Genomic DNA, 54,114 nt, shown 5'->3' with positions numbered 1-54,114 from the left:
AGACCATTTCTGTCCTTTATCGAGCCCATCGTTGCATGCAATGTTCCCTTGGTATCTCTAATTTTTTTTTTCTCTTTTTTTATTTTTATTTTTATTTTTTTCTAATTTTCTTGAAGAGATCTCTAGTCTTTCCCATTCTGTTGTTTTCCTCTATTTCTTTGCATTGATCACTGAGGAAGGCTTTCTTATCTCTTCTTGCTATTCTTTGGAACTCTGCATTCAGATGCTTATATCTTTCCTTTTCTCCTTTGCCTTTTGCTTCTCTTCTTTTCACAGCTATTTGTAAGGCCTCCCCAGACAGCCATTTTGCTTTTTTGCATTTCTTTTCCATGGGGATGGTCTTCATCCCTGTCTCCTGTACAATATCACGAACCTCATTCCATAGTTCATCAGGCACTCTATCCATCAGATCTAGGCCCTTAAATCTATTTCTCACTTCCACTGTATAATCATAAGGGATTGATTTAGGTCATACCTGAATGGTCTAGCGGTTTTCCCTACTTTCTTCAATTTAAGTCTGAATTTGCCAATAAGGAGACCGCTGCGATTTCCGCAGTAAGGACTCCAATACCACTTCCTTGCAGTGGTGGCCACCCTGGTGGCTGTCCCAACATCTCCTTAAATTCAGTTCAGTTCAGTCGCTCAGTCGTGTCTAACTCTTTGCGACCCCATGAACTGCAGCACACCAGGCCTCCCTGTCCATCACCAACTCCCAGAGTTTACCCAAACCCAGGTCCATTGAGTTGGTGATGCCATCCAACCATCTCATCCTCTGTCATCCCCTTCTTCTCCGGCCCTCAATCTTTCCCAGCATCAGATGAGTTCTATTTTTCTGGGAATGTGTCTGTTTCCTGTACATTTTCACATTTACTATCATAAAGTTGTTTGTAATATATCCTATCTTTTTACGTGATATATAAAATTGCCCCTTAAATTATAGCTCAGTCAGTAAAGAATCTGCCTGCAGTGCAGGAGACCCAGGTTCGATCCCAGGGTTGGGAAGATCCCCTGGAGAAGGGAATGGCAACACACTCCAGTCTCCTTGTCTGGAAAATCTCGAGGACATAGGAGCCTGGCGGGCTGCCGTCCATGGGATCGCAAAAAAGTCGGGCACAACTGAGCGGCTAACACTTAAACTTACTAAATTTTTAAGTAACTTGTATGGCCTTTTTGGAAAAGACCCTGATGCTGGGAAAGATTGAAGGCGGGAGAAGGGGATGACAGAGGATGAGATGGTTGGATGGCATCACCAACTTGATGGATAAGAGTTTGAGTAAGCTCCAGGAGTTGGTGATGGACAGGGAGGCCTGGCCATGCTGCAGTCCATGGGGTCTCAAAGTCGGACACAACTAAGCAACTGAACTGAACTGAACTGAATGCCCTTTTTGCCTTCTATGGAGGTGTATCAATTTTCTTTAGGAAGAAGCAACACTGGGCTTTGTTGTTGCCCACCATTGGTTGTAGTGAACTCTGCTTTTTTAGCTTTCACTCACATGCACGTCCCCACCCTTCCAACCCCACCTCCCACCCCCAGAGCATCTATGGTCGTACGTGGATGTTGTATGACTATGTGAAGACTAATCACAGCTGAGGTGGCTACTATTCCCATGGGAACTTTTTCTTTCTTTCCCAGCCTTTTGTTTTCCTTGGAGTTATGTCCCTTGGTTTCTCAGGTACTTAATAAGTCACTCCCAACTCCTACCTAAATATGTTCAGAAACAACAGGTATCCTAGTAATTAGGCTGTCTTCTCTGGGGTCTCAGCTCCTTGTCTTTGGACTAGACACACAGCTGCCACCCCTGAAGCTTTCACTATGCTCCTGGGAGTCACCTTCCTCTTTCGTGTTGGATCCACAGTTCCTGAATATTAGGTTTTCTCCTTTCTTGGTGTACTCTTTCGTAGAGTACATCCTCTAAGTTTCTTAAGAAAGGGTGAGTGGAACAGACATTTTCAAAAAACTACAAGTCTTTAGCATGACTTTTATATCTATTTCCTTCCAAATTCTAGGGATTCTGAAAGGTCTGATTCCTCTCTTGTCCAATGTCACATTTGAGGGTTCTAAAACTATTTTGATTCCTGATAACCTGTGTCCTGATAACCTCAGTGATCAATGCAAAGAAATAGAGGAAAACAATAGAATGGGAAAGACTAGAGATCTCTTCAAGAAAATTAAAGACACCAAGGGAACATTTCATGCAAAAATGGGCATGATAAAGGACAGTAATGGTATGGACCAAACAGAAGCAGAAGGTATTAAGAAGAGGTGGCAAGTATACACAGAAGAACTATACAAAAAAAGATCTTCACAACCCAGAGATCACTCACCTAGAGCCAGACAACCTGGAATGCGAAGTCAAGTGGGCCTTACTACAAACAAAGCTGGTGGAGGTGATGGAAATCTAGGTGAGCTATTTCAAATCCTAAAAGATGATTCCATGAAAGTGCTGCACTCAATATGCCGGCAAATTTGGAAAACACAGCAGTGGCCACAGGACTGGAAAAGGTCCGTTTTCATTCCAATCCCAAAGAAAAGCAATGCCAAAGAATGCTCAAACTACCGCACAATTGCACTCATCTCACATGATAGCAAGTAATGCTCAAAATTCTCCAAGCCAGGCTTCAACAGTATGTGAACCGTAAACTTTCAGATGTTCAAGCTGGATTTAGAAAAGGCAGGGGAACCAGAGATCAAATTGCCAACATCCGCTGGATCATCGAAAAAGCAAGAGTTCAAAGAAGACATCTGCTTTATTGACTATGTCAAAGCCTTTGACTGTGTGGATCACAATAAACTGTGGAAAATTCAAGAGATGGGAATACCAGACCACCTGACCTGCCTCTTGAGAAATCTGTATGCAAGTCAGGAAGCAATAGTTAGAACTGGACATGGAACAGACCAGTTCCAAATCAGGAAAGGAGTATGTCAAGGCTGTATACTGTCACCCTGCTTGTTTAACTTATATGCAGAGTATATTATGAGAGATGCTGGACTGGAATCAAGATTGCCAGGAGAAATATCAATAACCTCAGATATGCAGATGACACCACACTTATGGCAGAAAGTAAAGAAGAATTTGATTAAAGTGAAAAAAAGGAGAGTGAAAAAGTTGGCTTAAAACTCAACATTCAGAAAACTAAGATCATGGCATCTGATCCCATCACTTCATGGAAAATAGATGGGGAAACAATGGAAACAGTGACAGACTTTATTTGGGGGGGCTCCAAAATCACGTCAGAGGGTGACTGCAGCCATGAAATTAAAACACGCTTGCTCCGTGGACCAACCTAGACACCATATTAAAAAGCAGAGACATTACTTTGCCAACAAAGGTCCATTTAGTCAAAGCTATGGTTTTTCCAGTAGTCATGTATGGATGTAAGAGTTGGACCATGAAGAAGGCTGAACCCCAAAGAATTGATGTGTTTGAACTGTGGTGCTGGAGAAGACTCTTGAGAGTTCCTTGGACTACAAGGAGATCCAACCAGTCCATCCTAAAGGAAATCAGTCCTGAATATTCATTGGAAGGACTGAGGCTGAAGCTGAAGCTCTAACACTTTGGCCCACCTGACGCAAAGAACTGACTTGTTGGAAAAGACCCTGATGCTGGGAAAGACTGAAGGCGGGAAGAGAAGGGGAAGACAGTGGATGAGATGGTTGGATGGCATCACTGACTCAACAGACATGGGTTTGGGTGGACTCTGGGAGTTGGTGATGGACAGGGAGGCCCGGTGTGCTGCAGTCCATGGGGTCGCAGAGTTGGACACAACTGAGGGACTGAACTCAACTCACTCAACCTGTGTACGTCCTGTTCTCTCCAGAAGTTATGGCAGCAGTCCCCAACCTTTTTGGCACCAGAAACCAGCTGTGGAAGACAATTTTTCCATGGATGGTGGAGAGGCACAGGGGTGCACACACAGGGGTGGTGAGCCTCATGAGAAGTATGCAACCTGGATCCCTTGCATGCACAGTTGACAGTAAGGTTTGAGCTCCTGTGAGACTCTAATGCCTCCACTGAGCTGACAGCAGGCAGAGCTCTAGTGGTAATGCCAGTGATGGGAGCAGCTGTAGATACAGGTGAAGCTTTGCTCACTCACCTGCCACTCACCTCCTGCTGTGCAGCCAGCTCTTAACAGGCCGCAGGATGGTCCCTGAGGTTGGGAACTCCTGAGTTATAGAATCTTTTCTCCCCAGTGATCTGGAATCCCACAGTGATGTGTCAGGGCTGGTCACGTGCCATGGTTAGTTCTAGCTGGTCCTTGTAATCTGGAAACACAGCCTTCATTCTCAGAATTCTCTTGAATTCTTTACCAGTATCCACTGTTTGAAGTGGATGGTTTTCTTTGGTCCCATTCAGTATTGGTATCTTTTGAGTGTTTCCTTTCAGGTTGGTGAGACTCCTTAAGAAGCCTCCTTCTCCTTTATGTCCTGCCTGGAGGACACGGCCTGTTTCCTAAGCTGAGGACTTTACATCCTGAACACTCATGTCTCAGCTCCCAGTGGGCTAGGGCAGCAACAAGTGCCCGACTGTGTGCAGTGGAGACTTACAGCTGCTTCCAAACTGGCTTCTGGCCAGTCCTGCTGCTTTCACCCCTCACATCCACTTCTAGAGGCGCCTGGAACTGCCAGCCGGAGCTCTGCAGTAACACCATGTTCTCAACTGTTCTCGTTTCTTTCCTACGATGTCGTTTTCTCAGGCACTTCTAAGTCACTTACCATTCATCTATTTTCTTGAGAGTTTCCAAAACTTTGTTGCCATTTACAGGCATCTTAGTGGATTTATGCTTTTTTAAAAAATTAAAATTCCCTATAATTTTAATGGGTTTTCAGGAAGGAACTATGATAAACAGCCACATCTAGTTATAAGAAGTCTGGGAAGTGAAGACTTTATTCAGAGGATTCAAGTCTCCAGTTGTAACTGTGGATTCTGTTATCACAGACATAGACAATGGATACTGAAGGATAACCAGCAATCCCTGCCACACGGGCAGCTGGTTTTTGAGACAGAAAGTGAGGCCATTTTTCAGCAGAGCAGGAGAGGTGTACGTCTACAGATGGGCCTTAGGGACTGGTGTGAGGAACAAAGAAATTATCTGAAATATTAATAGCAAATACAGAGACATGCATGGAGTCATGGAGAAATGAATAAACGCTTTATTTAGTTCATTCATTCCCAAAGCTTCAGAACTCACCCTCCCACTGTCAAAATAAGTCACATATGACACAGTCCCCACCACCTCCCTACCCAAGAGAGCGCTGCAGGACAGTGTCACCACGATGGAGAGCCATGTGTTTCAGACACTTTAGGGGCACTTTCTCTTCAGACTAAAAACCCACTAAGTGAAACAGGCTCATCCCAGTTTAAACCTATGCAGCACTATGAGCGCCTCCCGGGAGCACTGGGGGCCCCAGAGCAGTGGAAAGAAGCCGGTTAGACTCCCATTTACAGATGCCCCTCTCTGCAAACCATAAGAAACTCTCCAGAGAGCCACTGCCTCGACCTGAAGTGCATATACAAAGATGCCACGTGATCAATTCTTCTCTCCAATGAGATCAACAGTACACAGAATTAAGGCATTTGGGGGGAGTCAACGGGGAGTAAAGCATCCATTACACTTACAATAACCTACCAAAGATGTCCATCCCATTTCTGAAAGCTCCTAACCAGGCCCAAGTGCAGCAACAGCCATGGTCCCAGCTGCTGCAGACAAGTGCGGTCACTACCAAAGAGAAAGGGAAGACCCAGGGCTGATGCTAGCGCTCCTGCAGCCCGTGGGCTCCAGTGCGTGCCACACCGCACATGCCCAACACCAGACAGAAATCACGGGGGCTGGCAAGCACTGCAGGGAGGCGCAGGGGTGCTGGCGGCTGAACCACAGCAGCAAACTGAGGTGCTAACACCCGGGAGAGCCACGCTCAGACACCACACGGACCTGGACTCATGCACACGCACATGTCACGTGGTAGAGGCCTGAGATCCAAAAAGGACCCTCATGCCCTCCAGACACTGAGCAACTGAGTTAAGGCAACAGAAGCCACCTCCACCCTCACTCACTTCCCCATCCAACCATCTCCCTACAATTTACGGTGTATATTCCACAGACCACTGCCCTTCAGAACCTGCATGTCCCTCCCGCAGAACTCTCCGAGGACAGGATCCCACTGACCACTCATGTGTACATTTCAGTCGTTTTATTCCACATCAGAGTCAGGTTGGAGGGCGGGGAGCGTAAGGAGAGTGAGGACTAAGTGAGCGAGAGAGAGATGTCAGGTGGCCGAATGAGACACTTCCAGGAGAGAGTGCCGAGCTAGTGGGGCACCCAGGCCCCTTGGGCCCAGCCGCTGAGTGCCTGGCAGGCGGCCCCAGGGGCAGGGGAAGAGCCTGAGCCCCGGCACCAGAAGGCCCACCCCACCGCCAGCGCCAAGCCTTGGGGGTGCCTCAGGTGCCCGGGGTGAGCGGCAACCCCACTGAGGAGCCACACTGGCTTCCTGGGAGGGTCCTTCAGGGGTGGCCAGAGGCCCACCACCACAGGGACGGCGCTGTCATCACAGACACAAGCACGCGCTCCTGACCCTCCCGGTGACCACAGGGCCTGTTCCCGGACTACCAGGCAGCAGAGCCACGGGCTCTCCTTCGGCCGCGGACAGGCCACTGGAGACTCCAGGAGGAACTCCTCAGTCATGAACACAGGCTATAGACAGACTGTGGGTCCCGACGCTGGGTCTCAGAGCCTGGCCAACTTAAAAAGAAGTTCTGGGATCTGACGAAGGGCAGCCAACATTTTATTCTGCAACCAGGTGCATTAAAAAAAACCAACAATGTTGCCCTCAATTATCACCCTTCTATATAAAAGGACATTTTATCACCCAAATTAGGAAGAACATATTTCAGACTAAAAGACAACCCTCTAAATGGAGTAAACTTGACTTCCCATGTGACTTCACGTGCGTCCCTGCCCTTCTGATCTGTGCAGGATGCCTGTGTCCTGGTTGCCATGACTCTCACTGTCCCCCGGGCACAAAGCCCAGTCGACCAGCAAGGCCACAGGCCATCATCACCTCAAAGGCACATCCGCTGAGAAGAGGGACCACGTACACAGAGACACCGCTGACACGTCACCAGGACGGCTCACGTGCCCAGTGCTTGCACAGGCATTCTCCCGTGCGTCCTCATGAGAGCCCCACAGGAAAGGAATGGCCGGCCCTGCTCAGGGCCAGGCAGGAGGCGGCTCAGCACAGACGAGCCTTCTTCTCCAAGGCGGACTTTCCCTGCCTCGGTCCAACCTTGCCTGCAGGCTCCTCTCTTACACTGCTGCATGAACCTTCCATTTGAAGAGTCAATTCCCAGAAGAAAGGGAAAAAATGATGGCACATAGGCCTGATAACAGAAACATATTCAACATGAGGAAATTGTGTTGAAAAAGAAAGAAATTGTCCTTTCTTTTTAAAACGTCCTGTTTAACAAGCGCTTGTTGACTAAAACTTATCAAACGTCAAAAGAGAACATCAAAACTAAGCGTGACAACCTTGAACCCTTTCCTGGAACAAGGCAGGGCATAAATAAATAAATACATAAATACCAGAAATAATATGAAAAGGCACGGATACATATGACATTGATGGGTTTTGAAAATACATTCAGAACTCCCAGCAGGACGCCAAAGCAGAACCCTCTCCGAGGTCTCAGCGCCGCCCCACCTCCCCAGGTCCAGCCCCACCCGTTCACTGCAGCCGAGGCCCCGAGCACAGGATTCCTTCGGCCCAACGGCCCTCAGGCGACCCAGCAAGTGAGGACACTCCTGAGCCAGGCTGGGGGCCCCGGCTCCTGCCCATCGGTTTGTCGTGCCCCGCCCCGTGGGCACAGTGCTCTGGACCACAACCTCATCACCCAGGTCCACATTTCCTGGCTACGTGGCAGTGGGCACCCCGGGGTCTGGAGACTGGGCTTTTATAAAGTGCTCTGTGGAGAGAGGGACTCCGTCCTAGCCTGCACCCTACCTATCCCTGCCAACAACAGAAAAAGGGAGCTTTAGTAACGTGAGGCTCAGAACAAGAAGAGGCGGCCCTAAGTGTACAGCTGCGCTGTTTTCAGAGTCATGTGTGGCACGTATGGAACTTCAAGCTGGAGGCTGAACCTCAGTGGCTGGGAGTCTGAAAAAATTATCTAAAGGCTGGCTGGACACAGAAAGTCAACCTGCCTCTATAAAGGAGGACTGGCCCTGAGCCCACCATGCTCTGGGGCACACGGTGCGGGGGCCCCCCACTCCCTGGCTCAACCCCTCCCCAGTCCCAGTCCCTCCCTGGCAAGGTCTGGGCCAGGCCCAAAGGTGAGGATCAACTCAGTCCAGTCCTTCTAGAGAGACCCCAGAAAAATGGTTCCATCCCCCAGAAACAAGTCCTGCACTCACATCACCCTGCACAGCAGCCTGATAGCCACCCCACCGCACCAGCCAGCCCGACACTCCTGCCTGGCAGCGCCCCCGGTGCTGCTTTCCAGGTCTGTGAACAGTCACCTCCTACCCCAGGGAGGCTCTGTCCCTAACAAACCCCTGCAGACACTGCCCAGCAGGGCACACAGGGTCCCATGAGCCTGCAGCACAGCCCCCAGGAAGGGAATCCAGGCCAAAGGGCAGCTGCCGGAGCTCAAAGTGAGGTGAGTGAGCTGCTCCTGAGACTCCTCTAGCCAGACTGAGAAGGGGAGTGTCGCCTTGCGCCCCAGGGACACTCCCTCCAGTGGTTCCGCCCCCTCGCTGGCAGCTCCGCCCCCTCCTGTGGCTCCGCCCCTCTCCAGCAGCTCCAGCTATCCTACAACCCTTCCCTATACGAGGGAGAGCCCTCCCCCAACAGCTGCGATGGAAGCCACTGCCCAGAGCTGGGGAGTCCCGCCACGAGGGCCACCGGCACACTATCGCTCTCCCAGACCAAAGCCCCACAGTGCTCGGATTTGGTGGCAAAGGCACCATCTGCCACCCGCCCACAGCTCCTCCTCTCTCAGGACGCCTCTCCTGCTGCAGGTGGGACCCCGAGCTCTGAATGCAACCCACCCAGCAGGTTCGCAGCCAAGAGTGGCAGCACACAGCCCACTTTAGAGCCCCCAAGGCCATGGCCGCGGCCTCAGCTTGCAACAAGCTCCAGTGGCTGCATCTTCCCCTCTGAATCACCGATGACTTCTCTCCCCTCAGAACTCATTCGCGTGCAAATGGGCCAGCCCGGCTTCCAACACATGTCCATCCACGCCAGGAGGCAGACTCAAAACTCTGGCCTCAATCACGGAAGACCATGACCAGACGCTGCCGGTCTGGTCAGTGAAGACACACAACAACACTGATAAATTAAATAAACCCATATCATTTGCTCAACTGCTACAGAAAAGCTAAACACAGATGTGAAATCTGCCCATTTCTAAACACTTTCCATGAATCCACACAACGGTCCTGAGGCCTCAACAACCAGATGTGATTTCCCTGCAAACAACGGCACCTGGACGCTTCAAAGAGGCAGCCACTGGCCCACCTGTGCCAGCATGACACACGTCTGGCCACGCAGCCCGGCCCACAGCCGAGCTGCTGAGTGATAACCCAGCTCAGTTCTCTCCCTCCCCCAGCCCCCGGCAGGCCACAGGAGACCTCTAACCTCACTGTTAATCTCCCTGTTCAGTTCTAGGAGCAACTACCAAGACATCAGGTCCAAACAAGAGAAGCGCAATCAGCCAAACACCAGATGTTCTATCCACAGGACACCACGGAACTGAAAGCTCTGAACCACCCAGAAGACGAGTCAAGTTTCTACTTTGCAGTGCATGCGTGGACTTCTGTTAGAACTGGCAGTGGATGCTGTTGGACGGTCCTTGGTCCAAGTGGAGGCAGTGGGCCTCCTGAAATCAGTGGACTTCTGGAAGCTCCCCAGAGTGAAATGGCAGAGAACTCGTGAGACCTGTTGGCATGATGCTAGGCACAGCTGGGTATGGGGCTAGGTGTCGAGCTCTGAGCATTACCTAAAGAGACTGTGAACACTGTAGGTACGGACCTTGAGACAGTAAAGCCAACCCAAGTGGCCAGGAAACCATCCTTGAATGAAGCCAATTGACATGATGCCCCCACCACATGGAGAGAACACTGAGGTGGCAAGGAAAGCATGTGTGTGTGTGTGTGTGTATGTGTAAACATCACATGTTCAACCCAGGAGCTGGGAACACAAACTCACAAGTTCAGGAACTGTGTCTCTGTACTCTACTTTTTACCAAAACTCCCTTTTTCATTTGACTGCAATCAAGCCATCAAGTTGAGACATGAACCCAGAAGCAGTCTGGAAAATGCCAGTCCTCTCTACTCAGGATATTAGCAGACCTCCAGCTTGAGGACCTCCAGGATATCAGCAGCCCCAACTTGCTCACATTTCAAGGCCCACTGCATTAATTTCCAAACAGACTGAGGAAGCACAAAATAAAGTTGTGTAGGAGCCTCCCGGCTGACACTGATACTGACCCCAAGCTGTCCAATGCCCAAACCCCTGAGAGAGAGCACAGTCCAGGGGGACAAGGCTGGTTCTGCTTCACCTGCAGCCAGGCGGGCCTCGGCAGCACAGGACATGGTCACGGGGCGAGGGTCGGTGTCAACTTGCACGGCAGGTCACCGCCGCCTCTTCACTGCAATCGACGCCGCTCCGGAATTCTACTCGTAAAGCAGAAACTTTTTTATGGGGTCTGGCAGAGGCAGCGAGGGGATCAGATGGAGGCGGTATTTGCCGAGCGCTCTTCTCACAGCCACACGGCACAGATTCAGCAGGGACCTGGGGACACCTGTAACAAGTGGGAGGAAAGGGAGAGACAGAGGAAGGGGGCGGTTAATCCAGTTTCTCCCCTATCGCTTGGACCAGAGGCTGGTGGGGACCGCAGGCAGGACACACCAATGCTTGCTGCCAGCATCCCAACTTCAGAGGCGAGCCGGCTCTGGTGACAAAGGCCCGTTACCTGCTCCTTCATCCGCACAAGGAGCACAGTCTTCACTATCTAAGCACCTGCTCACCTCCGCTGAGTTCCCCAGGCAGAGGAACGAGAGCTGACCACCACGAGCCCTGACCCTTGCCCTCTGTCAGCCTCTGCTCTTGGTCTACCCCAGAAGCTCCAGAGGGGTATGAGGGGGACAGACCAAGCAATAGAGGAGAGTAGGCTGATCATTTTACTCTGGGTGAAAAAAAGCCTCATTGTCTCTGCCTTGTGAAACAGGCATGAACACAGGCAGCCGAACTATCAGTGTGGCTCCAACTGACCAGTACCAACTCTCAACAGGAGCAAGTTTTAATGACCGGTTTAGGGAAAGGCAGTAACAAGAACACAACACAAGACGTTCTCAAGAGGTAAGGGACTGGGGAAAGGTGGTCACTCAGAGGCGCTCAAGACCCAGGTGGGAAAGAGGGTCAACTCCTGAGTCCCGGAGAATGATAACGAGACCACGCCACGGATGAACCCCAGACTCCCTGTCCATCAACTTAATTCCCTGGCAGAGCCCTTCTTCATAAATAAGCAAACCTCAGACTTAATTCTAGCAAAAATCAGGCTTAGTTCACAATCCAGAATGACGGTATTTGAGTGGAATTGAAGAAGGGAGAGTCAGGCGCCCCAGCAAAGGAAGAGCTTGAAATCTATTGTAAAGCAAACACTTAAAAGCCATAAACGCAAGAGTGAAAGAATTTCGGATCACAAAATAGAACAAAGGAGTAAAGAGAACATAATCCCAGGAACTCTGAGAACAGGTATTTTTATAGATTCCTTGCTATTAACCCCTGGTGTCCAGGAATTTAAAAAGAAACTAATCCAGAAGACCATTCTAAAAAATTCCTAATCCTAACTGAAGGTTCTGACCAGGTGCTAATTAGGAGGTTTTTTTTCATTGCTGCAACTTGGTTCATTCAACCAGTTTAAAGAGACGGCCAGGCAGAGCTGAATGAAGGCCACTTACTCCTGGCTTCCTTAAAGACCTGCAGCGCCTCAGCATCCACCTTCCTCCTGCCTCTCGACTCTGGGCCCAAGGACTCCCACTTGACCAGGTTCAGGTTGGCGCCGAACTCCACCAGCAGGCTGACGAAGGCCGCCTCGCAGCCGTGGCGCAGCACGGCGTCCATGACGCAGCCGGGCGAGCCCCTGGAGAGGCCCTGCGTGTTGACGGGGCCGTTGCAGTTGAAGTCCGGGTTCGCCCCTGCCTGCAGCAGCAGCTTGAAGCACTGCAGGTTGTGGTAGGCGGCGCTGATGTACAGCGGGCAGACCACCAAGGAGGTGAGCCGCCGCGAGAAAGGCGGCTGGGCATCAGGAGTCAGGTGGTGGTTGACATCGACGTCCGCCCCATACCTGCAGAGAGACACACAGAGAGTCAGGCCAGCACGGTCGGCAGATCCCGACCACGCCTGCGGGGACAGCCCGACGCCCCAGCACTGGAGCATCCCCTGCTTACAGTGGACCCATGACTCCCAGCAGGCACCACGGTAGCTCAGAACCTTGGGATCCTCTCACACAAGAAAACTCCTAAGGGAATTCTTTCAAACCTGTGAGGACCCAACAATCCTACGGCTATTTTAACTATTTCAAACAAAGATAAAGAACGACAATTCCCAAATTCATCTTATGCAATTAACAACAGAATAAACCCCAAACCAAAGGTCATACCAAAAAGAAAACTTACCAGTGACCTGCACTTAGGAGCATCAGCTTACAACCTCCAATAAAACGTCAGCAAAGAGACTCTAAACACATTAAGACAACAACACACGATGACCTCATGGGGGTTATTCCAGGGGTGGTTCCTATATCAGAAACTCTATTAACATAATCCATCATATATTCACAGAACTAAGGGGAAAAGCTGCAGATGTCACTGGTGATGGAAGCAAGGTCCGATGCTGTAAAGAGCAATACTGCATAGGAACCTGGAATGTTAAGTCCATGAGTCAAGGCAAATTGGAAGTGGTTAAACAGGAGATGGCAAGAATGAACGTCGACATTTTAGGAATCAGCAAACTAAAATGAACTTGACTGGGTGAATTTAACTCAGATGACCATTATATATCTACTGCTGTGGGCAAGAATCCCTCAGAAAAAATGGAGTAGCCATCACAATCAACAAAACAGTCAGAATATGCAGTACTTGGATGCAATTTCAAAAATGATAGAATGATCTCTGTTCATTTCCAAGGCAAACCATTCAATATCACGGTAATCCAAGTCTATGCCCCAACCAGTAATGCTGAAGAAGCTGAAGTTGAATGGTTCTATGAAGACCTACAAGACCTTTTAGAACTAACACCCAAAAAAGATGTCCTTTGCATTATAGGGGACTGGAGCAAAAGCAGGAAGTCAAGAAACCCTGGAATAACAGGCAAATTTGGTCTTGGAGTAGAAAATGAAGCAGGGCAAAGGCTAATAGAGTTTTGCCAATAGAACGCACTGGTCAAAGCAAACACCCTCTTCCAACAACACAAGAGAAGACTCTACACATGGACATCACCAGATGGTCAATACCGAAATCAGATTGGTTATATTCTCTGCAGCCAAAGATGGAGAAGCTCTATTCAGTCAGCAAAAACAAGACCGGGAGCTGACTGTGGCTCAGATCATGAACTCCTTATTGCCAAATTCAGCCTGAAATTGAAGAAAGTAGGGAAAACCACTAGACCATTCAGGTATGACCTAAATCAAATCCCTTACGATTATACAGTGGAAGTGACAAAGAGATTTAAGGGCCTAGATCTGACAGAGTGCCTGATGAACTATGGACGGAGGTTCGTGACATTGTACAGGAGACAGGGAGCAAGATCATCCCCAAAAAAAAGAAATGCAAAAAAGCAAAATGGCCATCTGAGGAGGCCTTACAAATAGCTGTGAAAAGAAGAGAAGTGAAAAGCAAAGAAGAAAGGGAAAGATATACCCATGTGAATGCAGAGTTCCAAAGAATAGCAAGGAGAATTAAGAAAGCCTTCCTCAGCGATCAGTGCAAATAGAGGAAAGCAACAGAATGGGAAAGACTAGAGATTTCTTCAAGAAAATCAGAGATATCAAGGGAACATTTCATGCAAAGATGGGCTCGATAAAGGACAGAAATGGTATGGACCAAACAGAAGAAGATACTAAGAAGAGGTGGAAAGAATACACAGAACTATACAAAAAAGATCTTCACAACCCAGATAATCACGATGGTGTGATCACTCACCTAGAGCCAGACATCTTGGAATGTGAAGTGAAGTGGGCCTTAGGAAGCATCACTATGAACAAAGCTAGTGGAGGTGATGGAATTCCAGTTGAGCTGTTTCAAATCCTGGAAGATGATGCTGTGACAGTGCTGCACTCAATATGCCAGCAAATTTGGAAAACTCAGCAGTGGCCACAGGACTGAAAAAGGTCAGTTTTCATTCCACTCCCAAAGAAAGGCAATGCCGAAGAATGCTCAAACTTGCACAATTGCACTCATCTCACACGCTAGTAAAGTTATGCTCAAAATTCTCCAAGCCAGGCTTCAACAATACACAAACTGTGAACTTCCAGATGTTCAAGCTGGATTTACAAAAGGCAGAGGAACCAGAGTTCAAATTGCCATCATATGGATCATTGAAAAAGCACGAGAGTTCCAGAAAAACATGTATTTCTGCCTTATTGACTATGCCAAAGCCTTTGACTGTGTTCAGTTCAGTCACTTAGTCATATCTGACTCTTTGCGACCCCATGGACTGCAGCACATCAGGCCTCCCTGTCCATCACCAACTCCTGGAGTTTACCCAAACCCATGTCCATCGAGCTGGTGATGCCATCCAGCCATCTCATCCTCTGTCGTCCCCTTCTCCTTCCGTCTTCAATCTTTCCCAGCATCAGGGTCTTTTCAAATAACTTTCCAAGGAGTACTTACTTTTCAAGGAGTAAGCATCTTTTAATTTCATGGCTGCAATCACCAACTGCAGTGATTTTGACTGTGTAGATCACAACAAACTGTGGAAAATTCCTCAAGAGATAGGAATACCACACCACCTGACCTGCTTCTTAAGAAACCTATACGCAGGCCAGGAAGCAACAGTTAGAACTGGACATGGAACAACAGACTGGTTCCAAATAGGAAAAGAGTACGCCAAGGCTGTATACTGTCACCCTGCTTATTTAACTTATATGCAGAGTACATCATGAGAAATGCTGGGCTGGAAGAAGCACAAGCTGGAATCAAGATTGCTGGGAGAAATATCAATAACAGATATCAGATACGCATATGACACCACCCTTATGGCAGAAAGCGAAGAAGAACTAAAGAGCCTCTTGATGAAAGTGAAAGAAGAGAGTGAAAAAGTTGTCTTAAAGCTCAACATTCAGAAAACTAAGATCATGGCATCCAGTCCCATCACTTCATGGCAAATAGGTGGGGAAACAGTGGAAACAGTGGCAGACTTTGTTTTGGGGGGCTCCAAAAATCACTGCGGGTAGTGACTGCAGCCAAGAAATTAAAAGATGCTTACTCCTTGGCAGAAAAGTTATGACCAACCTAGACTGCATATTAAAAAGCAGAGACATTATTTTGCCAACAAAGAGGTCTGGCTTGTCAAGGATATGGTTTTTCCAGTAGTCATGTATGGACGTGAGAGTCGAACTATAAAGAAAGCTGAGCGCCCTAGAATTGATGCTTTTGAACTGTGTTGTTGGAAAAGACTCTTGAGAGTCCCCTGGACTGCAAAGAGATCCAACCAGTCCATCCTAAAGGAGATCAGTCCTGAATATTCATTGGAAGGACTGATGCTGAAGCTGAAACTCCAATACTTTGGCCACCTGATATGAACAACTGACTCATTTGAAAAGACCCTGATGCTGGGAAAGACTGAAGGCAGGAGGAGAAGGGGACAACAGAGGATGAGATGGTTAGATGGCATCATCGACTCAATGGACATGGGTTTGGGTGGACTCTGGGAGTTGGTGATGGACAGGGAGGCCTGGCGTGCTGCAGTCCATGGGGTCTCAAAGGTTGGACACGACTGAGCAACTGAACTGAACTGAAGAGGAAAAAGCCATAATTGTCTCTCAAACGCAAAAGAGGCATATGACAAAATTCAACACTTAGACATGTTTAAAAACACTTGATAAAATAGAACATGAAGAATACTTCCTTAACATGATGAAAAATATTTCCTCATCCCAGAAGTCAGCATCTCACCTAATGGGCAAACATGAGCAGCAGCTCGGCCAGGAGCAAGACACACCGTCCCACTTTCTGGCCCACTATTTCTAAAGGCATGTTTTTCTTTTAAAGTATTAGTGCAACTAGACAGAAAGCAATTAGCTGATTAAAATTGGAAAGGAAGAGGTAATTTTTCCTATTTACAGAGGACATGACTATATCTGGAAAGCCCTAAATAATTCATGAAAACACAACTAAGAAGCAATGAAGTAGCAGGTTTTATACCAATAGCGTTTACATATACAAACAAAAAACAAGTTACAAGATAAAGTGACAAATATTTCCTTTCTAACAGCAAAATAAACTTTAAAGTGAGACAGCTAAGCATAAACGTAACAGTAAACGTCCAAAGTTTGCATGAGGAAAACTATATTTTATAATTAGAAAAAAAAATTTTTTTGAAAGTCACAAAAGCAGACACAAGCAAGAAAGACATACCACAGTCTTGGATAAAAACACCCAACATCATTAACAGATCACTGAGTTTATTAATATAAATGAAAATACTCTTCCTAGACCTAAAAAGTTGATTATAAATATAAATACATAAAAATAACATCCCTGAAGCTAAATAAGTCAATTATAAAGTTCATGTGGAAGATCAAAGAGGACAAGATATAAACACAAAGTTTTTTAACATGAAAATTAAAGAAAACCTTTTTCATGCCAAAAAAACATCAGCAATAAGGGAAAAATTGGAGAAAAGGTAACGAACGGTTAACATCTTTACTCTATAAAGACCTTCTGAAAGGAGATCACAGGTACACGAGCCAGAGACAGAGGAAAGGATGGTTAGCCTTGCTCATAACAGAAACGCACATTAAAACTACTGAAAGACCTCACTTCTTACCTATTGGACTGCGGAAAATCCAAAAGCTTACTGACCAGGCTTTAAAGAAAAAGGGAGTCTTATGCATTTCTGGGGTCATACAAAATGGAGCAATCCCTGCAGAGGGAAATCTGTAAAATCTGCAAAACTCCAAAAAGCCATATACACGAGGCAGTTCATTAAAACACCATCCACAGCAGCTGGAGGCAGGTGACAACCCACAAGTTCATCAGGAGGGACTGAGTGACTGGTGGCCAACCCAAGGTGGCCCATCTGACAAGGGACAAGGGGCAGGGCAGGTGCTGCTCTGGAACAGTCTCCAGGCGACTGACGAGTGGGGAACGCAGGACGAGGAGCAGGCAGTATGCTGCTGTCCACCCTGGAAGAAGGCTCCATGGCGAACGTGCACACAACACACACCTAGACACACCTAGACACACAGGCATGTCTGCTTAGTGTTCAGTGATGCACGGATAAACCACAGAACTTCTTCACTGGTTCTCTACAGGGCAGTGATGAAGCAGGTGAGGGCAGAAGCTAGACTTCTTTTAATACACTTTGTTTTACAGATTTGACTCTGGAACCATGTAAATACACAATGTAAAAAACTAAACAGCAATCCCTAAAGACTGAAAGCAAAAGGAAACACCTTAACCCAACTGTGGGTCCAGCTGGTGCCTGTCTGTCCTGCCCACCGAGCTGGCTCTTCTTTCAGGTCCACGGAACATCAAGAGCAGCCAGACCGTTCTGAGCACCAGATTCGCCTGCAAGGCCTGCAGCTTCAAGCAGCCCCAGAGGCGGGAACACTATCCCCAACCCTGAACTAACCTTTACAGCTGTCCAGGAACTCCTCTCCCGACTCTCAGAGGCAGCCTGGATGTGAGGATGAACAGAACACGGGAGCCACCTGACCTGGAAGCCTCATTCTCCAACAGAGCCTCCAGGATCCCGTCGAGGCACCTGCCCTTGTCACTCGCTCAGACACCCAAATCCATGGCTTTCTGTCAGGCATGTAAAGTTCTCCCGGGCCAAGCGCAAACTACCTACTGGTCATTTTACTCTAAGCAGAGGCCACTGACTACAGCAGGGAGGGTGGCCTGGCTCAGAGTGCCAGAGTCCAGGCCTCGTCAAGACGGTGCCCGTTAAGGATGCTGCCTGGTGAGGGTGGTGAGGAGCCCCGCGTGGGAGGGGCAGGAGCACAGGAAGCTGGTTACTCTGAGGAATAAGTAAGCACATCAGAGGTAAGGGGAGGGGCTTCCACCGCAGCCCAGTGGTTAAGACTGCTTCCACTGCAGGGGGTGCAGGTTCGATCCCTGGTTGGGGATGCGATGATGTGTGGCCAGAGAAGGAAAGAAAAAAGAGTAAGGGGAACCAGGTCTCTCAACGTCGAAATCATAAATTTGGAAAAGGAGAAGAGCAGGATGACATGGAGCAGCTCAGAGCAGCCCCAGAGGTGGGAGCGCTCTCCCCAGCCCTGAACTAACCTTCACAGCTGTCTAGGTGCTAAACTGGACTAAGGCCTCAGGCTGTACTCTTTAACCATCAGTGTATAATAGACACAGGAATGTAGACGGAAACGTGTCCAGTAAGAGGGCCTGCAGACAGCAACACCCGACAAGCAATAAGCACTCCCAGTGTCCAGATCTTGGCTTTTCAACATTATTCTCCTTGGAGAAATGACAACCCAGGGCTGAATCAGGCAAAGTTCGTATGAGCCCAGAATCACTCTAACTCCACAGGAAACCATGAGTAAAACATAAATAAATGGATTAAAAATTTGATGAGGAATAAGATATATACATAGTTGCAAAGTACCTTTCCATGAAAGTATTTATTAATCACAGAGGGAAAAAGAGGAGCTTCACAACAGAGAAAGCTGGCAGACACTGCCCTGGTCAGCGAATGAAAGGGAAGGTTCTGGGACCAATGAAACCGCGCGCAGCTTGACCGGATGCACGGAGAACAGAGCCTGGCTTCTGAGAGAGTGTGCCCTGCCCCGGAGCTACCACTGGAGGCGGCACTGCGCACAAAGCCCCCACCGCCCTCCCAGCCCCCAGACGCCTCACGGACGCTGTCAGCACAGTCTGTCTCATATGAGGGCAAGAGGCATGATGACGGGGTCCACCGTGCAGGGGCCCAGGGTGGAGAGAAGACCAGCGATGTCAGGGCTTGATAAACACTCGGGCCAACACTCAGCCAGCAATCCTGTCTCATCATCCGTCTCTTCCCCAGAACAGACACTGCAGGGTCTCAGCAGCACGGAGCTGAGGAAGACAATAGCGGCACACGGACCCACAGGCTCATAGGACACCCCGCTTCCCCTCTGACGCCGCGGAGCACCATCAGCCGCGGAGCACCATCAGCCGCGAGATGCACACGGCACCTGTCCCACAAGCTGTCCTAGGAGCGACCAGAGAAACCTTCTGACCCACAAACCAAACCAGGCACAAGCTGCCATTTCACTTCATAAGACCAATTAAGAGATCCGATTTCAAGCACTGAAATCTTTTTCCTCCTTATTCTTAGGAAGATGTTTTCCAGAATGTTTGTCATTTTGGGCAACACGACAATCTGGTATTAGCTGAGCTGTGGGAAAGACAGCCTTCATCCGCTCATAAAAACGTACTGGCTGCGATCCAGTTAATTTTAATCCTGAGTATTTTCCAAAATTCCCATACTGCTTTTAATATTGCTGGCCAGGAACCATGGGACAACTGCATAAATCAACATAACTTTTGCACACACAGAAATACCACTCCTTACCTTTGTAAAACAAAACACCAAGGGAAATGAGAAGCGGAGGCTACTTGCAGAGGGACGTCAGACCACAACAGTGACAGAGAGTACCCTGCCCATGAGGGACAATGACACAGGGAAGGCAGGAGTTGAGTTTGGATTATATGTAGGTTGTGCTACTTGTTCAGTAACTTAACCCCATTCTTCAGAAGTCAATTATCGGGTCACTTAGGCCATAGGAAACTTTACAATAGAGTCGTATATGCTCTTGGTACCTCACCATACAAGTGACATCCTGTGCGCCAGCAGGAAACAGAATGGCTGAGTAACGCCTCATCAAGAAGGGCATATGGGCCTGTACCTCAGAGTCAAGCCTGCGGCTCGTTCAAAGCAGCAGTGCAGCATGAATTGACTCACGTGCCCAGTGGGGTGTCTGGAAGCAAGACGAAATTTCACGGACTGCCCTATGCCTGTGCTCAGTCATCAGCTGTGTCTCTTTGCGGACTGTATGTAGCCCGCCAGGCTCCTCTGCCCATGGGATTTCCCAGGCACGAATCCTGGAGTGGGCTGCCACTTCCTCCTCCAGGAGATCCACCTGACCGAGGGAGCAAACCCACATCTCCTGCATGGGCAGGCGAGTTCTTTATCACTGAAAGTGAAAGCCGCTCAGTCGTGTCCGACTCTTTGCGACCCCATGGACTATACAGTCCATGGAATTCTCCAGGCCAGAATCCTGGAGTGGGTAGCCATTCCCTTCTCCAGGGGATCTTCCCAAACGAGGGATCGAACCCAGGTCTCCCGCATAGCAGGCGGATTCTCTACCAGCTGAGCCACAGGAGAAGCCCAAGAATCCTGGGGTGGGTAGCCTATCCCTTCTCCAGCAGATCTTCCCAACCCAGGAATCAAACTGGGGTCTCCTGAATTGCAGGCAGATTCTTCACCAGCTGAGCTATCAGGGAAGCCCTGGATTGACCCTAGTGGATCCATTTCCAAATTAATGACTTACATTCTCCAAAATGCAAAAAGACATGGGACTGCAGCGGCTTAGATTCTTGGGCTAAAAATCCTTAAAAAAAAAAGGGGGGCGGGGGGTGAAGCATTGCATTCCTTTATCCCTCTAACATAACAACCATGTCACCCGCATTTATCTTTCCAAAAGCCAACTCCAGAGCCATGTGATATGTAAAACCTTCTGATATAATAATATATTTCCAATACCTAATTTAAAACCCATGTTCTTCCCTGGGTTAGACGCCCTCAGAACCACCCACTGTGGCCTCTGACAATGCTGCAGTCCTCCCCCGCAGTCCTTCCTGATCAGACAACCAGCTAAAGAAACTCCACTCGGTCCAACCACAGAAAAACTGCCTCCAGAGCAAGGGAAGGGAGAGAAAGCACTGGTGGTAGAAAGAACTCACTGGAGCACAGGACTGAAGATGCAATCTTGTTCAAACTGATTAAATGACAATCATTAGTGCAATTAAAGTAAGACCATAAACCATCTAAAACAACAGAAAGGGAAAGCAAAGAAAACACAAATCATGGAACATAGACATAAAATAAAGGTATAGTTAAGACAGAAAGTTAACAGAAACAAACCTAAAATCAGCTACAGCGATAATGTTAATTGTATTCAGAAACAAAGAATCCCAGACGGTCAAACAGTAACTGAGCACACAAAAAGTTACTTAAACCCACTAAGATTCAAACTAAAAGTGACAGAATGCTACGAAAATGAACCGATGGTTTCCTCTTGCTTTCATAAAGGGCATAATCCACAGGCAAGAATTTTTATGAGCCCAATTAGCATCAAAATACAGAAAGCAAAATTATGAGAAATACAAGGGGAAAGTGACAAATCATAACAGTAATTAGATACTAACAGACTTCTCTGAATTTGGGGCAGATCCAACGGTTAAAAATGTAAAAAACAGAGAGAGGGACTCTGAATAGCATTAACTGAAGCTATCATTTTATACTATGAAACTACAACACCTGTGATTTGTACTTTGTTACAAGGATCCACAAAAAAGCAGTCTGATTTTAAAAAATAATTTTTTTAAAAAAGAATCTTCAACATGGACATTATATGATCTGTATTATCTGGGCACAATACAATAAAATTTAAAGTTCACAGAAGTTTTTATTAAACTGTTAAGAGCCTCAAAACCTATAAAAACAAAGAGGAAATCAACTTCAATGGCACCCCAGTCCAGTACTCTTGCCTGGAAAATCCCATGGACGGAGGAGCCTGGTAGGCTGTAGTCCATGGGGTCGCTGAGAGTTGGACACAACTCAGTTGCTTCACTTTCACGCATTGGAGAAGGAAATGGCAACCCACTCCAGTGTTCTTGCTTGGAGAATCCCAGGGACGGCGGAGCATGGTGGGCTGCCGTCTGTCGCACAGAGTCGGACACGACTGAAGCAACTTAGCATTTTAAAAGTTTAGCAAAAACAAAGCTCTAGGCAAAAGTAAGTTAATAACCTTAAAAGTTTACATTGTTAATCAAGAAAACAATGAATAAGCATGCAACTCAAAAAGTTAGAGAAAAAGTAGAGGAAAACCAAGGAAAACAGGGACAAAGATAGATAAAAATAGAAATTAACCAGTAAGAAAATAAGAGAACTGATAAAGCTAAAAAGCAACTCTTAAAAAAGACAAAACAGACAAATCCTGTCACAAGCCTACTTTGAGATGGGGAGAAAATAAGGAAATGAGAAGGCCGCTGCAGCGGCGGGGCACAGCCCAAGCACTGACCTGATGAGGGCCTTCAGGATGTCGGCCCGGCCCACGCGCGAGGCGTGGTAGACGGGTGTGCTGCGGTGGTGCCGGCTTCCGTTGGGGTCGGCGCCGGCCTCCAGGAGGATCTGGGCGCTCTCCAGGTGCCCGTTCACCACAGCCACGTACAGGGCCGTCTGCCCCTTCACGTCCACCAGGTCCACCTCAGCCCCCTTGCGGATCAGGAAGTCCACGCAGTTCCCGTGGCCCGCGGTGGCGGCGATGCGCAGGGGCGTGCAGGGGAGCCAGCCGCAGCACCACACGGACTTCTCGTTGATGCGGCTGAGAGAGAGCACAGGGAGCCGGGCTGGGAGGCGCGGGACACGCCGGCTGGGAGCCGGGGGCGACCCTCACGTTAAGAACGCCTCACGGGGCTCCGCTGCAGGAGACGCTTTCACACACTCCCCCTGCCAGGCCCACGCCTGCCACAGGAGCCCCAGCCCACGGGCCGGGAAACCTGAGGCACAGCTAGACAGCACCGGCGCTAAGAGCGCCACAGCAGAGGGACACCGGCCAGGCTCAGCCTGCACGGAAAGTGGCACTCAGACCGAGAGCCCCGTCAAGGAACGCCAGGGCCGTGCAGTTCACGGACCCACCCCGTCACCAGCTGAGACGCACGTCACCTCACGCTCCCGGCTCTGAACAAAGCCCAAGGATCCAGATCACCGAAGCAGTGACCCAGAAACAGGCGGAGGGCCAGCGCTCCTCCTTCAGCTGGGAACTAGCTTCCAGTGGCCAAGGAGGCCAAGGAATGCTCCAAGCACTCATCACCAAAGAAATACATCCCAACAGAAAAATACCGTCAAAACACCAGAGATTCGTGGAACCCAAGTATTAGAAGAAACAAAAACAGTACTTGAAAAAGCAATATGAAACTAGCTGGTCTAACACCTAGCTTATCTCTCCTTTGTTCCATTGTTACATCCGCAGTACCACAAAAATTTGATGTTTTCTTCAGACTTGAGTCATTGATATTAAATATTCATGTGCAATCCATCTATTTGCTCTCTATGATGACCCTTTCTGGATATTCAAACGATTTTTAATAAAATATCTGTTCTAATGAAATGATGCTAAGACATTAGAAGGGAGGAGGAAACCTATCTCTGTATTGTTAGAAAGCCTTCTGTGGGGAACTACCCACAAAAAAGGGTACCAATTTCAGCATCAACATGCAGGCATTTCTCCCATCAACTCACTGCCAGCCTAGGCCCGAAGGGGAAACAGACACACAGAAAAAGCCTGGAGTTTCCAGCTGCAGATGAGTTTCAAACCTATCTGAGATTCCAATCTCAGACACACAGCCAGCCAGCAGAGTCTCTGTGCTCCCCCGGGTGTCTCGAGGAGGGAGACGTGATAGCAAGATTCTGATGCTACTGATCAAGGAAGGGCTTGCACTGGTCACGGGATGTGGCAAGGCAACAGGCAGGGCGCTATCAACAAAAGGAGCCAAAAGGTGGGTGCCCGGATCCCCCTGGGCGAGGAGACAGCAGACCAGAGGCTGAGCCCGGGGACCCCCAGGCCGACGCCTAGGGGCCTGAACAGCCAGGGCAGAGCATGTCAGGGTGCTGTCCGGTGCGGCCCGCCAGGGAGGCTGGACACACGGGGGCCCGATGCAGCACTTCAAGGAGAGACTTTCTGTACCCGACTCAGGATAAAAGCCAGATGAGGCTCGCAAAGGCGCACGGCCGCTGCTGAAGATAGCGAGGCTGGCATCAGGGGTAACCTCAGGGAAGCTGACACCCGGACAGCACCAGACGGTCACTGACAGAGCTGGGCCTGAACTCGTGTCTCCAGGCCCTGTCTCTCGGGCTACCGCCCACAAGCCTGACGGTGCTTCCCTCAGTCCCCTCTCTCCCCGCCCTCTGGAGCTGAAAAGTATCAGGGGCTCCCGGCTCCGGGCAGCGCCTCAGCAGCGCTCACCTCCGGTAGCTCTCTTCCTGCAGCAGGCTCCGCAGGGTCTGCAGGTCCCCCACGTAGGCGGCGTCGTGCAGCCTCGTGTCCTCGCAGTGCTCCAGCGGGTGGTCACAGAACTGCTCCCTCAGCCACTCCTTCAGATTAGGACCTGCACTGAAGAGAGGGGCGCCTGTCAGCTCCGGGAGGCCCTGCCGGGCCAGCCAGCAGGGGGCGCCGCCCACCCAGGACAGGGTTAGTCCTTCAGTAGTGTCCCACTCTTGACGACCCCATGGACTGTAGCCCGCCAGGCTCCTCTGTCCACAGAATGCTCCAGGCCAGAGTACTGGAGTGGGTTGCCATTCCCTCTCCAGGGGATTTTTCCGACCCAGGGACAGAACCCTCGTCTCAGCACTGCAGGCGGTTTCTTTACTGCCTGAGCCACCAGGGCAGCCCTTCCCACCGAGAGGGTGCTCTCCAACTTTCAACAACAGTACACCATTCCCCTGCCTCCAGAAACTTCCAGAGCCAGAGAGACATAGAAAATCTCCTCGAATAAAGCTAGCAAGTGCCCAACATCAAACCAGGCAAGAATATAACGTTTAAAACTTTGGCGGGGTGAGGTGTCAAAATCCAAACCTACTTAAGAACAGAGAAGATCCTAAATAATATATTAACAAAGCAAAATTTTAAATATAAATAAAAAAAAAAGTCACCACAGGACTTCCCTGGTGGTCCAGTGCTTAAGAGTCCAAACCTCCACTGAAGGGGGCCTGGGTTCCACCCCTATTCAGGGAACTAAGACCCCACAGGCCTCAGTGTGGCCAAAACATAAGTCAACATAAAATTACTCTAATTTATGCCAAAAATGTCAGTATTGGGGAAAAAACATAAAATCTTCTCCTACACTACAAAAAGATGCTTGAATTTAGCAAAATTCAGTACCAAAAAAGTACTGCTCCTTATAACATGAATGACTCTGCCATGCTAATCTAGGTAACAGCCTCACTACACAGGAATCCCCGTGAGTGACACACATTTTGGTACCTCAGATGGGTGCACTTTACTGAATGTAAACTGCACCTCAGTAAAAAGGAAAAAAATTTAAACTACAATGATATAAATAGAAAGCCAGACCTATATAATGAAGACTATAAAACTGAGAAACAATAAAGGCTAGAATGAATGCCGAAAACCACACAGTGTACTGGGATAAGAGTCAATGCTAGGAAAAATTTAAGTGATACCAAATAAATTAAGGGATTTAACAAATCTCTTTGGGGCCTTTACATGAGAAATGACCAAAATATTCTAAAGGTTTATTTGGAAATGAAAATAAGAAACACTTTCAGCTTATTCAGTATGTATGAGAAGACATCTACCCTACTGTTGTTGCTGTTGCTAAGTCACTTCAGTCGTGTCCAACTGTGTGTGACCCAATAAGACAGCAGCCCACCAGGCTCCCCTGTCCCTGAGATTCTCCAGGCAAGAACACTGGAGTGGGTTGCCATTTCCTTCTCCAACACATGAAAGTGAAAAGTGAACAGTAGAAATTATCTCTCATTAGAATCAAAAGATAAATAAAACAATCAATTGCCCAGAAAAGAGCTTAGCATAAATAATATGTCAGAAAGGGGCATCAAAGTTAAGTGAGGAATGGGAAGAGTAGTTGCTATAATGGAATGCTCGTGTCTCCCAAAATGTTCTGCCAAATAATATGCTGGGAGTCCTAACACCCAGGTGATTATTAAGAGGTAGGTAGGACCTTAGTGGTTAATTAGGTCATGAGGGCAAAGCTGTCATGAATGGGGTTAGCACCTTTATAAAAGAGACCCTGGACCGTTCCATGGCCCTTCTGCCACATGAGGACACAGCAAGAAGATGGGCGTCTACGAACCAGGAAGCCCTCACCAGACACGAAATATGCCAGTGCCTTGGTCCTGGACTTACCAGCCACCAGAGCCGTGGAAAATAAATTTCTGTTGTTTATAAGCCAGCCAGTCTACTCTGCTATCACACCCTGAATGGACTAGACCCCAAGTACCCATCACTCTTCAACAGTGCAGGTTTGATCTGCAGGGGTCCACTGATACGTGGATATCTTCAGCAGTGAACACCACAATACTGCACTGTGGTCGGTGCCTGGTGGAATCCCCAGATGTCCGGGAACCTCACATGCAGAGGACCCCCAAGTTGTCCCAACAGTCAACTGTAGTCAACAAATTCTGCACAATGACACACCTACAGCTGACCCTTGAATAACATGGTCTGAACTACGTGGGTCCACTCACACACAGATTTTTTTCACTAAAAACACACTACACTACACAATCCACAGCTAGCTGACTTCTTGGATGCAGAACCTCAAATATGGAGGGTCAGGTGTAAAGTCAAAGAAGGATTTCTGACTGTGGCGGAGCTCTGGTAACCCTCTGGGTTGTCAAAGGTTAACTGTGATTGAGCTCTTCACCTCACCATGGAGCCTTAAATGTCTTCAGATAATTAAGCGTTCTATAAACTTAATTACATAGACAGGAAGCAGAAGGAAATAGCATGAACTCAAGACTGCTTCACCAAATCCCCACAGTGCCAGGCGGCCTAGCACATGTGACCCTGCCACAGGTGGGCTCTCCAATCCTAAAGCTGCTTTTCATATCCACATCAGATGTTCTGCCTACCGACTGTATACAAGGCTGGGCCATAGCACACTCCAGGATTTGACAGTTCATTACCAGAGGTTAGACACAAAGGCCCCAGGTCATTGGGCAGAGCAGGGAGGGTCACTAGGACCAGGCCTAAGCAGATCAACAAGGCATCAAGAAGCCCTTGGGCCCCCAGGCCAATCCTCCTCCAGAAGTTATTCTCCACTGAGTTACCCACAGAGTGGAAAAGTTCAAAGTAGGACTAAGACTCAGACGCTGTAAGGAGACTGACACACTTTTGCTAAGTTCTCCTCCAGGCCTGTCTTTGTTGGCCTCTTCCAACCTGCCACCTGCCCAGCTCTGGATTCAAGATAACTTTATGTCTGCATTTTTCTGATCAGCTTTTCCAACGACAATACACCACATAAGCATCAACCTTGACCCCTCTACTCCCAGGCCAGCAACACAGTAAACGCTAAAACAGCACCGCCTGGATATTAGAGTGCCTATGTGTAGGGCAGAGTCAGTCTGCCTTCCTTCCACCAGACCACCCTCCGCACCGGGAAGCAGCAGGCAACCCTCCTCCTCCTACTGGACACCTCTCCGTCCTTCCCTCACTCTCACAGGAAATGGTGTCCAGGACCCTAAGGTCTGGCTGTACCTGGGGCTAGTCGATACCAACCAAAGCCTGGGATGCTTTGTGTTTTTGTTCACTGGGGTATCAGTTCCTCAATCAACTGTTTACTGGATGAATGAATGGTGGGAAGGATGGAAAGCACTACCTGCACCCGTCTCCAAATTAACATTATACCTAAATTCTGGCACATTTAGGAGGAAGAGTAAAAAAATTCTTAGTTTATTACTAACGAACTCTGTGGAGGGGTGTCTCATTGGATGTGCATGTACCGTCCGCAGCATATAGAAGCACCTGATAGCCAGGGCAAACTCAAACAGGCAAGGAGGGGAACCGCCACCCACCCACCCCAGCCCACAGGTTAAGAGGAAGCCGCTCCCGACCGCGAGCAAATGCACTCCCCCAGCAGATTCACACCTGCACGGCAGGAAGATTTCAAGGTGGAGACCCGCCCCCCCCCAAGTCCCGTGGCTATTCTGGGCAGTGGGCGTGCGCCTTTCTAGTCCGCTAAACTCAACTCTGTCGGGGCTGCCTCCCCGGCGGTGGGCCAGGGCCCCTGCAGCCGACTTGCTGTGTCACTGACAGCTCGCTGGGGGTGGCGTTATCGCGGTCCCTTGCCCGTGCTAGGGCTGGAGTCAAGGCAACAGAAAAAAGGGCACCCGCCCTCCCAGGGGCTGACCCCTGGGGCTTTCCACACCTCTGGGTGCGCTAAGAACTGGAGAATGACCTACGTCCTCTTTACGGTTGGGGGCGAGGGGTGTCGCCTCCAACCCCCCAGGAAAGCTCCACAGGAGGGGAAGCCGAGCACCCGGGCCCCGGCGAGCCGCGCTGACCGACCCCGGCGGCTCCGTGAGGCCCTGCCGGTCACGAGCCGAGGCGGCTCCGGCGCGACTGCCTCGGCCCCCTCGCCCCCGCCGCCCCCACAGCCGGCGGCGGCGCGCGCACATTACCTGCGGGCGCCGGCCCGGCCCGCCCGCCGCCCTCCGCCATGGGCTCTGGCCTCCAGCCCGTCCGCAGCCGCCTCCCCCCGCGCGGCCCGCCTCAGAGACCCCGCCGGCCGGAACCACTTCCGGAGCCACAGCGCGCGCGACCGCTTCCGGCGCCGCGGGCAGTGGCCGTGCGAGGACGCGGCTTCCGGCGGACGCGCGCCTCCCTCAAGGGCTTCTGGGGCCTCCCGCTCCCGCTACGCTCGCGACGCGAGGCCCAACGGGCGCCGGCGCCGGGGCGCGCGCTGCCGCGGACCAGCTCTGGGGAGTGGGGGCGGGGCGGGGGGCGGGGCGGGGGGCGGGGCGGGCTGTCGGGCAACGCCAGGGCTGTGTTTGTCCGCAGGAGGAGCGGAGGAGTCTGGGAAAATACGCCGCCTGGGGGCGGGGCCTAATTTGCATACCCTATGATCTCAGGTTAGTCGGGCCCGTCCCCGCCCCCACTGGGAGGGCGTAGCCTTCTGCCCGAAGAATGTGGGAGGGACCAAAGGAAGGTCTAGCTCCGGGTTCGAATCCCAGGGGAGCCGCTCTGATGGGGCAGTGCCCTGGGGTTATTTCAGTCATGCCGGACTCTGCGACCCCATGGACTGTAGCCCTCCATGCTCCTCTGTCCATAGGATTCTCAAGGCAAGAATACTGGAACGGGTTGCCAGGCCCTCCTCCAGGGCATCTTCCCGACCCAGGGATCAAACCCACCTGTCTTAGGTCTCCTGCACTGGCAGGAGGGTTCTTTACAACTAACCACCCGGGAAGCCTAATTCCTTGCTTGAAGTCAAGGATCCTATCTATCAAAGTATAGCCCAGTGCCTGACACAAAGTGCTTATTGAATAAGTTAGTGAACAAGGTGATCATTTTCTTGCACACTCGCTTATTGAAATATTTTCAGACCTGAGTTTTGGTTTGTAAGCATGGATTCCTTTGGCTCCTTCCATGCTTCCCTGGGAGAAGGGCTCCAGCAGATGGAAGTGGGGGGTGGGAGGGGTGGGGGGAAGGGCAGGTGGCTGAGGACAGGTGAGACTGGAGACCCCCAACAGTTGTGCTGTGATCCGCTGGCCTGGCCTGCCTTCTAACTACAGGACCAGGTGGGTGTAAGAGGAGCCACAGCAGCGGGGCTGGTGTCCCCAGGGGGGAGCTCAAATGCACTGGTGGTACCACTGGGCTGCAGGTCTGCAAGGGTGTTGGCTGGGGGAAGGGGGCTGCCTCCAGCTCTGTTTGGACGTAATAACACCCAAGAGCACCAGTGGCAGGAGAGCTGGGCGTGATGCCCACATGCTACACTCCAGGGAGCCAGGGGCATGCCCAGACCCACCTGGCCTGCACCTCAGAACACCTGGGAGCTTGAAAGACAGGGAAACCTGGTAACAGTTCAAGTGTCCATCAGAGATGTTGGGTAAACAGTGTGGCCTGTCACGGGGTGGGTTATTACTAGGTTTAAAAGGGAAGGAAGTCCTAACAAATAGGAGGACATGCACGAACCTTGAGGATACGATGCTGAATGAAAAAAGCCAGTCACCAAAGGCGAAGACTGCTGCTTGATTCCACTCACGAGTTTCCAAGAGGAGGCAGTTCATGGAGACAGAAAGTGGATGGTGGAACCAGGGGCTGGGGGAAGGGGGAGTTGTTTAATGGGCACGAGTTACAGGTTGGCATTGCAGGCAGATTCTTTACCAACCGAGCCACAAGGGAAGCCCAAGAATACTGGAGTGGGCAGCCTATCCCTTCTCCAGCAGATCTTCCCGACCCAGGAATTGAACCAGGTCCCCTGCATTGCAGGCGGATTCTATACCGAGCTATCAGGAAAGCCCATCTTACCACAGTTTTTTTTTTAAAGCAGGCCTGGTACCACCCCACCCCAGAGATTCTGATGCAGGCGATGTAGGGTGTGGGCGGGGCGTGGGGATTTTGGAGGCGCCCAGGTGATTCTCGGGCAGCCAGGCTGAGACCTCTGTCCCCGCCAGCTTCAGCAGCCCTGTCCCCTCATGAGGGCCTGGGCTCCAAGGGGTTAAAAGGCCTGAGCAAGTGTCACTTACTGCGTGCACCTGTGCCGGGGTCCAGCCCCGGTGGATCCAGGGCGATTCGAAGGTGGGGACGGAGTCGGCGTCCTTGGAAAAATACATACTTAATCACAGATATAGAGAGAGATTAGAAATGGATAGTGTAGTAGGAGAATTAGTGGAGAAAAGGAGGATGAATCCAGATGGGAATTCAGCCAGAGAAACGGCAGCAAGAAAGAAGCGACATGGGGGAATCAGTCTTTCCGGAAACTGATCCGATTTCTTTATTTTGGGGTTTGCTTATATACCTTTTGTTACATGTAGGGATGAATACAGAGTCACGCGGGGGTCAGCAGTCCTGACCTTTATCAAAATCAGGTGCTTCACATAAAAAGGTCTTAGGGATTTTATGATCCCTTCTTTCTGATAACCAAAAACTTATTTTTTTCCAAGGGTGTTTTTTCTTAAACCAGGCACCACCCTCCAAATAAAGTTATATTCCTGTAGGGTGAGGGTGTAGTGAGTTACAATCAAGAAAGAAATTTATTTAACCCAAGGTTAACATGATTAATCTTAAAGGTTAATGCTTATTTCTCCTATATGTTAGTTATATTCATTATAAGGGCAGGGAATATGGAGATTTAGCAGCAAGCATCAGCCCAACAAATGAAAATCCTTTCACCAATGTTCCCCTTAAGATCTATCTAGTCTTAAGATAGTGATAAAGTTACATTTTTACATGGCAAGGACACAGGGATTTATAATAAAGTACAGTGATCTATTACAAAAGAGAAAATTCATTAACTCAAAAAGTCTAGTATTGGTAACCTTAAAAACTACTATATTTCCTTTTCTATATTCCAAATACATTGATTAATATATTCCCAGGTGCCTAAGGATATGGAGGCCTGGCAGCAATCATTGACTCAACAATGAGAAAAGCCCTGTGCTAATTAAGACTCTCAAAATACTCCAAAACTCTCTGTGCTGTTTCTGGTTGAGAGGTAGTAAACAATCATGTGCGTAGTGGCAGGAGTATGGATAATCCTGTCACACAAGCTAGTCTGTCAGCAGAGAGGTCTGACCTGAGACATCCTTGTCCCACCCAGGGGAGGGAATTAGCAGCAATTATTGACACAACAAATGAAAAACCCTTCACCAATATAATTCCTAACCAACCCACCGTACTAATAATTTCCAACTCCCCAAAAGAATTTGCCTTTAGTAAGTCTAAAACATCTCATGCCTCTCAGGTTGGGAGGCTGTAAACAATCACATGTGGCCAGACAAACCTATACAGGCGGGCTAGATAGCCTTCAGAGGAGTCCGTAAGCTGAAACACTCTTGTCACGCCCAGGAATTTTTATTGCCTTGGAGCTGCATGTTAACTCCTTCTCCGAGAAAAACGGTTATGGGGGAGAGCCCCCCGTAAAGTCAGAGGCGTAGGTGAGAGCATAAAACAGACTCTGGTTTTGGGGTAGATGCTCGGGAACAGGGGGTTTCCTGAGGCTTGATCACGCCTTTACGTATGCCAAGCCTCCTTCCTCATGACCTTTGCCACGGGCAGAGTTCCTCCTGGCCCCTGCATCTGATGATGCCCTGGGGAATCTTCTCTGTTCTCTAGATAGACCTGAGATCCCTCTGGATCAGAGGCGTCCCACCCCTCCCCCAACTGCCTGCTGGGCCGGGTGCTCTCAACACCAGCAGGGACTGGAGGTGGCACAGACCCTCGCCCTGCTTCTCAGGGCCCTGAGGTTAGGGAGGCTCGGTGCTGTGCCCACAACACACTGTGGCCCAGCCGGGCCTCACACCCAGGACTGTCCAGCCCTGCAGCTTCTCCTCAGGCCTCGCCATCCCACCAGGGTCCAGTAAGCCCAAAACACCCACCAACACTGGGCTGTGGGTGGGTCTACAGAGAGAATGATCAGATCATGTAACCACCCTGGGCACACCCGTCCTGGGTGGACGCAGGGCCAGCACTACCTCTGGCAGAGTGGAGACTGTCTCTGCCCCTTCCAGGTCCCAGGGGCACACTAGCTTTTTCCCACCCTCATCGCCTCCTGCCATCTGGCAGCTCAGGGCTGTCCCACAGCCACCCACTCATCTGTGTCCCCAAAATAAAACATCCAACGTCCCCAAATGACCCCTCCTTGAAGTCTGGCCCAATCTTTCTGAAAGGTAGCTTGGCATAAAACGTTTGTAATCCTTGACCAGAAATTGTGCACCCCAGGTGCCCCCAGTCTGCACCCTCAGCCATAGGACCTGCCCCCCAGCTCACCAGAAGCTCCCTCAGCCCCCACCCTGCCAGCTGGGTGACCGGGCTCCCTGCCAGCCTCCACCCGCACATTCTGGGCCCCCATCTCATCTCACCTTGACTTACAGCTGGGAGGAGCCATCTTATCTCTCCGGGCAGAGACGTGGCTCCCTCGAAAGCTGTTTCTGCTCAGACAGATGTCTTAATTCGCTTGCAGGAGCTCGCCAGGACTTGATATTGAACAAATAGTCAGAAGTGACAGCCACTCGGCCTGGTGCGGGTGAGCCGGAGTGGACGCCGACCACAGAGCCTGTGGTCCAGTGAGGGAGTAAATAGGTCTCTCGGAAAAGATAAGTCCCCCTCCTAACCCCTGGGACCTGTGAAACGGACCTGATTGGAGGAAAGGGGTTTTGCAGATGTAGTTAACTTAATGATCTCAGTCATCCTGGATTTAGAGTGGCCCTAAATCCAGCAGGCCTTTGAGTCTGAAACAAAAAGGGAGATTTGAAACTCGCCGTGTGAACAGACAGAGCCTGGAGGTATGTGGCCCTGAGCTAAGGAAGCCAGGACCACCAGGGGCTGGAAGAGACAGGAAGGGTCCTGCTGGAGAACTTCCATAGGGATCATGGCCCTGACAACACCTTGAGTTCTGACCTCTGCCCCCAAACTGAGCAAGAATACGTTTCCGTTGGTTTCTGAGTGTGTTGTAATTGTCATGGTGGCTGCAGGAAGTTCACACCCGGTCATGGACCAGAATCACAGATCACCCTGGGAGTGAGGGCCAAAAAAGACGGAGTGAGGCTGGGGAACAGGAGGCAAGGTGTAGGGAGTTAACCACAGAGAAAGACCCCGAAGTCAAGGGACCAGACAGGTGGGAGAGGCCCTTCCTGAACCCAGGAGGGAGGCTCTGTGGGCCAGGTGATGCCCGGTCCTGTCCTGTGTCACCGGGTTTTACCAAGCAGTGTTGTGATCTGACCCAGGTTGGGTGGGCCACACTGACTGCTTGGGAAATCAAGGAAGAACAGGGTCGGCGGAGGGGGCTCCAGAGAGACCCAGGAGACCTAGCCTGCCATGCCACCCAAGGGGACAGAAGATGAGGGCCTTCGTAGGGCCACTGCCCCCACGTCCAACACTGTGTGGTTGCGTGCGTCCCTGGGAGCGAAGAGTTTGTCCTGCAAGAGACGGTCAGGTGACAAAACACAGACCAGTTCAGTCCAGTCACTCAGTCGCGTCCGACTCTGCGACCCCACGGACCGCAGCACGCCAGGCCTCCCGTCCATCACCAGCTTCCGGAGTCCACTCAAACCCATGTCCATCGAGGCGGTGATGCCATCCAGCCATCTCATTCTCTGTCATCCCCTTCTCCTCCCACCTTCAATCTTTCCCAGCATCAGGGTCTTTTCAAATAAGTCAGTTCTTTGCATCAGGTGGCCAAAGTATTGGAGTTTCAACTTTAGCATCAGTCCTTCCAATGAACACCCAGGGCTGATCTCCTTTAGAATGGACTGGTTGGATCTCCTTGCAGTTCAAGGGACTCTCAAGAGTCTTCTCCAACACCACAGTTCAAAAGCATCAATTCTTCGGTGCTCAGCTTTCTTTATAGCCCAACTCTCACATCCATACATGACCACAGGAAAAACCATAGCCTTGACTAGACAGACCTTTGTTGGCAAAGTAATGTCTCTGCTTTTTAATATGCTATCTAGGTTGGTCATAACTTTCCTTCCAAGGAGTAAGCGTCTTTTAATTTCATGGCTGCAATCACCATCTGCAGTGATTTTGGAGCCCCCAAAAGTAAAGTCTGTCACTATTTCCCCATCTATTTGCCATGAAGTGGACCAGATGCCATGATCTTAGCCAGACGTCCCCTAAAGCTGGTTCAAGTCCAAGGAGCCTTTGGTTTGGTCTGGGGATGCAGGGTAGCCAGGGTGTCTGGCTGAGCTGACCTCAGAAGCCTGGCTGCCTGGGACCCAGAAGCCTCTCTGATCCTGTCTCTCTCCTTGACCTGCCGAGCCCGTGTCTCTCTTATGTCACTGGCTAACAAAGCAACAGCCTCGAACCACAACCAGCTGGTGTCACCGCGTGTAACAGCACGTGGTTTCTGTGGACAGGATTGTGGACGGGCACAGCGGGAGCGGCTTGTCTCTGCTTCATGACTGGGGCCTCGGCCAGGAGACCCCGAGGCTGGGGTGGGGTCGCCTGAAGGGACAGGGCTCACAGGCTGATGCTGGCTGCTGGCTGTCCAGTCTCTTGGCTGCGAGCCCTCTTCTCTGTCTGTGGTTAACTTCTCACCTTCCCCGACTCCCATGGAAGCCCCCTGCTCCCTGGCTCCACTCCATCCTTCTCAGCCCTCACTCCCAGGGGATTAGCGATTCTGGGTGTGAGCTTCCTGTGGCCGCCATGACAATTACTACACACTTGGAAACCAGAGGAAATGTGTTCTTGCTCAGTTTGGGGGCAGAGGTCTGAACTCAAGGTGTCATCAGGGCCATGATCCCTGTGGAGGCTCTCGGGCAGCCTTCCTGTCTCTTCCAGCTCCTGGTGGTCCCGGCTTCCTTGGCTTGTGGCCCCTTCCCTTCCAGCTCTGTCCACTCACACGGCCTTCTCACACTGTATCTCAAATCTGGGGCTGCAGTAGGAACACCCACACTTTGGGCTCCTCACAGCATGGTGACTGGATGCCAGTGGGAGGTCCGGGGGTGAGGAAGACAAAGAAGAGCAGGCGGGGGAGAGAGGGAGAGAACTGGGGGGGACGCCTGTCCTATGACCCCTTGGAAGCTGTGAGCATCACTCCCGCCACATTCTGTTGGTCCAAGAAGTGACCGATGTCCACCCGAGGTCAGGGGGCCAGCACGGACCCCACCCATCTCTCTGTGCAGGAACGTCAGCGTCACTTCCAGAGAAAAGATGTGAGAGGGGATATATTTTGTTGCAGCTATTTGGGGTCACAGTCTCGCCTTCTCTCACTGTTTCCCTGGCCCTCGCTGTCTCTCTCTCTGTCTCTCCGTCTCTCTATCTCTCCAGCACTCCCCCTGTCTCTCTGCCTGCTTGTGCTGGGCACACGCCCACCCCCTTTCTGCTGACGGGCTTCCTCTCGGCATCTGCCCTGGCAGCCGTCAGTCTCACTGTGTGAGAAACTCCAATCTGACCCTACTTGACCATCAGTTAAGGTGTCCACCTCTCCCATGTGTGGACGTTCTGGAGACAGAGCCCTGGCCAGCCAGTTGGCCGTGGTCAGCTTCCTGTGGCCAAGGAACCACCGCTCCAAGCCTGAACTCCAAAGGCTGTGCTGCCTGGCAGAGTCAGGCCGCCTGAGTTATTAAAAGCCTTTGGCATGGTCTATAGATGAGGGTGAGGGTGGCCCTCATTCACACAGGGAGTGGGCGCTGCGTCAGAAGAGGCTCTGCTCAGACCAGTTAAGGACAATAGGCTCTGTTGGCCTGCTGTAGCCCACGGGCTCTGGAATGTCTGCAGGGGGAGAGATAGGAGGGCCCGAGAGTGGCAGCCCTTACTTAACGCAGGGCAAACTGACTGTGGCTCACACCTCAAAGGCCCCAGGATCCAGCTGAAATCAGAATCCACCATTTCCACCCTTAATCACATGCACACGGTCCTTGCCTTGGGGTCTGTCCTGGGGACAAGGAGTTGGCTGGCAAGTCTGAGATGTGGCTGGCAGGTAGAAACCTAGACAAGAGAGGTGTTGAGTCCAAAGTCTGTAGGCCAAATTGTTGCTGATGTTCACTCAGTCAGTAAGACATGCCTGACTCTTTAGCAGGTCAGCAAGCTTGGCACTCAGACAGGGTTTCCATGCTGCAGTCTGGGGGCAGGATTCCTTTTTCTCAGGGAAACCTGTTTTTGCTCTTAAGGCCTTTGACTGAGTGCCTAAGACCCACCGAGATTATTCAGGGTGATCTCTTTAATTTAAAGTCAAAGGGGGACTTCCCTGGCCAGGCCAGTGGTTGGGACTGCGTGCTTCCAATACAGGGGGCGTGGATTTGATCCCTGGTTAGGGAGCTAAGATCCCACATGTCCATGGCACAGACAAAGGGTTTAAATAAATAAGTCAGTGGACTGTAGATGCTGATTCCATTTACAGTGTACCTTCATAGAAACCCCCAGGCGGGTGTTTGACCAAATAACTGGCATCGTGACCTAGCCAAGACGACGCACAGCACTGAATCATCACACCCACCAAGACATCTGTAGAATGGGAAGTTGAGGATGGGATGGTCTTCAGGCACAGCTGGATCCAGGAGCTCAGGGTCTGGCACTAGATCTCATCCTTCTCCAGGCTTGCTTTCCTCCGTGTTTCTTCTGCGTTGCATCCCCACATGCCTCCAGGCTCCTCGCTCAGTAACTGCAGGAGAAACCTCTCGGCCCGCATCACACAGCCATCCCGGAGAATACTCTGATTGGCCTGCTGAGCCACACGGCCACCATGAGGACTGGCACACACCGTGGCTGTGTCCTCCACCAGGGCACTGGGATGAAGGAAGAACTCCCCACCGAACTGGAAAAAGGAGACAACACAGGGACTTCTCTGGTGGCCCAGTGGTTGGGGACCTGCCTGTCTGCAGGGCAAACAGATTTGATCCCCACAGGCCACGAAGCAACTGGGCCCCCAGAGCCACAGGCACTTAAGCCTAGAGCCTGTGCTCCACAGCCGGAGAAGCCGCCGCAGTGAGAAGCCTGAACACCACAAATAGAGAAGAGCCCCGCTCGCCACAACTAGAGAAAGCACTCACACAGCAAGGAAGAGCCAGCACCAACAGAAATAGATAAACGAAAATAATTTTTTAAAAAGGGGACAATATACCACATAGCTCCCTAAGCTGTGTAGCTCAAGGCTCAGGACTCTGGTCCCTTTCTCCTTTAGAATTTATGATGTTTGAAGATAAGAGGAATGTATTTTATTCTCTCAAAGGTGGCAAGTCAGAAAACACAGGCCATTCGGCCGTCCATGGGCCCTGAAACGGTCACCTTCGTCCAAGTGACACCGCGCGGGCTGCTCTGCCGTTCCCGGCAGCAGTCGGTCACACTGCGGTCAGGACAAAAGGCGCGTACCCTGCACCCGGGTCCCGGTGAAAGGCTGCTTCTGAATCTGCAAAGAATAGAAGAACACCCTGGGTTACAGTTAATAAAGGTCATTGTTCCTAGACGTGAACAAAGCCGGCCTTCATTTCTTTATTTGGTGGCCCATTTGGTGAAGCACTTAAGACGTGCCCAGGCCAACATACACATATAATGGTTTTAATTACATCCTGTGAGTTTTTTTTCCAGAGAGAAATATTTCTCGGGGAAATGTCCATAAAAGCAACGTTCGCAGCAGTGTGATTGTGTGTGTTTCCTAGAGGAAGTCTGTTTAGTTTAAGTCCCACTTTGAGCACAACTTTTTGCAAAGACAGGGGTCCTGAGAAGGCGGCCAGCAGCCCCAGAGATGGCAACGTCGTGGGCGGGGATGCTGGGGATGCTGGGTGAGCGGTCCACCCCCCATGGAGAGGAGGCAAAGTGACGGAGGGCGGCGTGCTTCCCACTGACTTGCCAAGCTTTAGTGAGATGGCAGGGCTATTTCTACCCAGTTCTGCCTGCTGCATCGCGAGTTCCTTAAAGGAAATTTTGAAGGGCCAGTTTTTAAAAAGGACACTTACAGAAAGGAGGAGATGGTTCCAGATGGAAGGTCTAAGATGCCAGAAGAAATGATAAGCAGATATTGGTAAATTTGTGAATGAATGTTGACAAACCTTGGTTGCCTAAACAACAACAAAATCCTTAATTTGTAAAACTACAACGAGGGGCCACCTCACACTGGTCAGAATGGCCATCATCAAAAGTCTGTAAATAAACGCTGGAGAGAGTGTGGAGAGAAGGGAACTTTCTTACTCTATTGGTAGGAATGTAAATTGGTGCAGCCAGGATGGAAAAGAGTATGGGAGGTTCCTTAAGAAACTAAAAATAGAGCTACCACATGACCCTGCAGGCTCACTCCTGGGCATATATCCAGAGAAAAATATGGTCTGAAAGGATACATGCACCCTGATGTTCATAGCAGGACTGTTTACAATAGTCAGGACACGCAGTTAACCTGAATGTCCATCAACAGAACATGGACAAAGAAGATGGGGTACATCTATGCAAGGGACTCTCACTCAGCCATAAGAAGGAATGAAATGATGCTATTGGAACAGAGATGGACCCAGAGATTATCATACTAAGTGAACTCAGTCAGACAAAGACAAATATATGATGTCATATGTGTGGAATCTCAAACATGATACAGTTCAGTTCAGTCGCTCAGTCGTGTCCGACTCTGTGCGACCCCATGAATCGCAGCACGCCAGGCCTCCCTGTCCATCACCATCTCCCGGAGTTCACTCAGACTCCCGTCCATCGAGTCGGTGATGCCATCCAGCCATCTCATCCTCTGTCGTCCCTTTCTCCTCCTGCCCCCAATCCCTCCCAGCATCAGGGTCTTTTCCAATGAGTCAACTCTTCGCATGAGGTGGCCAAAGTACTGGAGTTTCAGCTTCAGCATCAGTCCTTCTGATGCTGAAGAAATCCCAGGGTTGATCTCCTTCAGAATGGACTGGTTGGATCTCCTTGCAGTCCAAGGGACTCTCAAGAGTCTTCTCCAACACCACAGTTCAAAAGCATCAATTCTTCGGTGCTCAGCCTTCTTCACAGTCCAACTCTCACATCCATACATGACCACAGGAAAAACCATAGCCTTGACTAGACAGACCTTAGTCGGCAAAGTAATGTCTCTGCTTTTGAATATGCTATCTAGGTTGGTCATAACTTTTCTTCCAAAGAGTAAGCATCTTTTAATTTCATGGCTGCAGTCACCATCTGCAGTGATTTTGGAGCCCCCAAAAATAAAGTCTGACACTATTTCCACTGTTTCCTCATCTATTTCCCATGAAGTGATGGGACCGGATGCCATGATCTTCGTTTTCTGAATGTTGAGTTTTAAGCCAACTTTTTCGCTCTCCTCCTTCACTTTCATCAAGAGGCTAATTTTAGCTCCTCTTCACTTTCTGCCATAAGGGTGGTATCATCTGCATATCTGAGGTTATTGATATTTCTCCCGCCAATCTTGATTCCAGCTTGTGTTTCTTCCAGTCCAGCGTTTCTCATGATGTACTCTGCATAGAAGTTAAATAAGCAGGGTGACAATATACAGCCTTGACGTACTCTTTTTCCTATTTGGAACCACTCTGTTGTTCCATGTCCAGTTCTAACTGTTGCTTCCTGACCTGCATACAGATTTCTCAAGAGGCAGGTCAGGTGGTCTGCTATTCCATCTCTTTCAGAATTTTCCACAGTTGATTGTGATCCACACAGTCAAAGGCTTTGGCATAGTCAATAAAGCAGAGATAGATGTTTCTCTGGAACTCTCTTGCTTTTTCCATGATCCAGCGGATGTTGGCAATTTGATCTCTCATTCCTCTGCCTTTTCTAAAACCAGCTTGAACATCAGGGAGTTCACGGTTCACGTATTGCTGAAGCCTGGCTTGGAGAATCTTGAGCATTCCTTTACTAGCATGTGAGATGAGTGCAATTGTGCGGTAGTTTGAGCATTCTTTGGCATTGCCTTTCTTTGGGACTGGAATGAAAACTGACCTTTTCCAGTCCTGTGGCCACTGCTGAGTTTTCTAAATTTGCTGGCATATTGAGTGCAGCATTTTCACAGCATCATCTTTCAGGATTTGAAACAGCTCAACTGGAATTCCATCACCTACACTAGCTTTGTTCGTAGTGATGCTTTCTAAGGCCCACTTGACTTCACATTCCAAGATGTCTGGCTCTAGATTAGTGATCACATCATCATGATTATCTGGGTCGTGAAGATCTTTTTAGTATAGTTCTTCTGTGTATTCTTGCCACCTCTTCTTAATATCTTCCTTCTGCTTCTATTAGGTCCAGACCATTTCTGTCCTTTATCGAGCCCATCGTTGCATGCAATGTTCCCTTGGTATCTCTAATTTTCTTGAAGAGATCTCTAGTCTTTCCCATTCTGTTGTTTTCCTCTATTTCTTTGCATTGATCACTGAGGAAGGCTTTCTTATCTCTTCTTGCTATTCTTTGGAACTCTGCATTCAGATGCTTATATCTTTCCTTTTCTCCTTTGCCTTTTGCTTCTCTTCTTTTCACAGCTATTTGTAAGGCCTCCCCAGACAGCCATTTTGCCTTTTTGCATTTCTTTTCCATGGGGATGGTCTTGATCCCTGTCTCCTGTACAATGTCACAAACCTCATTCCATAGTTCATCAGGCACTCTATCTATCAGATCTAGGCCCTTAAATCTATTTCTCACTTCCACTGTATAAGGGATTTGATTTAGGTCATACCTGAATGGTCTAGCGATTTTCCCTACTTTCTTCAATTTGAGTCTGAATTTGGTAATAAGGATCATCATCTGAGCCACAGTCAGCTCCTGGTCTTGTTTTTGTTGACTGTATAGAGCTTCTCCATCTTTGGCTGCAAAGAATATAATCAATCTGATTTCGGTGTTGACCATCTGGTGATGTCCATGTGTAGAGTCTTCTCTTGTGTTGTTGGAAGAGGGTGTTTGCTATGACTAGTGCGTTTTCTTGGCAAAACTCTATTAGTCTTTGCCCTGCTTCATTCCGCATTCCAAGGTCAAATTTGCCTGTTACTCCAGGTGTTTCTTGACTTCCTACTTTTGCATTCCAATCCCCTATAATGAAAAGGACATCTTTTTTGGGTGTTAGTTCTAAAAGGTCTTGTAGGTCTTCATAAAACCGTTCAACTTCAGCTTCTTCAGCATTACTGGTTGGGGCATAGACTTGGGTGATATTGAATGGTTTGCCTTGGAGACGAACAGAGATCATCCTGTCGTTTTTGAGATTGCATCCAAGTACTGCATTTCGGACTCTTTTGTTGACCATGATGGCTACTCCATTTCTTCTGAAGGATTCCTGCCCACAGTAGTAGATATAATGGTTATCTGAGTTAAATGGAGAAGGGAATGGCAAGCCACTTCAGTATTCTTGCCTTGAGAACCCCATGAACAGTATGAAAAGGCAAAATGATAGGATACCAAAAGAGGAACTCCCCAGGTCATTAGGTGCCCAATATACTACTGGGGATCAGTGGAGAAGTAACTCCAGAAAGAATGAAGGGATGGAGCCAAAACAAAAACAATACCCAGTTGTGGATGTGACTGGTGATAGAAGCAAGATCCGATGCTGTAAAGAGCAATATTGCATAGGAACCTGGAATGCCAGGTCCATGAATCAAGGCAAATTGGAAGTGGTCAAACAAGAGATGGCAAGGGTGAAGGTTGACATCCTAGGAATCAGCGAACAAACATGATACAAATGATCTTATTTACAAAATAGAAAAAGGCTCACAGACTTCAAAAGCAAACTTAAGGTTAACAAAGGGGATAGGGAGGGGGAGCAATAAATTAGGGGTTTGAGGTTAACATATGCACTGCTGCTGCTGCTAAGTCGCTCAGTCGTGTCCGACTCTGTGCGACCCCATAGACGGCAGCCCACCAGGCTCCCCCATCCCTGGGATTCTCCAGGCAAGAAGACTGGAAGGGGTTGCCATTTCCTTCTCCAGTGCATGAGAGTGAAAAGTGAAAGGGAAGTCGCTCAGTCGTGCCCGACTCTGTGCGACCCCATGGGCCGCAGCCCACCAGGCTCCTCGGTCCATGGGAGTCCCCGTATGCACAGTACTCTGTGTAAAGTAGATAGATAGTCACCAGTGACTTACTGTATAGCACAGGGAACTCTAGCCAATATTCTACAGTAACCTACATAGGAAAAGAATCTGAGAAAGAATGGACACAGTTATATATATGACTGAATCACTTTGCTGTACACCTGAAACAAACACAACATTGGAAATCAACTCTGCTGCTGCTGCTGCTGCTAAAGCTTCAGTCTTGTCCGACTCTGTGCCACCCCAGAGACGGCAGCCCACCAGGCTCCACCGTCCCTGGGATTCTCCAGGCAAGAACACTAGTATAAAATAAAATAAAAAAATTCAAAAAAAGTAAATCTATAAAATTTTAAAAATTAAAATTAAAAAACTTTAAAAACAATTTGTGAGCAAAAAACAACAGGATAAAGCTAAAAATCAGATGATACAGTATTTAAGTTGAGGTTGTCCTTGTATTCTTGGAAGAAAGTAAAGATATTGATCAAACTTAGTGGGATTAAAGTAGATTAGATATCAAATTAACAACTATATAGTGCATAACTCCCAAATTAAGAGAGCTCTAGGAAAACTGAGTATGAAAAAGAGGCGAAAAACTTTCTGGTTTCCAAAACAAGTCCAGGAAAACAAAAATCAAAAGAGTAGGAAAAGTAAAGTATTGTTAATAAGACAGAATAATAAATCCAAGTAGAGTAAATTATCCAGGTTAAAAACAAAGGCTACGCAGCTTAAGTGTTTACAAGAGACACAGATAAAATGTAAAAATTAAGAAAGATTTAAAAGCAAAGGATGAAAAAACATATCAAGGAGAAATCAATCATCATAGTGAGTTGTTGCTTAGTCACTAAGTCCTGTCCAGCTTTTTGCGACCCCATGGTTTATAGTCCACCAGGCTCCTCTGTCCATGGAATTTCCCAGGTAAGAATACTGGAATGGGTTGCCATTCCCTTCTCCAAGGGATCTTCCTGATCCAGGCATCGAACCCGTGTCTCCTGCGCTGCAGGCAGATTCTTTACTGTTGAGCCACCAGGAGGCCCCACAAATCGTACAATACCTTTTAATAAACTCCGTGTAGGTCCACAGTCGAGGTGCTACCCTTTGTTGCTTCTCGTCACAGCGGCTTCTCTTGTCGGGGAGCACAGGCTCTGGACACCCGGGCTTTAGTATTTCCCGTGCGTGGGCTCACTCGCCCCACAGCATGTGGGATCTTCCTGGACCGAGGATCGAACCTGTGTCCCCTGCACTGGCAGGCAGGTTCTTTAGCACTGAGCCACCAGGGAAGCCCCTGAACAAATAGTAACTAAGCGGAAAGCTAAAACAATGAAGGCTGTTAAGAGAAAGTAGAGTAGCTGTGTGAGCAGAGCCCAGGGAACCCCCAGGGCCACCTTCTGGTCCCCGGGACCAGCCACTCAAGCAGGGTCAGCGGAAGGGTGCTGGGCGGTCAGAGACCTGCGCCTCCACCCCCTGCCTTCCCAGGTGCAGGGTGCCACTGGCGGGGCCCCGGGTCCATGAGGCCAGATCCGCTGTGTCTACAGTGCTCCCACCCCACCCTGCCCCCAAGTCCTCTGCCTCTTCTCTGATCCTGGAGACCCAGCTGACCCTGAGGAGGACCACAGTACCCCTGAGCCCACCAAATCCAGGGGGCAGGGGCCCACACCCAAAGCCCCTGAGTGTGTGTGTTTGAGAAAGCAGAGCCTGGAGGAGCTGTCAGCTCAAAGGCTGTTTTGTCGGGAAGCAGGATAGGTGTGGTCACTTAGAAAGCAATTGGCACACCTTGCCTGCATCCCCTGCAGCTCTAGTGGACCAGCCCTTTACAAGGACCTGGGGACCCGGTAGAAATGCAGCCTGAAGACCTCACTGCGAAAGGTCAGCTCTGGGAGGCGGGGCAGACACCCCCACCCCCGCCGTCACTGCTCCTGAGAAGGGTTTGCAGACCTGCCCGGGGCTGGGAGCCTCTGATCTTTCCCGGAGCCCAGATCCCCTGCCTCCTGCAGGGATGAGGCCCAGAACTTTGAGGAGGCCCTGTCAGAAGCAGAGGCCACACGGAAGACCTCTCCTCCCCTGACCCGAGGGAGGGGAATGACAAATGCCAAGAGTGAGACCATAGGTAACAATATAGTCTCGAAATGGTGGTGGTGCAAATGTGTGTAGCACATAGTTTACAGATAATAAAATGCACGATGTTGTCTAGTCACTAAGTCACGTCTGACTCTTTCGCGACCCCGTGGACTGTAGCCCATCAGGCTTCTCAGTCCACAGGATTTCCCAGGCAAGAATACTGGAGTGGGATGCCGCTTCCTTCTCCAGGGGATCTTCCCGACCCAGGGATCGAACCGAGGTCTCCTGCATAGGCAGGTGGGTTCTTTACCACTAAGCCACCTGGGAAACCCCATAAAATACACAATACTCTTTATTACAAATGCCATTATAGGTCAGTAATCAAGTCTCACAGAATGCTTTTGTGGATTTTTGCTGAACACTTGGGTTCACAGTCAACCTACGGCTGCAATTGCCAAATGTAGCCCTGGCGTAAATGCGGGTTAACAGTTCCACTTGTTTTCACAAGTAAGAGGAAAGATATCCGACCAGTTTCTACAGAGGAACCTGGCTTGTTTAGCAATGACGTGAGTGATTACTCTGCTGAACTGAATGATCATTTTTGAATACTGAAATGAACTGCCTCGATTTCTTTTGTGCTATTCCGCATGGAATGGCTGCAGACACACACACTTTATTATCACTCTCACTGGGTCAGATCTTCCAGTTTCCCCGATGTAAATACTCCAGCCTTAGCCCAAAGTGACAACTGACTTTGGAGCGGGCAAAGTACACATAGTCTATACTCTACACACCCGACAGGTGGCCCCGAAGGTGCAGACTAGAGCAGAAAGTGATCAAGTAATTAAGCTAAGCAGAGGTGAATTTTCAGCATCCACTTACTTCGTTTTCAACACAACACCTCAGAGTTCCGAAAAGTTTAGCAATCGCTTGTGCGAGCGGCTCCAGCTTACCCTGCACCCCGACCTGTGCTCAGGCCCTCACGATACCATTGTCTGTGGCGGGGGCTTTGGAGGTCCAGAGGGGTCTCTCGGGCAGGGCCCTGCCAGGCTCCTCCTGGAGGGACAGTGAGGGTAATGCTCACCCCGGAGACCCACGCTGCTCTTTCCTTCTGTCGCTAAGGAGTCTAAGAATCTCACTTTAAAACCACAAATGGTGTTCTGGCAGGTGTCAAAATAGGGGGAACCCTGAGAGGGGCCTGCAGTTTTACAGGCGGTAGGAGACAGTCTTGTTGGGGGGTGGAGGCTGGTCCACAAGCCCCGTCTGGGGGACACACTGGCAGAGGGTCACAGAAGCCACCGCTAAGGGGACAGGCTCCTTCCCCGGTACCGCGGGCTGCAAGGACCACGTTCCTGCGGGGAGGTGTGATTTTGCCCCCAGCTGAACGCGCTTAATGCCTGCCTGAAAGCCATGGTTTCAGGGTTTCTATTTGCGAGCTCTATTTTTAAGTGCATTCTGGTGTTTGTGTTGAAACTGCCCCAAAGACGCTTTCCTTCCGAGCCCTAATCCCTGGAAATGGAAAACCCACCGGAAGAACGCGGCTCCACTCTGCTCTGGGGCGCGTACGGGCGGCGTGGGGGTGAGGTCCCCTCCGCGGTGGGTCCAGCCACATGGGGCTGGGACGGCCTGAGTCCCAGAGGCCGGGAGGCCTCAGGCTGCACGAGGGCCCATGGCAGCTGAGCCTCTGGAGGCCCTTCCTCCACAAAAAAATATTAAAAATTCTATTTTACAACCACATTGCTATAAGGGCAGATGTTTAACCATTACACACTTAAACATTGACTCTCACTCAAAAGTTAGTTTTTCATTATAAAAAAAGCACTTCCCTGGGCTGCTAGAAGCGCCGTGAGCCCTGGCCCTGTGCCTAATGGGTCAGTGGGTCCAGCCCACAAGCCCAGGCAGATGGGCCAAGTACTAAGGTCCGGGCTCTGGTGTCTGGTTTGAGGCCGGACAGGGGTGACCTGCGGCCCCCGCAGCTGGTCAGTGTACCGTGCGCACACCGGCCGGGGCTGCCCTTGCCGTGGCACCAGCCAGAACACCCAGGGGTTTGTAGAAATCACTCACTCATCCTTTCTTAGCTGTGTGCTCACCCAGACGACAGAATAAGCAAGAGGAACCCACCTCGGGGACCCGCAGGCCACGTGTCCTCAGCCCAAAGGCCAGCGATACCCTCTGAGCTGCCTGCCCTCCTGGGATCCGGAGCCAGCCTCGTGCTCTGACACTCAGCCCAGGTCTGCTTACCCCAGAGGCCACTGGACAACACGCCTGGGACTTAGACCTGACCAAGGCCTGTGCCCTCACAGCCTCAGCCTTCTCATCTGGAGAATGGGTAGCTAAGGCCTGACTCCCAGCCCCGGAGAGGCTCACAGGAGAAAATGTGTTAGTTGTGTCTGACTCTTTGCGACCCCATGGACTGCAGGATGCCAGGCCTCCTTGTCCATCACCAACATTACATGAATGCTTTTTTTTTGGCTGGGGTCTGTGCAGAGAGAAATGCAGCGGGAGACCCCAGGGTGGGCTGCGTTCTGAGAGCCGAGTCCTCCCTTGTGGTGGCCGTGGCTGCCACGGACCCCGCTCACTGGCACCTTCCTTCTCTTTCCAGAAAGACAGAGTGCTTTTCAGTGCTTATAGAGAGCTACTACAAGCCAATTATTGATCTTTGTACTTTATAACCAGTCACATTTATCCTCTGACAACATCCTATGAAGCAGTAACCATGTGGATGAACCCAACCAAACACAGGGGAAAGTGAGGCAAAAACGTAGGCCATCTGCCCAAAGTCTCCAGCTAACAAATGAGCCCTCCCTAGGCTGAGGGCTGGACACCCTGACCTGCTGGGGTCCCAACTCCGGTCACTCTCTCCAGCCTGGATTCCCAAACTCTCTGCCCTGTTATTCCTGGAGAATAAGGCCAAATGTTGGTTTCCAGATTCTTCCACGAATTGACTGCTTATTTATATCTTCCTTCCATCATTCAACTGGGCTAAAAGTATTTTTCTTATTAAAGAATATTATGGATATTAACTCTTTGTTAGAGATATTGCAAATATTTCTCCCAGTGAGCCATTTTTCACTTTTGCTTGGTTACATAGAAGCTTTTATTTCTTACAGAGCCAAGTATCAATATAATTTTTTTCATTTATGGCTTCTGAAAAAGAAAGTTCTTTTTCACCCTAAAATATGTTTAGCAATTCGTATGCGCTCATCTTTTTTAAATGTCTATATTTATTTATTTGGCTGTGCCAGGTCTTAGCTGCAGCAGGCAGACTCGTTGCTGGGGCCTGTGGGATCTAGTTCCCTGACCAGTGATCCAACCCACGCCCCTCGCACTGGGACTGTGGAGTCTAAGCCAACTGGACCACCAGGGGTGTCCCTGTGCTCTCCTCCAATGCTTTATTCCCATGTATCACACTGCCTCTCACAAAATAGAATTATCACAAATAAATTTATGAATAGTATAATGCATATATCACTATATTATATAAACAGTTTTACACATGCTATACGTATTCTCCAATTATTCTCTTCTAGTATTCTCATATTTTTGGAACTTTTTAATTTTTTGGAATTTATTTTTGTATGTAATATTCTTTGCCATATGGAGAACCATATGTTCTAACGCCATTAATTTGGACAACGATCTGAATTATTTTTGCTTTGAAGTACCACATTTATTAGAAATTAAAATTCCTAGGATTTATGTACCTGGCTGGGGGTTCCTGTGCTCTTTCATTGATTAATTTATATTTTCCCATACCGGTTCCATTCTGCTCAATTACTATAGTGTTACAGTGTGTTACCAGCTGACATTTCTTCAGTAATGTCACGGGGATTTTTGTTTTTACTCTCTAGTTTACAGACTGGGGAGAAAGGTCGACATGTGTCCCCGAGGGCTGCACCTGCCGTGGGCTCTGTGCCCGCTGAGCACGTGGACTCACCTTCTCTCGGGCCCTGCCCTGTGGTGCGTCCTGGCCCACCTTCACGACCCCCTTCTCCACCTCCCGGGCAGCAGTAGCCAAGGGTCCCTGCGGCAGAGCTGGAGTCCAGTCCCGTGTCAGGGAGTCCTTCACTTGCTCAGCCTCCTGTTCTGGGGCATCCTTCCTTGTCTGGTCCCGTCCCTCTGCGCTTCCCGTGGCTAGGACCAGGAGGACGGCTGGGCCCTGGGGAGACCCGTGCCCCCCCGGCCCTGTCTGTCTGTCCACCAGGCAGGGTGCTCGGTGTCTGCTCAGGGTGCTGGCTGCTCACTGCCCAGGTCAGAGGGCTTGATGCACTTTACGGAGAACCCTCAGCCCCAAAGGGGCCCACATCCCTCCTCGGCACCAGCAGCTAGGAGGCCCGAGTCCCCCGCAGTGGCCACAGGCCAAGAGACGTGTCTGTGGCGTCCAGCCATGTGTGTCCTCGGGCGGAGGCCTGGACAGGACTTGCCTCGGCGCACACCACGGTTCTGGTCTCCCACAGGAAAACACTCGCGGCCGGCACGCCACACACGGGAGAGGGAGCAGTCTCGGGCTTAATGTGCGTCGGGGGCACATTTGCTCCACGGGGCAGGAAGGAGACGTGGGGCCCCCTGCCAAACTGATGGGGACCAGCTGCCCTGCAGGATAGAGGGGTGGGCAGGAGCCTCGTGTGAGCTAGAACTCTCGAGAAGCCCTTGGTACTGAGGGGCTGGTGACCCTGTCCCGGCATCTGAGCTCAGGGGTGAGGTGGGAGGTGTCCAGGCCACACAGACCCAAAGTCCGGAGCTCTCCCCAGGCCCCTGGCCTCCTTCCCACCAAGTTTCCTGCCTAAGCCTATGGGGTTTAGGGAAAAGAAGAGCCTGTCAGCAGAGGAGACCACCTTGACGAGAGCAGAATTTACCTGGAGAGGTGGGGTCCGGCTGGGAGCGGGACCTGCGCTCCCCCACATGGTGCACTCTGGTCCTTCTCTGCCAGTCAGTGGGCTGAGGGGAAAGGTCCAGGAGTCACGGAGCGAGGGCACATCCCGGGCATAACCCCGGCGGCCAGTGAGATGCACCCCCAGCCGGCAGGCCACCCCCGGCTTCAACGACTGGCCCGTTTGCCCTTTGCTGTCCATGACGAGCCTTGTCAGGGCTTTGAGACGCCAAGGTGCTACCCAGAGACACGACAGAGGGCAGTGATGGGAGCAAGTCAGTGTCCAGGCCCCACCTTTGACCTTCAGATTTGTAGGGGGCCTTTCGGTCTACAGTTCAGAGCAAGACCCAGGGCCCTTGGCAGTGAGACCGTGGAGTCCTAACCACTGGACCACCAGGCAAGGCCATGAACCCCATTTTCTTACCAGAAAGACCAACTTCCTCGGTTTAAGAAGCTGATAATCAACCTGGAACTCAGCTCTAAATATGGACTTAAACACTAGTTTTTGTAGCTTCAGAAGCCATTTAAATGTCATTTCTCTCAATGAATTTTTTAAAAAGTCCTCTTCAACTTCCCTCCATCGAAACACACATGATCAGAAGGGGGTTCTTTCAGGAGCTTCTTTCTGCCCGCCGGTAAAGCCTGTGTTAAACTGTGCTTGCCAGGACACTTTTTAGAAAAACACACAGCCTTTTTATTAATAAAGAGCATCATGGGACGGAGGTGAGCTCTCTCAGGGAGTGGACGTGCTGGGGGCTTCCTCCTGTCCCAGCAGCCCTGGGACTCACACACCTGCTTTCCTGGCTGGTGGGCTCCTGGCGGGGTGGGGGGTGCGGGGGGCCATGAGGAATGAGATGACCTCTCTCTGCCTCCCTGCGAGTGGGTGGAAGACCCCGGAGCTGGGAGGGGAGTCCAGTCTGTACGGAAACCCTTCAGGGTGGGCTGCCTGAGCACAGGGTCTTACGGGCAATGTCATTCTTCTTTTTTTTTAGGAAAAAGGAGAAACCGAATAATTTTTATTCCTTTTTTGATTGTTTTTATAAACTTTTCAGGGAAGATACATCCAAAGGCAGTCTCATTCTGAAACCTCGTTTTTGTGGGAGCTCAAGCTGGTTGGTCACCCTAAGCCTGTGACTGGGGACACCACGCTGTTTATTCAAAAGCCGGGAGAGGTCTGGCCGCCTCTCCTCACACTCAAGTCCCCCCACACTGCACACGTCAGTGGAAGACACATCCTGGTCAGCTCAGGGTGGCTTGAAGAAGTCCAGGAATACTTCAGGGGCACCTGTCGACCGGCTGAGGACTCCAGACCCCCAAAGCCCCCAACTCCACTTACACTGTCACTGAACACTACCAACCTCTCTTCCTAGAGTCCAGTTACTAGTTTTCAAGTTGCTTATTGAGAGGAAAAACAAGTATGAACATCAAAGTAGAAAGCGTGAATTTTAGTCTCCAAGTCATTTTTTCAATGGTTGATGTATTTCCTTTAAATATAAATGCGTCAGTCCAATCAGCTCAATTGTCTTTAATTAAAATGTCTAGAGTATGACTCCAGTACTTCCTGAAAACTTACATGCCAAACCAGAGGAAAACATTTAATAATCTTATTTGCATATTTTATCAAAATCATAAATAACAAGATTTATTCATCTGTGTTGAATACAGTCATAACCACATGCAGTGACTTCCTAGGACTTCATGAATGATCATAAAATTCCTGAAAAGTGTTTACCTGCCTTATATAAGACTCCAATTTAAACAGAAAAGGGGTATCATGAGTGAAAATATAAATTTCCCTTAACTGTCTTCACAGAAAAATAAACTGCATACATGCTGAAGTTTTAAAAATCCATATGCTTTTTTCCAGGTGTGAACTGAACTGCACAACCCCATACACTGATAGAAAAAAACAGGTGATTATTTTTAATGATTTATGTATAAAATAAAAATAAATTTTATGATACAATTTGAGAGACTATTTCATACAAAATTTGACTCACATACAATGTATGCGATTTTTTTGCAACACAAAAACTCTAGTCTTACATACAAATTCATATACGGCAGACTTCCTCACCTGATGCAAAACAGGGTACCTTTGGGGTGGTGGCTGTCACTTGAGTCAGTGGAAAAGAGACTGTGGACATAGGAAGGCCTGGGTAACTGGCATACCTCCCCTCCTCCAATGATGTGTTAATATCTAGTGTCATTTCAGCAAACAGAATTTTATGGTTAACTACAGAAAGGAGAAAAAGACCAGTGTTTCACAATGGCACATCTTAATAATCCAATCTTGAACTTAGCTTCAAAAATCATAGAACGACCTTTGTAACAGATTTATTTTGGAAATTACACTAAGGAAAAACTTAACTGTGCCATCTGTGCTAATCTTTTAAAGAAACAAAACTTTCTCAGGAAATTCTAACATTTAAAATGACACTGCTTGGGTTACATCATAAATAACAGTATCTAGAATACAAGTGTCAGGACTCAGACTTTAAGACCCGTAAGCATGTCTCCAAACAGTGAAATCCTTTATACACAAATATAAGACTTTAGTATTTACAATATTATATGTAGTGAAAAACTAAATATAAACCATGTTTAAAAAAAAAACTTTCGCTTTAAAAAAACATTTCTAAAAAATGGTAACATGAAAAAATTCTGCAAATCTGTGCATCCTTTAAAGTCTTCTTTCCGTGGGTTTTTCCTAAGCCACCTGTCTCTGAGGTGCCCAGGTGCTTACACCTGGGCAAAGGGACAGGCCTGGCATTGGCCTGAAGAGCAAGCTTTGCTTCTAGAGAGGATGAGGGGTCCCGCAGCTGCACTGATGTGCTCGTGGGGAAGCCCAGGGGCTCGAGACTGAAGAAAGTGAGGGTCCAGCCTATGATACTCTCAGGTCAGAAGAAGCCCGCAAAGGCCACAGTCAAATCTCCTTTTTAAATATATGAACTTTTAAGGGCTGGAAAAATAAGCAAACCGTAATAGGGAGCAATAAGAAAATTGCGTTAAGGTACACGCAATGACAGGTTAAAAACTAGAGTTCGTGGGTACCTTATAAAGACATGGGCTGAAATGAACCCTTTGCAAGTGGAAGTGAGCTAAAAAGTTAAGTCTCTGCTCTTTGGGCCTCATTGCATTTATAAGGCTCCTGTCAAAACGTGCAGCCAGCCGCACTCGGGGCTCGAGCAGTCCTGTCAGCAGGCTCGGAGTCTGCCGTCTCAGACCCCCACGTCCCGGGTGGTCCCAGCACCGCTCGCCCACTGGACGGACCGGCCCAGAACCGAACAGCTGACGGGAGAGACCAGGCTTGCAGAGAAACATCTCCCATCAGTGGCATCCGCAAGAGCCGTTTGTAACTAGCGAGTGTTCCAGCAGAGGAAGGCAGGGAAACAGGGTCTCTCCTAGACGGAATGTGCCTGAGGTGGTAAAGCTCTAAAAACCAGGAGGATGACGCTGTGAGCTGCTCACCGCCGCCTTCAGACGGAAACCTCGCACCGGAAGCGAAATGCCAGCCTCCTCCTCACGCGCAGGCCGAGGGACCCCCCTGGAGTCTGCAGCTTTGAGCTCTCACCTCCTGGAACTCAGGTTGATGCTGTACACCATCTTCTGGATCTTCTCCTCGTTCTTCAGGATGCTGGCCTTCACGGCACAGATCTTGTCCTGCTGGTCCCTGACCAGCTGCTCCAGCTCTGCCAGCTCTGCCTTCAGGGGCTCCACGGTGCCGTCCGTGATGCTGCCAGGACACAAGCCGGGGCTCGTGAGGACCTCTCTCCTTTCCCATCTGACACTTTTCTTTCTGGCCGCATTGTCGTCGTGCGGCATGTGGGGATCTTAGTTCCCCGACTGGGGACTGAACCCAGGGCCCCTGTGTTGGGAGTGCAGCGTCTTAACCACTGGATCACCAGGGAAGTCCCTACACTGGCTTCTTAATTAAAACAATGGAAGGTAACAAAAGTGAATTACTCATTGTATCCAAAGGCGGGGAGGGAAAGGATAAAAATATAAATGTACTTTTTCCAAGTAAAAAATTTAAAATACTTTCAAGTTACAGTCATAAAACTTTGGGGATTTCGATAAGACACATGATAAACATGGTATCCAAACTGCAAAGTTTCCTGCCTTTTGTATGTCTGAATCTCGGGATTCCGAACACTGAACGCAGAGCTTTCCTAGCTGCTACAGAGAAATGCATGTTAGGCCGCGAATGAAGAAGCAATGTACTTTCCTTGGGGGAGGAGGTAAGAAAGAGGATTGAGAGGGGAGGTCTCCCCCGCCTCCTCCAGGCTCCCACCCCCTTACCCGCCCTCCTCCACGGACCTTCCCCCCAACCTCTGCTCCTGCTACAGGGCCTCCACTTGCTGCCCTGGGCTGTGTCTCCCCCTCCCTCCCCCACCCCTCCCCTGCCTTCCTCCACTGACCTCTCCCACCACCTCTGCTCCTGCTGCAGGGCCTCCACTTGCTGCCTGGGACTGTTTCCCCGTGTCCCCCCAACCGCGGGGCCGGCGCCGGCGGGGGCGCGGGGGGGGGCCCCGCGGGGGGCGGGGGGGGGGGGGGCGGG

The 54,114-nt window shown here is 49.7% G+C and overlaps 2 protein-coding genes across 4 annotated transcripts in view; both read right to left on the bottom strand.

Moving 5' to 3' along the window:
- Positions 1-5,129: 5,129 nt before the first annotated feature.
- On the bottom strand, positions 5,130-28,750 carry ASB1 (ankyrin repeat and SOCS box containing 1). 2 transcript variants are annotated; one of them, XM_040231905.1, is made up of 5 exons: positions 28,658-28,750; positions 24,462-24,603; positions 22,518-22,820; positions 11,956-12,341; positions 5,130-10,796 (listed from the first exon to the last, which is right to left on the bottom strand). In XM_040231905.1, the coding sequence occupies exons 1-5, from the start codon at positions 28,695-28,697 to the stop codon at positions 10,669-10,671; spliced, it is 999 nt and encodes a 332-aa protein (XP_040087839.1). In that variant the 5' UTR covers positions 28,698-28,750; the 3' UTR covers positions 5,130-10,668. The 2 variants fall into 2 exon arrangements, with proteins under 2 accessions (XP_040087839.1, XP_040087840.1); XM_040231906.1 differs by lacking the exon at positions 22,518-22,820 and having other exon boundaries at positions 28,658-28,747.
- Positions 28,751-51,013: 22,263 nt separating this feature from the next.
- Positions 51,014-54,114, bottom strand: part of TRAF3IP1 (TRAF3 interacting protein 1) — a 60,972-nt gene continuing 57,871 nt past the window's right edge. For both annotated transcript variants that reach the window (XM_040231904.1, XM_040231903.1), the window contains one exon: positions 51,014-53,289. In XM_040231904.1, the coding sequence (XP_040087838.1) occupies positions 53,124-53,289 (166 nt within the window). In that variant the 3' untranslated portion in view covers positions 51,014-53,123. The remainder of the gene's footprint in view (positions 53,290-54,114) is intronic.

Source organism: Oryx dammah, unplaced genomic scaffold (assembly GCF_014754425.2).
Source record: "Oryx dammah isolate SB20612 unplaced genomic scaffold, SCBI_Odam_1.1 HiC_scaffold_28, whole genome shotgun sequence".
Lineage (NCBI taxonomy): Eukaryota > Metazoa > Chordata > Mammalia > Artiodactyla > Bovidae > Oryx > Oryx dammah.
The sequence above is the reverse complement of the archived record's forward strand: the minus strand, read 5'-3'. Positions and strand labels throughout refer to the sequence as shown.

What these genes read in the sequence shown, in the direction of transcription:
- ASB1 (XM_040231905.1), bottom strand. Translation starts at nt 28,697, where the DNA reads ATGGCGGAGGGCGGCGGGCGGGCCGGGCCGGCGCCCGCAG. An exon ending in GGCCGGGCCGGCGCCCGCAG is followed by an intron (nt 24,604 to 28,657) that starts GTAATGTGCGCG and finishes TCTTCAGTGCAG; the next exon opens with GTCCTAATCTGAAGGAGTGG. An exon ending in GGTCTTTAAGGAAGCCAGGA is followed by an intron (nt 10,797 to 11,955) that starts GTAAGTGGCCTT and finishes CACTTGTTACAG; the next exon opens with GTGTCCCCAGGTCCCTGCTG.